The following is a 71,692-nucleotide window of genomic DNA, read 5'->3' as shown; positions in this document are numbered from 1 at the left end:
CTAGACCGAAGCGTAGCCTTTCGTTAGAAAAAGACCGCTTCACGCCAGGGAACGGCATTAATTCCGTATTCGGCCCGCTCCCCGCAGGCTCAGAGCTGTACCCGTCTCCTGCAGTCGCCGTGCAGCTCCGTGCTCGGGTCCTCTTGGGTCCGGAACCCCTCCTTTCCCACACACGAGGAGCCTGACGGCCGAATTCCCTCTAAGTAGTTCTAATATTGGTTTGGAACAGCACTTAAAACGCGATGATACTAGCTCATTAGAGTTTGTGTTTCCAGGATGTTTTGGGATTAGTGGTTAAAAAAAGCAGTCCCAGAAACAAGCTAGAGCAACTGCTGTGTATTAAAACAGGATGGAAAAAGTTATTCTATTGATGCCAGCTATGTTAGTCCTCTGGCTAAATGATTAATGTTGATAATTCCCCTCCAGCAGACTCATTAAACCTGGACTTATTTTTCTTACAGACCTTTGACATTTCCTACTTTCTTAATATCAGAGGTAATGACAGTGGCGTGATTATATACTTATTCCTTTCCACCTTCAAGCAGTTTTCTTTGGCAGGAGTTACTTTTTAAGCAGAAAACCTGCACACGAGTATTCATTCTTTCCCAAAAACTGTTACAGCTCCATTAGCAATACTAAATGGCAGCGCCCGAGAGGAATGCACAACAACTCCTCTAAAAGCTCAATAGTCGAGGTATTCAGAGCAATACCTTGAGAACGATATTTTCAACAAAACTGCAGTTTATAATGGTTAGGGGGTTACTGCCCCATTCCCCCACGTTTCTTTTAGATCCTGTTGTCAGAAAATGTCCAAGTTAAACAAAGAAGAAATTACAGAATGAATCTGGAGCTTAGCCTTGAAGAATTAGGTTTCACTCTAATTGAGATCATACGCCGCATGTGCAGTTTTGGCACATAAGCCATATTAATCAGAAACTCTTTAATCGTGGATAATTTCTCCTGTGTGTGCCAGATCGGGCATTCTGCTGCTGGCCCAGCTTCTAAGTCTGTTAAAGAGTCCACCTTTGACTTCATAAACACCCGCTTACAAAATTGGGGTCAACTTCCTCCTATAAAGGTATGCTGTGCTGGCGCTAAAAAAAATTCCCTTAATGATTAAATTGCATCTCACATGGAAATAAAAATGTGCAGATTCCAAAGGAATGACTATTTCTAGTGATTACAATTTGCGTTGGAAGTAGCCCTCACTCAAGCCTGTCTATGAAGTACATAGCAGATGAAAACCAGGGAAGATGATCCAACAGCCACAGTTTGAAATTTGATGACTGCACTGAGCATCATTTAATCTACTGTTATTATACTACTGCAAGTCCAGAAAGAGTAAACAGGGCACAAAATAGTTTTGTGCATTCCATTTAAGATGCAGTAGGCAGTGTGAGTAATCACACCTACTGAATTTTCTTACCTTTATTACAGGAATGAAGGAGGAACTTGCAAAGCAGACAGCGAGGTGCCCCATATGCATGGATGAAACCCTCTTCCCACCAAACTAAATTATGAAATTTTATTCGCTACAACCTCGATGGAATCCACAAACTTATTCCAAAAGTTCGGCTGTTTTGCAAGAGGTGAAATTAACTGCATTCCTCCTACTGAAAAATGCTGTTCCTTGCATCACTTATGTCTTTCACTGGATTGTCAGAATACTCAAACTTTAATATTCACAATGAATACGTAGAAGCATAAAACCTAGCTGAGATTTGTCATAAGGGACAAGCAACCTTGTACAATAAATGGATCTTTCCATACATTTCTACACCTGTAGGTTCAAAATGAGCTTTTGTCTCCAGAGCTACATTTCATATTTAAGTTACTCAACAGCATGACTCCCGTGATAAAGATAAAATTACTACTCCAGAGTTACCCTGATAGGAATTTTAAAGTAGTAAAGCAAAACAAATTGCAGCACAATGCATAAACAGAAAAAGAAAAAATTAAGGGAATCCTCTCTACCCAATCATACCACTTCCATAAACATCAGACACTCTGCACTAATGTCCATAACTTGTTTTAGTGGTGACTGCTATAGACTTTCCATTATAAAATTCCCGGCTTCTGATGCCCCTCCTTCTTCCTACAGCTCTATTAACCACCTGCAGCCTGCCTTATGCATTGCATCCCTCTTCTCTCACTTCTCTACACTAAAATATCATGTTCTCTGTCTCTCTTCAAACATTATGATGCACCTTCCTCTCTGCATTTCATGGAAGTCCGCTGTTCCAAATTTTGGTCTGTTCTTATTTCAACCTTTTAGCTCTACAACACTTTCAGCAAGAAGGAAGAGCCAATTGTAAGATTATGCTAGAAACCCAGAAGTTACCATTGGACACAGAAGCTGCCAAGAAGCCTGTATGGCAAGCACAGGCAAAGCGGGAATGAGAGAAAAATAAGGAATTGCTGTAGCACTACCCACTTACTTTGCTGGTTGCTTTCCTTATGTACCTGTAACTTGCAGGTGATTTCTGCAAGCAATCAGTACACTTAGTACATACGTAACTCTGCTCCTCATCAGTTTTACCACACATTTTAATGAGAGAAATGGACCAATGGTACATATTTATAACAAACAAGCAAACGTTAGGTATAATGACAGCCAACCCCTCCTGTTTCATTGCTGAGCACCATGCCATATGGCATGAGATACCTTTGTGTCCAGGTTGGGTTGGCTGTCCTGGTTCTGTCCCTCCTGCTGGCTGGCAGGGCAGCATGAGGAGCCATGAGCCCTCAACCAAGTGTAAGCACTGCTTTGCAACAACCAAAACATAGGTTTTTATCAACTTTATTCTCATCCTAAATCCAAAGAACAAGAGCACGCCATGAAGGAAACTAACTTTATCCAAGCCAAAACCAGGACAATGACTTATGAAAACTCCAAATAGTACACGTTATATCTTAGAGGGATTCCCAGTGATTACATTCTTCTCCCTATTTATATTGCATTTCTCTAAAAGAAACACAGCAAAAATAAACCCTCAGAAGCACCATGAGATGCACAAAATCCACCTCGTGTATTTCAGTGGCTGCCCTACATCTTCCTCTGAAAAAGCACAATACAATTTGAACAGAAAAATGCTTCTTGTTATGAACATGATATTGTAAACTCTTCAGAAAACAAACAAACACACACAGTATTACAGAAAAATGGGAATGAATGTTTCAATTTTACCAATTTACCAAGACTTCCAATTAAAACTAAGCCTCTGTCAGGCTTTTCTAGAGATCACTCTCTCAGAAAGCTGATTTTTTTCTAAAGTAACAAAGACAGATCCCAATTAAAAGTGTAGAGATTGCTACCAGGGAGCTTCAGGCAGTCCCCCGTGATGAAACAGTGGCAATTCTTGCACTTCATGAACAGAGGTAAGTTCTGGTAAATCCTCCTCCTTTTCTAATTGAACTGTGTTTCCATCTGAAGCAGGATTATGGCTATGTGGAGATTCAAGGAGAATTAAAAGAATTCCTGCACATTACAGAGATTACCAAAAAAACCCAACCAACACTTCTAAATATCTAAAAGCTTCAATATCTTTCAGCAGAAGACAGGCTGTGAAGTAACTACCAGAGGCTTTTGTGGTCCTTGCATGGAATGTGAGAAATTCTGAGGAAAGAGTGTGAGAGTTTCATGCTCTTTTAATGCTTTTCTAATGGCAGAAGGCTCCAACCGGAAACAAGCAAGTCTGCTGTCCCAGACAGTTCAATGTTTCCACAAGGAAATAGAAAAGGAATGAGCACGTTAAAAAAAAAAAAAAACAGAAGGATGGCAGAGGACAGAGAGAGAACTGCAACAGATTCTGCTCACTCAGGTAACCTGGAACGAGTGCCTTCCCCTTCTGAGTACCCAGGCCGCGATCCAGGTGCTAACAGCTAAGATCTCTCCCAGGTAACCACTTGTACAATCAACACACAGAGGTTGGGTTTAGTAAGATTATCACAGTGGAAAGATAATCAGAATAAATGGAAATGCTCACCAGCGTCATAGGCTCGCAGTAAACTCCACAAGGAGCAATCTCTAGAAGGAGACCCTTCCTCAGGAGCAGTCAGTCCTTAAATGGGATCCAGGAAAGGTGCAGCCAGCCTGCACCCCTTCCAGTACCACAGATGATTGCCTTCACCTGTGCTCCTGCAGCTGACTCATTGCTCACCTCAGGTGGTCAATCAGAGGTTCAGGCCGTGATCAACAGTTCCCATACCCCACTGAATGCTGATACCATGGCAGATAGGTCAGAAGCAGAAAACATATTCAGTTAGTCATAAAAATAAAGCCAGATCTCAAACTCAAAACCAAATCACCTCATCTCAGAGACTGCACATCAGCAGTCATGGTGGCTGCCTGCGTGTACTCTCTTGGCTTGCAAAACAGGTAATGCCACGAGGTGAGAAATCTGAGTTAGAATGATTTAAATAGCATCATGATTTGCTATGGGCCAGGAAAATTAAGATTGAGGGTTACCACTGATCATTTGATGCACTGATTTCAATCACAGTAATTTTATTACAGGTTGCGGCCATGAAAACTCTGTAATTGTGTGCAGTCTGGTAAAGCTGTGCTGTTGGTTGTTGTCTTCTTGTTTAGGAGTCAGGAAAAGAGATCTTTTAGATCTTTGTCAAATGCTGAATTTGATGCTTATGTCAGACCAAGGATCAGGTAGGACTTAACCAGTGCTTTTGGAGTGATTCTTTGTCGCCCCCTGATTCAGTACAGCTCAGTGCTGTAGTGAAGTCCAGGCTTCATTAAAAAACCTGGGAATGGGTTAAGGAGATATCAGACTAGAAATGGGTAACTTATAACTGCTGAGAGCTGCTGTACAGTACAAGCCTGTAGTCTGACTCTTGAAGCCTGTTTTGTTTAGTTACAAGCTCAGTTTCTGCATTTTTTCTTCACTTAAAAGCTTTAAACCTCCTGTATTTCAAAACGGTTTTAGAATGTTGTTGGCTTTTGTTAAGCATTATACTTTTTCTAAACTTTACCAAATTTGCTGTGTAAATAACAAAATTCCATTCATAAACTGTATTATCTAGAAGAAAAAGAAAAAAGAAAGAAAAAAATCCTCTTGCATTGGATCAGCTAATGACAAAGGGTAAAATAAACTGCCTCCTTGGTTTTGAACTGGGAAAATCAGAACCAGAGAGTAGGAAACAAAGGACCACCTCACCAGATGCAACCCATGGCAAATCAGTTCTTTCTGTCTGACTTTCAAACTATCGTGGTTTTTCCTTATTAGTATACCTAATTGTAATAGGAAAAATGTGCAATATCACCAACTTATGGTGAAACTGGCACTACTTATCTCACTATTTCTTTTAGTAATACTTAGCAAAAATGGTCGAGTAAACCTCCAAAGCATAACAGCATGCTATTAGCCAAACGTCAGAGCCATATTTCAAAGCTCATCGCTTGGAGTCAAAGAGAAACTTGTTGCAAACAGCTGTGTTCATCAGTAATTTCTTAGTATTTAATATAAGAAAAAATATAAAGACTGAAATCTTTGATGGAAATGAATGGAAGTTGTATCCGGATTTCAGCAGGGCTGAGGTATCACTGACGGAACTATGAAAGCCTTTGTCAATGGATGTAAACTAGTAAAATGTGCCCTCTGAAAGAATGTTAACTTCCAAGTCTCTTGTCAGATAATGGCACTATTCACCAGCAAGAATGACATGTTTAATCTGATGGATTGAACATCCTTTAATCCTTCCAGCTATCCATTAAACTGTTTATTCTCAGTGTAAATTGTTCCAGCCATAAATTTACACCAGCTAAAGTGCCTATCATGCTGGTTTACGCTTGGCCACGTCCACAGATTTTGTGTTATCTGACACACATCTACAGATTTTCAAAGCAAGCTTGTACTGTCTAAATTTTAAATCCTTAGGCAGGCCAAATTGAAGCTTCATTTTCCAATAGGAGTATTCCAACATTTAGGAAAGGCAATCTGTTTTTAAGGGTCATGCTTCTTATATTGCACCTCAAATGCTTGTGTCTCCAAATTGGAGGAATTTAGCCAAAAAACTCATTGAAAATGTTCGTATTTGTATTGCTCTGGGCTCAATTAGTATTCACTTAAGTTAGCACGATTCTTGACTACATTTTTTGGAGAAGATTTACAATGCAGTCTCATTAATAGCAAGTGTCCATTATACAGTGAAAACAAGGCAAACATTTCCTTAGCACAAACTACTGAAAAGTTTTCTAGACAAGTCCAAGATGTTCTTCTTGCTTTTCTGCCCCCAACCTTCCCTGGGTGACATTTAACCTTTTTCTTTCCAGTTTATGGGATTTTTGTCTGCCCTACAGGACATTAATTCTCCCTGCTTTATTCTGCTGTTATTTTGAGTGGTAAAAATTTTATACCAAAGTTTTTCACATCTCTTAATATATTTATCAGGAATTTTGTTGTGTGTTATTGACTAGAAGTAAAACAAACTTGAGTGCTAATAGGAATCGACATTACTCTCCTTTTCTCTAACTTGTAAGCAGCAAAGGAAACAGCAGTGATGAACACACCAAATTCATCTGACATTTTGAGGCCAGTCTCTGACATTTCATGTACTCTGTCACAGTTTGCTAAGGGGCATGATATTCCTAAATGTCAGACCCAAAAGCACGGCGTGTTTGCTGATCAGTACAAACATGCAATCTACCAATTTGCACGCTATACGCTTGCATGATAACTATATCACAGGCAGCATGAGCCAACTGCAGTTACCAACTAGGATAGCAACTCCATCCCAGCTACAGACTGGATTTTTATGGAGCAAATCCCACATTCAGCTCCTGGGAACTGACAATGGCAGAAGTTCTATGCAAAATCCAGGAAGCAAAAAGCCCAGGTGCCCATTGAGTTCTGCTCCTTACCTGCTCTTTTTTTTTTTCACATCTCATTCACCCAGCACCTTGTTTACCATGGTCACCAAACATCCTGTGTGATTCACAGTCTTCCAGGCAGAGGGCTACTGAGAGTAAAGGAATCATTTTTGTCTTAAAGTCAGTGATTCTTTGCTGTCATATCTGTCTGGAAGATTTCAGCAGCCTAAAGAGAAAATGTGGGTTTTTTTGTGGGTTCTCGATGATTATCACTGAAGTATTCAGAGAAGTAGTTGCAAAACGCTCACCCGAGTGCCAGCTTTTTGTATTAAAGCTTGCTTCTGTCTGTAAGTCTGTTTTGGAAGTGTGCTCACTGTGTTCATCTAATGCTACAGCAATGGAAAGTAGAGGTGTATTTTGTTAAATACAAAATCCAACTGTCATTTTGAATTATATGTGAAAACAAATCTCCATACGGAGATCTACTTCACCATTTTTTCATATAAAGCTCTGATTTTCAGTCTTTCTATTTCCAATATTGACACAAAGCGAGGATTAGAAATAAAGTTAGTGAAATAATTGTTTTGCATCACTTCAAAGCATTTCGGAGTTAGCTGCATTTCACGTTGTTTTCCCTTTTCTGAATTGGTTCATTGATTGGGGACATGTTTCTGCAGGGCATCAGGAATCACGTTCCTTATGTTTAACGTGCAGCCTGGCCATCCATTTCATCCACTTTTTTTTTTCTCCCCATTTCCTACCACACTTCCATTATTTGATAGAGAAGTGTTCTTTTTTGTTTGTTTGTTTGTTTAATAAGGACTTGATTATTTGCTAGTTTTGGGATGTGCCTTTTTAAAATATACTGGCATGTTATGCAAAGCTTTGGAAAGAAAACATTACTCCGAGACACAATTTTAGCAAAGCCTGTAATTTTCTATATCCCTTTCCCTCAATTCTCTTTAAAATTGCAGTGAAGATGTTGACATTTAAATTCGATCTTCCTTTAGAATTTTTCCAGCTCCACCTTTATTAACCCCTTCCCAAAATTAGCACACTTATGTCTGTGAGATATCAAACAGGCCATTTTGCAGGAGAACTGCAGTTAGGAAAGTTCAGTTTGACTTTTGAACACTTCCAGTTTCTTTCAAACACACCCCAGGAGGAATAAAACATGAAGTGGCACCTAAAAGTTGAAGCTAACATAAAACATCATCAGTGGTTTAAAATTCTGATTCTGGAAATGGACACTTACATGCTTCACCATAGAACCATCACTGTTTAAGAGAGAACCAAAACTCTCAAACTCCAACTGACTTAAAGAAGAAAAAATCCTATTCTGTATTATCTTAGTGGTTGAAGCTGATGACAAGAATTGCACATCAGGACTGCCTTATTTCAATGTCTGCATTTGAAACAGATGAAGACCTTACTCCCTACACATCAAAGTTCAGTACATGCCAGAGCATTTGATATAATTTGCAGCCAGCTACGAACACTTGTGTAGAATGAGAGCTCATTTTAAAAGACAATCTCCTTCTAGGCTCACTTCCCACTCTATTAAATAACTTCAGCTGCACACTATCTAAGCATTTAGAAGAAAAATCTTAATTGTTATTTTTTAAGTTATCTCATCGGTGGCTCTCTGGCACATCATCAAGCAACAGAGATATCCTGACCAATGCAATGTGTTTGTTTCTAACCACCTGTAGCTTTCATGTCAAAAAAGAAAAAGCTTCCAAAAAATCCAACCCAGTTAATTTAAATGAACTTGCAAAACTGACAGAAGTTATACTTTTCTGTAACATCTCTTTTAAGGAGTAAATGCAGTTCAGATTAGTGTGGGAATGAACATAAGCTCAACATGGCAGTCTTCCATGTTTGCATTTGATCACCATCTACACAAGAATGCATGAGGAATACACGCAGCCCATTTGACAAACACCACTACTCTTGTAGTGCCAGGCATGAGGATGAGCATTGCACAGCCAGCAACAAAAAGGGCAACAGCTGCTAAAATCCCCAGCAACTATTTGTCCCAACAAATTGGGATGCTGGAAGAGAAGCGTATTACTCAATCCATTCATTTTAAATCGTTCTTGTTTGTTTGTTGTTTTTGTTTTACTTTACTTGTATAACTGTATATTTACTCTTTGCTTCTGATCCCAGATTCTGTTATCAAAGTCTGCATGGAATTCTCTTTCTTACAATCAGTGGCTGAGATCCACCACTAACTGCCATCTGCCTTCTCATTTCCTCCAAGTCTACTAACTACAACACATACACAGCTAGGCTTGTTTGCTCTGCTAGCTCATTTAATTTTACCTAATCGTTGCCAAATCAAACACCATTTTTACTCACATAAAGTTAAAAGAGTGACATGAGAGAAAGAGGAAAAGAACGGTTTTACTCACTTTGGATTTGTATTTTAGGTAAGATATATTTTTGCAGTCTTGCACATTTAGCGGTGATTTTACCTTTAACCTATCTCAAAACAAGATTATTTCAATGCAGTTTGAAGTAGCACTGAAAAATCATTAATTGAGTCTTTGAATGAAGGGAAACATTACAGAAATTGTAATGCTAGCAAGAGATGATGCAGAGAACTTCGTTCCTGAGTATTTGGGAGAGAGGACTGGGGAATGCATTTCACACTTACCAGACACTTCAGTGACTACTGAGGCAGTATTTAAACAGCAGGAAAACAAAAACAGTAAGTCATCTCCACAATGACTGGCACTGCTGCAGCAGACTAGATCAGTTCTTGCAAATACAGCAGGGCTTACAAGCTCAGTTAAACATGCCAGCATACAGCCTTGAAGCTAAGAAAGATTAATGGAGAAAGCCTGCGTGCCACCTACTCCTAGTGATGTTGGTATCAGTGCTGAAGAACAGAAAATTGATTCCAAAACCACAGCATCGTGTTCACACACAGAATGCTGGAGGTGTCGTTTTCAGGAGACTAACTGCAAATTCCTTCATCATCATCACATAAACAATTTGAGGTTCAATTTGCAGTATGCATATACGTTCTTTTGCATGTCAGAAAAAACTCAGCTGCTGTGCTAACATGGACCCTCATTGCAGTCTTTCAGTACTTAAAGGGAGCCTACGGAGGGGAGGGGAATTAACTCTTTGAAAGGGTTGATAACTGCAGGACAAAGGGGAATGGTTTTAAGTTGAGGGAAGGGAGATTTAGGTTGGATGTCAGGGGGAAGTTCTTTACAGAGAGAGTGATGAGGTGCTGGAACAGCTGCCCAGAGAGGCTGTGGGTGACCCAACCCAGAGGTGTTCAAGGCCAGACTGGATGGGGCCCTGGGCAGCCTGGTCTTGTATTAAATGTGGAGGTTGGTGACCCTGCCTGGGGCAGGGAGGTTGGAGATTCATGATCCTTGAGGTCCCTTCCAACCCTGGCCATTCTGTGATTCTGTGACCCAAAACATGCTTGCCCCAAATGTATGAAATGTAATTCATGACTGCAAACAAAAGTTACCTTATTTCCTTTTCTCTGTGGAATGCATCTGAGCACCTGGAGAGCTGGTGCTCCTGCTTTCTGCCTAACTGTTACGGTGCAGCATGGGCTTTGCAGAATCACAGGCTGCCTGTACCACTTATGCTCCAGTAGTAACTCTGGCTTTCATGGATTTCTAAACTAGTTCAACAAATTTGTCCTAGAGGCAAAGTAATGACCAATCTGCCCTTGTCATTTTTGTCATTTCAGGAACTATATCATTGCAAAAGTCAGTTCTCACACAGGCTAAGCTTTTAAACAGTTCCCTGCTGGGGCATTAATATTTCTCCTGGGCTGTTAAATACTTGGAACACAACCCAACATATGGTCATAAGTAACAGGTGATGACCAGACATGCCTGGGGGCACTGAAGTTCCCATACTGTCCTCCAGAAAATACTATAATGCCTGTTAAGCAGTCAGTACTATTTGCAGTGCTTTCTCTGGGGCTTTCTTGTTCTTTTCTCTACTTTAACCTCCAACCAGTGACTACTGGGGATAAAATGATTTCAAATCCATGTATCCTTCAGAGAGCTTACTATGTTTGGTGACTTGAATTGTCCCTAGCATGAGAATAACAGTACTATTCTCAGTATTGCTGTACTACTCTTTAACAATTTTAGGAAGAAAAAGGACTCTTTTCAAAATACAACTTAAAAAAAGCAGGAATGACTTACCAAAGCAACATCATATTTTAATATTTGTACTTGATACAATAACTAAGAACACAGTAAATTTATGCAAGCCATTTAAAAAGAACAAAGAAAATAATTCTACTTGATGTTAAGGCAAGCACTCCATTGTAACAATTGTATTTTCCTGTTCCTAAGTGCAGCAAGACAGACTTTTGTCTTGCATTGGTAACAATAAAACACTATGCATTTCATCTCACATTCACACTTTATGTGACATCTCTGTAAAAACTGGGAAGTTACTTTCTTGGTACACCATCAGTGATGTCTAAAAAATTCACTTCTTATATAAAAACTGCTTGTTTCTGTACATTTGTAATAAACATTAGATGATTTAGAAACCTTCTTATATTCTGCTGGGAGAAACTTGGCAATTTTTGTGCTGAAAAGCACATTCATGTTAAGAAAGTGATAATTAGCTTTTGTAAGGATCCAGATATGGGTTCTACACTGAAAAGGTTTCTTCAAGTGAGATGAAATAGGAAGTAAACAAACAAACAAACAAAAAGTACTCGTAGGCATTATCAAACTAGTTCGCTTGGTAAGATCTTCCTTTCTAGCACTGTACAGTTATGTCTCAGCTTCTGCTGGGAAGGCATTCAGAAGCTGTGTCTGAAGTTAATATTTCCATAAGATAAATGTAATAAATATTGCAGTCTTAGTCATTTTCAGAGGCTGTTGATGAGACAGGTCCATTCAGCAGCCCATCCACCTTCCCTTGCTTGAGGCAGCTTAGGAACCCAAAGACAATCATCTTGCTGACCATAGAAGAAAGCAAGCCTGACTATCTCATCCACACTGATTGAGAAGAGGTTTGGGTCTGACTTTACAAGTGTTTTGCACTCAGAGCTTCAGCTGAAATCAATGGTAGCTGAGGTAACTCAGCACTTTTTATGCATAGGTTTCCTGTACAGGTTTACAGCAAGTATTTATTTCCATCTCTTTGCATTGTTCCCTATGTGTATGTATTTTAATTCCCAGGAAAAACAAAACAACAACAAAAAAAAGTCAAACACATGGAAATGTTCATGGCATCTCAAGGGACAAGAACACTGCAAAAAGCCAAATAATAGGTTCTATTCATTTGAAAATTAGTCAAATGCACCTACAGTTTTAAACGATGGATAAATTGGAAATGCATTATCTTGAAGATAAAAATAAGGGTATTGAGAATATCTCATCAGCTGTTAATCCTACTGGCTATGTGTGAATTACTATGCTGATACAAAAACTTCACTTTTTTTTTTGTCACTATTATTTCTGAGCGTTTTTTTTTAGGTTGATTAGTTGGGATTTTGTATGGGTTTTTTTTGTTTATTTGGGTTTTATTTTATATATATATATATATTTATTAGGTGGATTTTGTTAGTTTGTTGGTTGGTTTGCTTTTAATGTAAGTGCTGCCTACATGGTAACTCAGACATAGAGCCTAGGCCCATTCTTCTACTGTCTTTGACAATCCTTACTCTGAAATTTTAATTCTTATTCTTGCTGAGGTTTCTGTCATTTCCAGTGCAAGTTTTGGGCTCTGCACACAGTGAGCACTGACTTCAGAAACTGAAATAGTTCTGCAAGACGTGGTTTCTGTGGTCTTCTAAAGGAAGACAAAATTTGATGCTTATGTCATTAGAATAGTCCTATTCACTCTTACAGTAAGTCTGAATAACATCTATAACCACCTGTTAAATTACCCCCTTATCACAAGAAGCAAGTCCTCCCCAGGAACAAACACTGTTTATAAAACTCTTAAAATTGTCATTAATATTATTAAGACCAGACTATCGGATCACACATGAACTGAGATAACTTACAAAGCAGTAACTAAAAACTAATGTTAGATAACCTTCTGTAAGGAAACATACGTCTGTACATTAGGGACTCAGAAGACAGAAGCCCTGAGCTGACAACCCAAGCTCCCAGATGCTCTTCTGCCATGTCAAAAGGCTGCAATTTGCAGCCACTTGGCTGCAGTACAGATAGCACCGCCTTGATGCAGCAACTGAACTGGATGAAAGACTCTGTGTATGTGTGGGGAACATAAATGGGATATTAATTATTAATTTTGACAAGTCTGAATGCCTTAATAATGTATTATTTTAAGCTGCAGGGTTTTTAAAAAGCCATTGAGGCTAAAACAAGCTGACTTTGTGGCTTGGGCTCTCATTCCTCCACTTACACCAAGCGACAACAAAATAGGTTGTGACAGACTTTGGTGAGAGCGGTCTTGTTTTGTATATTTAATAAAGGGTTGATAAATACAATGTTTAAAGTATAAGGTTTGGAATAAATCAGCCAGAACACACTATGTGTTAACCAACCTGACACACAAGGCAATTTAAATTCATACTTGCACAAACCGACTCATTTGTTGATCCCCTCCTGCCTTATTACTTCCAGTAACTCAGTACCAATGCAGGTGACATTATTTTTTAAACACAAATGTAGAATTGGTGCAGCAAAATGTGTCATATACTAATCCTACTTGATTCTGCAAACAATGGGAACTATGTTAGACCTCTACCATGTAACAACCAGCTGTTAGGAGAAACTGCAGGTTTCATCTGAAACTGGGAGGGACTTGAAAGTCAACAACTAAATAGAGCACAGAAATAATAATGGATATATTTTAGAATTGAAGTCAAGTTGCTTCTTCCTTTCATCCTATGCAACTTTTGAAAGGTTTTCCAATTTGATTAATCATACTTTTTCATGTTACAATTTGTAATATCAGGGTGAAGTAGAAAGTTCTCATCTCCAAGAATGGTCACAATACTATCTGTTGTCTGTGCTACCTGCTAGTTATGTCTTACCTTGAGCATTGTGATGATTGGTTTGGGTCTTTTGATGTTTTGGGGGTTTTTTTGTTCATTTGTTTTTGTTTGTTTTAGGTTTTGTGTGTGTGTTTGTTTGGTTTTATAACCAATAGGAAATTCAATTGAGCAACATGTACCAAGTCACATAGTTCAAAAATTCAGTGCCAAATACACAGGAATATTTTAATGAATTTGATATTTTCTGAGTAGAAATGGAGAGAGAATTTTGGAGTTAGAGGAAACAGATGGGAAAACAAATTCTCTTCCTACTTAATTCTATCATCACACACAAAATGAAAGTAAAAAAAAAAGCTGACCCTCCAGTTGGTCAGTAACCTAATGAAGTCTGTTCTCCTGTGGTTTTCTGCTCTATACTCTTTTGCAATTCTACTTTGCCCCAGTTTCAATGCAAATAGAGCTTACCAGCAAATCCACTAAATCCTCACACAGCCACAGTGGTTAATGGCTTCCCAAAAGGTGCTGGAACTGGCATGAATTGGAAAGGTTGATAGACAATGTGCTCGTGTAGGTCTTGTTTCCATAGAACAGAGATAGAAAAATCAGAAAACAGCAATGTTTCATTGCAGCAAACAGGAATTTTGGAAGGAAATCAATCTTCTGTCAAAGTTGCTTGTTGCCATGGCCAAAGAACAGGTCTGCCTATGAACTACTTCCAAAGACAAGTGCCCCATAGTTTCCTCTTACTTCCTAGTTAAGGTAGTATGGTTCAGTCATGGTTGGACTCAATGATCTCTAAGGTCATTTCCAACCTGAGTGATTCTATGATTTTATGATTCTAAATTCCCTTTTTTCTCAGCGGTCACTCTTAAAATCTTAACAGCAACATCAACCTTTACAAAGACAAACAGACCATTTTCTTCTGCACAAACAATGTGCTTGCAACCAAGGATACATGCAAATGCTACATCTTTTTTTGTTCCAGTTAGTAAACACTAAAGATCTCCCTATAAATAACTGTGACACATCAGTTTGCACATCTCCTTATCTTTTATCTTCAGCTCTGCTATTCCCTTGCTTCATTTCAGAAAATGTGATCTTGAAAATGAAAACAGTTCAGAACTAGGCCACCATTTTGGTGAGTCTTTAAAAGACCCGAAAATACCATTTGTGCAGACATCTCTAACAAGCTTAACTAATCAGTATGTAAGGCAGCAAGTTGGCTGCTGCTGGCATCCTACCCACAGAAGCAGAGTTCTGCACCACTTATTGGTGTTGTGGTTGACCAGTCAATACTGCAGAGTACAACTACAGCAAAAAATAAAAAAAAGGTGAAAAAAAATCTAGGCACTCTACTCTGCAAAAAGCAACAGGGATATCTATATAATATTTATTATTATTTATAGGAAGATGCAGTTAACAGGTATCAACCTATGCATAATAAAAGAAAGGAAAAGGGAAAAAAAGAAAAAAAAAAAAGCCTGGCAATATCAGAAGATCAGCACATAGTGCTCCCTGCACTAAGGCAGCAGACAGATCTGTGATTTTTAATTGGTGCAAATTATTCACCATTCTCTGCAGCTTAGTAAATAATCTGTTTCAAGGGAAAAATAGGTGGAGTTCTGTCAACCTAATTCTCAGAAGTGGCAGTCAGAAGTCTGCATAACAATATAGCAGCTAACCTGTGTGCACACGTACATCTCATTGTCTATTTCTAGTCCTGCTGGATAATGATAGCATGAAATGAAATGAACAGTTGAAACTCAAGCTGCTAAGACAGGAAAAAACATTTCTTTAAAAAAAAAAAACTCACAATAATGAACTCACAATAAGCATTAACCCCTAAATTATCTGAAACAATAAGAAGAGCATTCAGTTAGGTATGATTAGTAGAATTCCCTATACAGTAATTTTCATTAAATCTAATATTAATTGGATAATACCTAGCATTACCAATTAAGCCTAATATTACCCAACCCTTTATTATTAAAGCAGAGCTAGCTTTAAACCACATCCTAAGACCTGTAAAGGCAAGAATCTTGGTCATCTTCTACCAAGCACTGCTAGCCTCAAGTCTGTGAAACACATTCTTAAAATGGATTCAGCCAAGCCCTGAAGCATGTGCATAATTCTGAGCCCTGCTGGAGATCCAGAACTTCAGAGCATGCTTTTAAAACAGGATTTTTTGCCAAAGTAAAGGCTGAGATTTAACAGGAACAAAGCAATCTAAAATTTAAGCAAAGCCCTAAAAATAGCTGTTTCTTTTGTGAGGAAAGTATTGTCAGCTTCTTCTTGTGTGTTCAATTAATCAAAAAAAAAAAAAAAAAAAATCCTTTTAAGCAAGGATTAAATTGCAGTTAATACCAAAAAACCTTAGCAACATAGGCTATTTAAATGGCTTTTGGACTGAATAAACTTCTGCCTGTTTTTATACCCAATTCTGAACACAAGAATTATTTCCCAGTCACATCTGAAAGATGCATTATAAGTGAAATAAACGTACCTTCATCTTTCTCTGTATGATACAACATTCTTCTGATGTTGTTAACCACGCTTCAAACACTGGAGGAAACTGCTTACTCCTTAAAGCATCCTGCTACAAAACTGGAAGACTTTTACCTTCTAAATACACTGCTAAAAAATCTGAATCACAAGAGTCTGTGGTAGACATTTGTATTAGGCCAAGTTGTGTCCTGCTTAATACACAAAGTTAACTCACAGCTTTGAAAGCTAAGCAGACAAATGTGTCACCCACAGAGATAAAATAGAGTCAGTAGGCACAAACACCTGAAATGTTGCCCAGCTGATTCCTGCCCCAGGCATTCAGAGGTGCAGTGTGACCCAGCCCCCAGCAAGCTGCTTCTAGCTATCTCCAGCCAATTCACTTTGATTTCACACTGTGCAATGAGAACAGGAAAGAAGTTTCTCTGTTTACAGACACGTATTTACAGTGTTCATTCTTCTTTTTGGATAAGAGTTCAGCTATAATCCGTATCTTTTGTTCAATTACAGATATGAAGTCAGAAGATTTCACATTTCCCAGACTCGACTCCAATGAAGCAGTTAGCAGGTGTGCTGCAGATGGCTCAGCATTGGCACGCGGCTCCACACAGGTGTTTTATTTTACATTTTGTGCTAGCCAGCACAAAATCCAGTCTTCTGGGAGCTGAGATCCATGTTTGGTCCTGAAGAGCAGGAATCTTCCTCGCTTCCTCTCTCACTACCAGAAGAGGCTACAGCTTTATTTATAAAAAGATTAAGCTATGAGCCCTGAAATGTTTGGGTTAGATATTAGGAGGAAGTTTTTCACACACAGGGTGGTGAGGCACTGGAACAGGTTGCCCAAGGAGGCTGTGGATGCCCCATCCCTGGAGGCATTCAAGGCCAGGCTGGATGTGGCTCTGGGCAGCCTGGTTTGGTGGTTGGCGACCTGCACATAGCACAAGACGATCATTGTGGTCATTTTCAACCTGGGCCATTCTATGAAATGTAATACAGAACACGTAGATTACCTAGGGAAAGTCCATGTCAATGAATGGAGGAGTAATCTGTGCGCTAAATGCCACCCAAGTACCTCAGAACATGGCAGACCGTAGAGGAGATGTACTGACTTAATCATATTATCAACACATTATCCTGAATGGAACCTATATAAAGCACAGTTCTGAGTAAACGTTCCTTCACACCTGTTGCCTTTACCTTCTGTATATCTATAAACTATGTAGATATGTAATGAATCATTTCCTCCACGTGACTTCCCTGATGAGGTGGTGCAGTTATGACGACTGCAGTCCTCTCCTCACTAAATGCAAGCAGCAGCAGCACGTTACTTAATGCCTCTCAGCCGAAGTGCTTTAAGTAAATCTCTACTTCCCAGCCGCAGCTGATGGCACAGTTTCCACCCTTTTATTGCTGAAGAAGTTGCTAACAAGTATCCAGCTAAGCCAAACTGTGCTTCATTAGATGTGCGAACTCGGATACTTATGCAGAAATGCTCATTTTGCATTAAGTAAGCAGACTGCATTCTGCAACAATTTTCAGCCAGTCACTAACAGCCCAAGCAAGAACTACCCTGGCTCTCTGCAATTACCACGTTTATGCCAGCTCCTCTAATTTTCAACCACATTTTAAAGACCAGTGCCTTGTTATTGACATGGAACAAAGGCTAAACTCTGCTGTGAAAATTGTCTTTGAAAATCCTGTTCTCTTATATTTCCTGCTTTGTGTACAAAAAGATCTCTTTAGAAGTAGGAGATGAATATGCAAAAAATATTTAAGATAATCAAACTCTTGAAGAACTGGCAGAAAACAAATCACAGTAATAAATGTCTTGCATCCAGAGAAGCTGAGGGTATCTCAAACTACCTACTAAGCATTTATTTATTCACGTTTTCCTCAAATGTTCAATGAAATTTAAAAAAAAAAAAAAAAAAAAGAAAGTTAATTTTTGAATGATCTTCTGGAGCTGCCACAGATAAGACAAAAATCATTTGCAGACATATAAGACTAAGGAGTCAAATTAATAAGGAAACCAGCTTCAGCCAAAATCTTCTTCCTAAGCTCAGAAGGATATCCAGCTATTACCGATGGAGAAGTTTCTTGTTTAACAGCAATGTCTGACAAAACAGGTCGAACACCACATAAAAACAAGCAAGAAACCACTGCAGCACCAAAACCAATGACTGTCAACAGAGATCCTTTCATAAATACAGAAGATGGACACTTTCATAGACCTTCAAATATTTGATATGCTTTTTAATAAATATTCAATAGGAGCATAATGCTATGGTATATTAGACACAAATAACACAAAGTGAGCACCTATACTGACAAATAGGCAATTATTACCTAGCTTAGTCAGGTATATCACTTAAAAAAAAAAAGGCAAATAGCAATACAACAAATCACAGCTCTGTCTCAGACCTGATGTGAGGAAATGTGACTGGCAGTCTTTGGGAGTAAAGACTGCAGTGACACTCATGGTGATGAAAAAGTAATTCTTCAGCTGCCTCCAGTGAAACAAGTTTCTGCTTCCAGTGGACAGATGAAACTTGCTGAAATCATCCTTAAAAGTGCCATTTCAGTGGGACAGTCTGAGAAGAGACTACAGATAAAACAGACATTCAAAAACTCTGTTACAGGTCAGAGGTGAAGCGCGTTGGCAGGGGCCCATGAGGAAGTTCAAGCAAGCATGGCCATGATGTTCTTGTTCTGCAGCCAAGCAGACAGTCTCCGAGGCTGCAGATCCAGTATTTTTCATAAGCACAGGATTCAATTAAAAAAAAGTGATTTAACTGTGAAAAGACGAGTTTCTGTTAAATGCTAAACAGTTGCATCCCTAATACTGAAAGCTTGCTGTGCCTTCCATTGCCAGAGCCTTCAAATAAACTAAGCAAACTTGCTTATATAGCTGGAAAAAAAAAAATAAAAAAATAAAAAAATCAGATATTTGAAATGCTGAGACCGTGCCAAATGCATCCCAGAGCCCTGTGTTACCACGAACTGTCCAACAGTCATTGCAGCTGAGACCAGAGCTGGTTTCCACATTGCTTTGTTTATATTGACTGCATTTATGATGCCTCAGAAGTTGCCAGTAAAATATTTATTTAGCAGTTAAAACGTTCTGCAAATGATTTTGCTGTCCCAAAAGATAAATATTTCTCAGCATGCTGAAATGATACATTGGTGTTTTTGTTAAGGAAATTGCATGTTGATAAAATTTTCTCAGATTACACTCTGTCGTTCCTTTGTATTTGAAGTGGCCACATTAATTTTTTGTGATATTTATTGTAATTGTAAATTGCACTGAGATTAGAAACATTAAACTTACCATAAAATGAAACACATTTCAGCTATTTCCGAATCATCTATTTAAGGGCTTGAGGACACTTTTGATCCTTCAGGTGGATCCGAGCACTCCAAGCTTTCAGGACAAGGATCCAACACAAACCAGAATCCCACTCTTAACCATTTGGGAGTTCTTTTATTCTCCTTTCATTTCTTCGTTTTTATTAAGTTATTATCCAGCACTATTTCAGTGCTTCCCTGTGCTGCAAAATTTCAGTCTGTGGTTTGCAGCAGATTAGAAATTTAAGCAGACTGTAAAAAAAATAAAAAGACACCACACTGCTATCTTCTCTCCTTCCTTTCACTTCTTTTATCTGCCAAATAACATCACATCCGTGGTTTTGGTTAAGCTTAACAGATTTAGGCAATAGTAGTATATCTCCAGACAGGGCCTGAAACTGCAAACAAATGAGAGTTGTCAGTAATTGATGTTATCAAAGTTTCCATTACACAGTCAGGTCTTTGTGCCTGCTCCCAGACAGGCAGGGCATTGGAATTACGTATCAGGTCCACATTAACCTACACCACATTATCCTACATTGTTGTACGTGTCTGAAAAGTAGCTTCACTTCCACCCACAGGTGACCCCAAATTGAAATCTTCGGATGCAAAACAGGAGCTATTTTTGGTTTAACATCTGCATTAATGTATTAAACTTCAATTTTTGGCTATTTGTGTATTAGACATTAATAAAAGCAAAGAGCCATCTGAAAAGTAATAGAAGAACCAGATGTCTTTCCTCACTCTAACACGAAGGAAGCCAGCCTTTGACTTCTCTGCATATCTGCAGAGGTATTGTGGCTTAGCAAGGCCAGGAGGGATGCTTGCTTCAACAGACTCAGTGCCTCATCTAGTACAGAAAGGACCTCCAAGGAGCATCACACCTGGCAAGTCAAGTTTTACCAAGAGCATAAAGACACCTCAGGTGATGTATAAATACATCAATACGTGAAATACTCACACTGCATGCAATCACACAGAAAGCTGCTCTTTCCAAGTGCAAATAAATACATGCGCATTGCTCAATAAAACATCTTTAGTTTGCTCCTTAGATTGCTGTACCGTGGGTCTTTATGGGTTGTTTCATAAATCCTGGTGTCAAGAGACTACATCGTCTTCATTCTGGAAGCATTAAAAAAAAAAAAATGAAGATTTTGCAGGATTTTCTTATTTATTTTCTTTTATGTAAGTGGATTTATTATCATTATTACTATTACTTAGTAATATTTAGCTGCATTACCTACAACCATCAGGTAGTATCTCTAACCAATCATATTATTTCATATAATATTATCAATATCTGATCATGTTATATCAATATCTGTGTCAACTGAAACAGGTTTCTTAGTTTTATGCTTAGAGTCTAACCCACAGTGGATCACAGGCAAAGTAGAAGACACATTTTCAGCTGGTGCCATCTGAAACTCATTCCTATCAATAACAATAGTTTGCACTTACATGCTTGATTTCTCAGCCACAGATCTCAATCATTTTATAACAGAAAAGAAATAAGCATTACTCACATCCATGGCCTATTTAGGCACAAAGACTTTGATGAACATGCCTGCAAGTCACTGCAGCATGCTGACCAGCATTCCAGTTCACCCCTCTAAAGAAGAAAGCTATTCCTAGCTCTGTCATGGTCTTCCTCCTCAACCTTTGGTCTTCAGTTATATCTTATGACATCCTGAACACATTGCCTAGATGCAGTCAGAATATATTTGATAAGATGGCAGGATCCCAGAAATCCATTTGAATTCAGAGCAGTTCCAGATTCATCAGTCAACAAGAAAATTATTCTACTTCCCCCAAAATTCTCATCTTCCTTCCTCACCAACCTTTGAATTCATCAGATTATCTGGGTTTATAATAAAACCATTTTCCAGCATTTAGAGGGAGACCTTTTTCATATCTCCCTATGCAATAAACATTCTTTTTGCCTTCTTTTCTTCCTGTAGGCTTTTTTGTGCCATCTGACTTTACCAAGCATCCCTGTGAATCCATTGGGAAGCTGCATGGACATAAATTAAACATTGAACACAAAGGAAAAGAAGTTCTGATTCTAGCTGCTTTCAGACCAATTCTTCTAAACAGGAGATACAAACTTTTCAGTAACTGATCTTGAACATCAATGAATTCCAGCTCTTAAAATGTGCGTTCATTAAGAGAAATCAAACCCACCTTTATAAATGAACATGGTTGCAACCACAACCTACAAAGAGGCTTCCACCCTTTTCTCTGAAAGCACGGATGCACCCCTCAGCCAGCACACGAACCAGAGTAAAACACTGAGGCCTCTTCCACAGGAATTTAAATAAGTCCTCTGGTAATTAGCAGGCCTGGGAACATCCTGAATCAAAGCTAACCAACAGAGGGCAACAGGATTGCGTGAGGAGGGATTATTCTGAGGCAAGGACTGGGTTTCACTCCAAGGATGCTGATACATGGGGATTTAGGATATCACAGACTGATATGAATTTACAGCCAGAACTCTCCATCATATATGGAGACACACAAACCAGAACGTTCCATGCTAGTGATTTTTTGTTACTTTAAGAAACACTGTACAAGATCATTGGTAGATACTCTTCAGCTATAAACTAGGACTATCACATCACAGACCAAATATAGTGTCAAAAATCAGTACAAACTTCCTGGTATGGCTGAGATGTGGGGAGAGCAGAGAGATGCTGGAGGAAAAGTTGGCACAGTCCCACAGAACAAAAAGTTGCACGGAGAAAAGGAGGATATTGTCTTTGTCAGAACATGATCCAAAATACATCAAATGAAATTAGTGAGTGGCAAATTAATAAAGCAAACAAGAAATCATTCTTTACATGTTGCACAGATTAAAAAAAAAACATGTTTCCAGACAATGTGGCATGTACCAAAGCCTACTTGGTTGGAAACAACAAATAAATGCAACAAATGACTACAGGCTAATTGGCACTTTCACTTCAGAAAACCCCTGAGCAACAAATGCCTGCAAAGAGACAATTTACTTACCTCTTTTTTACCTGTCACTGAGCACATGACTGACTACTATCAAATGCAGCACACAAAACAGATTCAGATCTGTCCTCAGATTCTTAGGAAATCCTGCTTTCTTACTGTCACCATTCTCAGCAGATAAATACTACCTTGACAGAAAAGTAGTGAGGGTAGGGATGCTGAAACCTTCAGCACGCGCTGATATAAATATTGAAGTGAGCAAGAGAAAGTATAGAAAAATAAATGTGATAACTGAATTATCTCATTATTAATCTTCTAATATTTGAATTAGAAGTGGCTCATCAGCTTATGTCAGCTCTTGCAGGTACAGCTGCACAGGAACTGAAAGGATCTGAGTAGAACAAATCAGACTCTACTCATGTGGACAGAGATTGGCAAGTGCAGGGAAAGCACTTCTGATTTGGAATAAACAGGACAGGACCTACGCCCACATCATTCTGGAACAACCATTATTTCCTATCCTCTACCCACTACTTAAGCTTCTTTATCAAAACAGCGCATATATGGATTCAGGATTAAACTTACAAGTTTCCTGTGGGATGAGCAAGTGCTTCCCCCATATGCACCTCCCAGCTGTGGCAGATCTAGTTGTAATATCTTTAGCATTGAAAATTACCCTTCCTTTGAAGCTTTTGTCTGCACTGAATGCAGAAACAGAATGTGTAACTGACAGACTTTGTGAGACATTCAAGGACACATTTAGCATAAATACACAAATAAAAATATAATCAGGGAAATGCACCTGGAAAACATGAGATGTGCAAACCTAAGGTCAAAGAAGAGAATTTGTACAGCGTATATATAACCAAGCCTGAGAAAGCAGAGAATTTTATTCAGAGGGCAGAAAACACAGATTCATGCCAAAGTCTTTGGCCCACTTTTGGGTATCACCAATTATGGGCTTTCTGATAGAGAGGTATTCTTTTCTTATCCAATCCAAACATAACTATTCCAAATTCGTAAAGGGGTAAGATCTTCACTGGAGGTCATCTCATCTAATAGAAGATACTTCGATGGACTGTATACAGTCCAAAACATTTGTTTAAAAGACCTCATTTTTCTAATTTCTTTTTTTCCATACCCAGTGAACAATACGGTTACTTTCTATTAACTACAGCATTTTAGAACTTCCTAGTTCTGTCAGGATGTCAGTTGCTTTTATAAATCTCTTAGTTAAAATTAAAGATTGCAGCACACACAAAAGAGAACACAGCAGGATGACAGTGCCCACCTGACACTGCAACAACCAAAAGACTGATGTTGGTCAATGAGTGGAACTCCTAAGAATCAACATAGTATAAATAAACCCTCAAACACACTGTGACTGTTTTAATAATGGGAGGTCATACAATACTTTTGCTTACAGAGGCTTTTTTCTCCCTGATAGATGTTTCTGAGCAGCATTTGCACGTGTGGTGCTTTGCTTCTCTGTTAAACAAGATCCAATAGGTTTACACTAGAGGCTACAAGGCTCACAGCAAACCACAAGGATCTCATCATTGCCTTCATGGCAATCTGCTTTTCATTCTGAGAAGAGCCATCTTCTGAAATAAGAATTAAGTACAGTTTCCAAACCTAAAAAATACACCATACAACAGAATGAAAAGGGATCTACTGAGACAGTAAAGATCAAAGGGTAGAAGGAAAGTGCAGCAAGTTAAAAAATGGTTATATATATAAAAATCCTGCTTGCAGAATGGTGAAAAGCAAGGAAACAAGAAAATGCCTTCTACGTGTTTAAAAGCCTGGAAAACAGAAAACACGACCCTTTCTGAGAAGAGGAATTTGTGAGTCCAGGGAGGAGACAATTGGTATGACTTTCTGACCACATGAATGCCACAAACACCCTCTCCAATGCTACAGCTCTTGGCAGCAGACCATCACTCTTCCACTTCATCTACAGCTTTTCTGGCCATTTGTGAGAATTTCTGGCTGTCCGTGGGCTCAGTGGGAGCATGCACTACGCACTGAGTCCATCACCTTCCAGATTCCTCGGGCTACTTTTGCGCTGTAAAAACAGTGAAAGCAGAGGGGAGTATCAGAAACCCAGAGCAGAAATATAAGCACGAGTCTTATTTTAAGTATCAGGAAAATAGATGTAAGACCTTCATAGAAACCTGTTGTCATTCAATATTTCCTGGTCCACTGGGTTTAGAAGAACAGCAAAACTAAACAGAAATTCCCTGCATCGAGGATGTTGAGAGGTGGCTGACCCAATGCTGCATGCTGTCTCCAGAGCACATCGTCCAGCAGTACCAATACAGCTTGCCCTGACCAAGCTTGCCAGCTCCTAACAACCTGTGTTCCTTTGAAATCCAACACTCTTTCTTGACTTCTGCTCCTCATATTTCTCCAGAACACTATCAGATTTCTTTCACTGCTTCCACACACAACTCTCTGTCTATCCTGATTTCTTCCTCTTCCTTTGAGGGACGGAGAAAAGAATTAGGATGAATAAATGGCAACTTTCCCTCTCGAAATTCGTCACTTACCATGACCTAATAGTGTACCCACCCCAGACTAGCAACACTACAATTAAGCAATCTATATAGACCCAGCGTCACCCAATCCATTCTGCAAGGAGAGCTGTGTGTTAAGTCTGATACGTTCCTCCTTCCCCACTCCAAGTCATGCTTCTCCCACACAGCCTGTTTTCACACTGCAAATACAAAATTTGGCTAAGGCAAAGTCTCCTGAAGACCGTCACAAATTCCTTAACTTCCATTCAAAGAATCAGTTCTCTGGAACCAAAGGGAGAAATCTTGACTTACAGAACTCATCCTGAACTGTGGATCCTGGGGTTCAGTGTTCACGTTGCTCCTGCTGGGGATGAAAGAGTCAACCAGACACTATTTTGTTTGTACCCGCTAGCCAGTGAAGGTTACAGAACACTAATTGATGTGGTTATGTAAAGTTTGTGATGTTCTATGTATTTTTTAAAGGTTTTGTTTTTGTTTTTTTTCAAACTTGCCTGTATTTTTCCATTTAATAAAAGTTAAATCCAGCGGGCTTAGCTGCAGTTTACACACTGGGAAGTGTAAAGCACTGGAATTTACAAGCTTTCTGTACCATACACACACACACACATTACAGCTAAACCAAAATTCTGCAAATATTCATTAAAATTCAGAAGCAAATTCAGCCATATTTACAGCTGCTTCACTTTTGCTTTCTGCAAATATTTGAGCACTTGTACTTTACTAGTGCAAATACCAGTGAATAATGAACTTTAATTTCAAATAACCTATGACCTTAGCAGAGGACATTCAGATATGAAACGTGTGGTCTGTATGCTATTCCAATGAGAAATGCGTGCTGATCAAGAAACAAGCAGTACTTCTAACTTCTGGAATTGGAAGTATCAAGTCTGAATACATTTTCACATAGGGAACTTTCATCGCAGAATTAAAAACAAAACAAGGACAACGAAAATCCTCACAGTGGCATCTCCATCTCAGCTGTGGCAGTAACACACCTCGAACAGCCAGAGCCAGAGGAGGCTGAACAACAGCAGGAGCTTCTGAACCTCTTTGGGGACTGGTGCACAGCCCAGAGCTCCACTAGGGCCCAGCATCCTAAGGAGAACCCCTGCCCAGCAAATGGGAGCATCCAACAGCCCGGCTCTCGCGTTGACAAAAAGGAGAAGAGGATGATCATTGTTCAAGCATTTACTGAAAACTATTTTAATGTACTTAAGATACTGTTCAGTTCGGAAAGCAATGTAAATGGGAGGTTAGCATTCAAAAGTACTTGTGGTTCACATTCAGCTCTTACTAAGTAGCTCAGAAAATGCCAATTGGGGGATCAGCTGGGAGCTGGCAGTCAGCTGGGTGGTAGAGAAGGAAAAAGCCCCTTAGCCCAAATGGAACAGCCAGCTTCTCGCTTGCAGACCTTGCTGTGTTTTGAGAGTCACTTCCTAGACCGCCAAATCAGACGTAACCTGCTGCTGTAGGATGACTTACACTTACCTGACACAACAGCCACACTACACACGGTGCGAGTTTGGAGGTTGCTGTAAGCCATAGAAGAATAGCCACGGCAGGGGTTGGGTTGCCAGTTCTAACGATTGCAGAATTGCCTCCAGAAAAGAATCGGAGCTGCTGTGACACAAAGCTTTCAGTGTGTGAACAACCACTGCACATCCGCCTCTTCTCCTCATGGCTCTGTTTTCTTCATCCTCGTTTCTCTGACGGAGAGAGACTTTGCACGGGCAAGTTCCCAGGCTATCAGCTATGAAACATTAGATTGGGATCAGTTGTCACAAAGAAACATTATTTTAACACAATTTTCCACTGCAAGTCATGTTTGAGTAACTTCTGAGTATAACAAGTATTTTTCGAGTATGAGTAATGCTGTAAGAACATTTGCACCTGAACCCAGCAGGCACTCTGTGGCACTCAGAGCTTCCTCCTTGAATAGCACCCTTACATAGAGCACACGGGCTTCAGTATCTGTTTAGAGAGCGAGCTACACTGCCAGCAGCCCTGGAAATAACCAGCTGGGGGGAAAAAAAAGCGTCGGAAAAATAAATCTTTTCATTGCGGCTAATGCCCAACCTTCAGACACAGATAATCTCCTCGTGTTCATTCAGCTTCCGTGTCATTTCGTTCAGGCAAGTTTCCACGTTCCCAGCCTAAAACCTCTCTTAAAAACGCTACGGGCTTATTTTGTGGTTTGTTAATATAGGTGCAATGTAAACAACGGATTTGAGGATCTCGCATAGAAAGAACCCGTTTGGTACATAATCGTGTTTTAATGGACGGCGTTTGTAAACCGGTGAAACCGTACCGGGCTGTGAGCGCGTGTTTCCACCAGCGCGGAGCTGAGCGCTTACTCACACACGTCTCGGGACACGAAATCCGCCCCCTGACAAACGCCATCGATGTCACTGGAGGCGGTCATCGCACGGCAGAGCTCCGGTTCTGGCGATTCCCTGCGGATCGCACGGAAAGGTGCAGCCCAGCGGCGGGCACAGCCCCAACCGGCCCAGGGCTGCCCTGCACCCCGACCCTCCCCGCAGCCGTTCCCCTTACCCGGTGCCAAAGGCCGTCCGTCTGTCTGCCCGCGAGGCTGTTTGCGGCCGGGAGCTGACGGAGGGCAGAGCCTGGCGTGGGTTTCCTCGAGAAGCTTCATAAAAAGCCAATGTAGGGCTTCGGAGCTGGAAACTCACCTGAAGGGCGTTTTGTTCAGAGAGCCGTCGTGACGTTCGCCGATTAACTGTGACCGGATCGGTGCTTAGACGTACGAAGGAACCGCTTTGATGGTGCTTTTCCAGCCCTCGGTCCACGCCCTTTGCTTTGCTTACAGAGAAAACATCGCCCGCGGCACCTCTGCTGCTGTGCTGACAGCGGGAGAGCCCGCAGCAGTGGGTGCGGGCCCGGCAGGGCTCACACATAGAGCACAGCACCGTGCACAGCGCTGCGAACGACCCCGGGCGCGGACAGCCTCTGCACCGCGGGCCCCGCAGCCCCGAGCCGCTGTGATCGACAGCCAGCTGCGCTCCGTGCGTCCGCGTCACGCTTCGTTCAGCTGTGAGAGGTAATTAAGAAACGGAGCCATCAGGCTGCATTGGGAGTGTGTGCGTTGGCACCAACCTGCTCGCTGCCGTTCCCTCCGGGCGGGCGGCGGTGCGGGGCGATACGGCTCAGAGCGCCGGGAGCGCAACGCGGAATGAGCGCTGCGGGACGGCTGCAACAGAACAACGTAGAAACTCATTAACAGTGGCTTACAGCGAACCGAGTATTTTATACAAAAAAATAAATTAAATATATATCGATATTTTTTTCTTTAAGTCGGATATAATTTCGTTTTCTTTCGGCTGATTTCTCACGTAGTAAGAGGAATTTGGTTTTAATTCTCATCCGTGTGGCCGCTCTGTTCCGTTCGCACGTCGCCGTGGTGCGGGCAGCTCTTTCCGAAAGGAAAGTTTGTCGTCAAAGTCAGCGCTGTTAAAACAAACGTTTTTAGGAGAATAACTCCACCGATGCGGAGGTCGCAGCAGCGCGGTGCCCCGCACACGGCTCTCCATTCATACCCCGCTCGCACACCATCGGACTGCCTGCTGGCAGCCAACACGAATACCGCTCGGGGCCGCCCGTCCCGCAGCCGCCAGCAAGTTCCCGGCCCTGCCCGTAGTGCTGGAAGCTCCCGGGGAGATCTTTCCTTCTGCCGGGAGAAGCCTGAAGCCTTACTGCTCCACCTCTGCGGCTCCCGGGCCGGTGGAATGCTGCCATCGCCCCGCGGTGCCACACATAGGGAAGCGGCTCCGGGCGGCTGCTCGCGGCTCCAGAAGGGCTCCGTCGCACCCCGCCTGCCCCAGTCCCCAAACCGAGGGCAGCAACCCGGGAGGACGCGCCCTGGAGCCGCTGCGTTCCCCTAGCGCTGTCTGGAGAAAAAAAAGAAAAAAAAAGAAAAAAAGAAAAAAAAAAGAAAAAAAAAAAAGAAAAAAGAAGTAAAATGAGTTTTCTTATTTAACGCTTTTACGGACTGTGAAAAATAATCACTTGTTCACCACTTACTCAAATGTGAAAAGAAAATATTAACACGATATCACAAGTGCAACAGGAATAACGTTTCCAAAGCGCTACTTAACGTTAGGCACAGCCTGTCTGTCCGTTAAGTCAGGTAAAGGCAGCCGGGAATCCGCCTTCTAATTACACGCGGTTCCTCCTTTCGGCTGCGCTGAAGCTGCTGTGCTGCAGCAGAACCACGGGCTGAGAGGAGACGGGGAAAAGGCGGACAGACCGCGGGGTTCCGCTCCTCGAAAGCGCCGTCCTCGTCCTTCCCGACGCTGATCCCCGTCCCCAGGTCACGCCGAACCTTTCCAGCCGATTGTTTGTTTAAATCCAGGAGTCGTTTCAATGTAAGAATAAAAGCTGGCTTCCTGTTTACTCAGCACGGCTGTATCCTATGCTTACCGACGCCCCATCGCTCGGCCCGGCGGTTTGCTTAACGTGCTCCGGCAGCGGGAACCGGGGAGCACCTGGGGCAAGCTGGGCCGGGGGAACGGGCTAATGACCGCCTGTAATTACTCAGCAGGAGAGCAATTAGCGCCCTGCAATTAGCGTTCCGCAGCCAAGGCTCGGCCTGGCCCTGTAAGGAAAGCCCGCAGCCCTCGGGGCCGGGCCCTGGGGCGGCTCTCCATCGCTCCCTGCCGCTCGCCACTTCCCGCAGCGCTTCTGGATTTTGTTGTTGCTCTTTTTTTTCCAGGACGATGATAATTACATGTCGCTGTAGATGTTCTATCGTTCGAAACTTCGACGGAAAAAAAAAGTACAGCAAGGAATCAGAAAATTAAAAATGAAACAGTGCCACGGCTCCTTGCTACGTCGCCTCAACGAGCGCAGAGCCCGGGGGTAGGTGGAAGTTTTCTGCTCCCTGTGCCCGAGCTCTGCCCAGAGCGGCACCAACAGCGCTTCCCCAAAGCGGCATTTAGGTGTGCCGCCGCATCTCAGCCGCCTGTTAGACAGCAATGACGCATTTCTTAGAGAAATGACGACCATCGTCTCCCCCTCTGAGCGCGGCCGAGGCCCGGGTGGCCTCCGGGTGTGACGCGTGGCCGAGAACGAAGAAAAAAATAAAACAACAAACAAAACCAAAAATACAAAGAAACGATTAAAAAGAAAATAAAAAGCATTACTCAGAGCAATAGTCCATAAAATACTTTATTGAAATAAAGTAAATATCTTCGCATTAATAAAACCGATCATAAAATGCAGTTTTCGAGTAACTGGGGGCACCACAGGGTTTCACGCAGCGAGCAACGCCGAGGGCGGACCCGGTGCCCCCCGGCCGCCCCGCACCGTGGATCTCAGGGCCGGGACCCGAGCCGTGCGCTCTGTGCTCCGACCGCGGCCCCACCGCCCTCTGCCCCCGTCCTCTGCCGCCCGGGCCGCTGCACACGGAGTTCCTCCCGCCCGGGGCTGCGCGCTCCGGGGCCCGGCGCGGCGCTGGGAGTCCCCGCGCACCCGGGCGGCGGCGGTGGGGCCGGGCCGTACCCTCACTCCTCCTGGCTGACCTCAGCTGGCGAGCCCAGGCTCTCGGGGGGTTTCTCGGCGTCCCGGGCGCGCTCCTGCTCCGAGAGCTGCTCGCTGCTGGGGATGGAGTTCTTCTTGGGGCGGCCCTTGGGCTTGGTGGGGGACTCCAGGCCTCCCCCCTGCAGCACCTGCGGGGCGGGGAGTTCACAGCGATAGCCGCGTAAAGCAGTGCTCCGGTCCGCGGTACCGGTGGGGAAAGGTCCCCGCTGCCCGAGCCGGGAGCGTGCTGTGGCCGCACGGAGCGGGGACATACACATATATCAAAACATAGATATATATAATTTTTTCCCCCTGGAGGGCCCGGCGCCGGCACTTACTATTTTCTTCCATTTCATGCGCCTGTTCTGGTACCAGGTTTTCACCTGGAGCTGGCTGAGCCCCAGCGATTCGGCCAGGTCTATTCTGCGGGCGGGAGAGAGGCGGTAAGACCCGGCCCGGCCCGCGGCTTTCCTTCTGCTCTCCGGACGATGCCCCCGCGCCGCCCCGCCGGTACCTGTCGGGCGTCGAGAGGTACTTCTGCTTCTCGAAGCGCTTCTCCAGCCCCATGAGCTGCAGCTCTGTGAAGACGGTGCGGCTGCGGCGGCCCTTCTTGGCCTTGCTGCCCGGCTCGGGGCCGCCCGGCTCCAGCTTGCCGCGGAGGTGCAGCTCCAGCGGGAGGTGGGGCGAGGCGGAGCCGCCCTGCAGCCCCGAGCCGGCGGCCAGCAGCGCCGAGCCCAACCCCGAGCAGCCCAGGGGAGCCAGCGGGAACTTGAAGACTGCCGCCGGCTCCGCCTTCAGAACGGCTGCGGGAGAGAGCGGCCGTGAGAGCCGGGCGGCCCCGGAGGCTTCTCGCGTTGGGCTCCGCGCACGGCCCCGAGCCCTTCTCCCACATCAGCCGCGGGGTCACGCCGTACCCTGCAGCCGGCGGCAGGCAGTCACCCACCCAGCGATCCTCGCGTTACCCGCGGAAGCCTTTAGGAACCATTTAGGATCTGGTGCCGACTGACAGATTCAAGCGCTGCCGGGCCCACAGCCGCACCGTCAGACTCGTGCTCGGCCCCGACGTGCGGCCGTACGAGGCCCTCCCGAGCGCCCAGGGATCTCGCACGAGTGGGCAGATCACGCTGCCTTATGTAGCACCGCGACCGCTATCCTAACACCGAGCACGGCCCGGGGGCTTCAAAAGCACAGGCGGGCCCGGCCCGAGGAACACACACGGGCACACACTGGTGCGGGCCGGCATTTCAGACCGGTGTCTAAAACAATCCTGAATCCCCAGAGCTCCAATACAGGTACTTCCCCACTACGGGGCTCGATGCTTTCCCGATTTCTTTTTTAAGAGGAAAGCAAAAATTTGGAATCCTCCCGTTCCATTTGCTTCGAGGGATAAATGAACTGCGTCTCTGCAGATAAAGACAGCTTTAGAAGCAAAAGCGTTTGCGATCGCAGATTAAATATTCGCGTTAACATAAAATAAATGTAAAATAAAATAACAAAAATCAACCGAAAAAAAAAAAAGCCAACAAACAACCCCCCCCAAAACCAAAACACAACAAGAAATCTGTCCTTAATACCCTATCCTGCACCACGTCCCGACACCACACCGCGCGGCTCGCACTTTCCATCCCCCATCTCTCCACGCACAGCATCGCTCCCCACGGCCCCACCGCAGCCCGCGCTCCGCACATGCGGCCCCGTCCCCGCCCGGAGCGCTGCGGCGAAGTTCCCGAGCTCTCCTCCCATAGGAGCGGCCTCACGCGCCGGGAACCGCGGCCCCGCTCCCGTCCAACCCCGGCGGGACATACCGAGGTGGTTGTGGTAGGGCCGCGCCGATAGCAGCGCCTGCACCCCGAACTTGAGCAGCTCCCCGGGCGGCGCCGCGCCTTTGGCGTCGGGGGGGTCGGTGAGGATCTCCTCAATCATGAAACTGCGATAGCGGTGCGAGCGGTGGTCGGGAAAGGCTTCGGCCGGGAAGTAGTGCGCAGCCCCCAGCTCCAGCGGGTGCTGCATCCTCGCCGCCGCCCGGGCCGTGCCGAGCCGAGCCCGGCCGCCGGGCCCTAACGCAGCCCCCCGGCCGCTGGGAGCCGGGCAGCGGGGGCTCTGCCCATCGCCCCTACCCCGCCCTACCCCTGGGCAGGGCCCGGCACGGCCCCCCCCCCCCGCTCCGGCTCCGCGAGTGCCTCGGGACCGCCCCGAGCGCCGCCGGCCCGCGGCCGTTCCGCCGCACGCACGCACGGGGCGCGGCACCGGGCAGCACCTCCCCAACCCAACCCGGCCTGACGGGCAGCGGCTCTATTATACGGCCCCGGGGGCTGCGGAGGGCGGGGGAGGGCGCGGGAGGGGCCGCGGAGGAAGGAAGGGGCCGGGGCGGGCGAGTACCTGGAAGCGGGAGGTTACGGCGCAGCATTTGATCAGCTGCCATATAAAGCAAACGGGCCCCAAGGCGGGCAGCGGGCAGGCACACACCCAACCGAATGCGGTGCCGGAGCTGCCGTGTCCCCCCCCTCCTTACGGCAGGGTGCTCCTGGCACCGCCCGCCACCTGCCCGCCCCCTCCCCGCTTCCTCCCCTCTTCCTCGGACACGGCCCCGCTCGGCCCCGGGCAGCGCAGCGCAGCGCCGGGCCCCGCGGAAGGACCCGAGCTCGGCCACATCCCTATGGAGATGAGAAGTTGGTCGGGAAAAGAAACAAAGCGCAGCGTGGAGTGGAACGCTTCCCCCGGCGTTTAGAGCCGTTTGACGAACGTTGCGCTCGGCACAGCGGGGTTCGTTCCTTTCTCTCCAAGCCGTGCCGCGCACCACCGCACGGTTCGTGCTCGCTGCCGGAGTGCCCAGAGCGGGGCTCTGCGGAGGGGGTACAGAGCCGTCCTCCGGTAGCCGCCGTCGGGGCCGATCCCGCAGCCCTGCATCCCGTCGCTGCCCCGGGCCCGGTGCCGCGGGAACCCCACACGGAGCGGAGGGCACTGGGCCGGGCCGGTCACTGTGTCGGGGTCACTCTCGTTCTGCAGTGCTGTGCCTCCTACAACAGCCAGGTGCTCTCTCAGCTGCTCAATGCTCCGTCCCGCACTGACTCCCCCATAACCCGCACAATGTGCTGGCACGAAGCGGTTCTGCTCGGATTATCTGTTTTCTCCGCGTCCCGTCAATTTAAAACGACGCTCTACAACCCGTGAGAGGGCTTTGGGGAGCACCCTCCCCATCCCCCTTTTCCACTGCGGGGTCTCGAGCGTTCCCGGCAAAAATGTATTCCCCTCCCCTCGCCTCCACCTCTGGGCACAGCACCGGCCGAGCACTTCCGACAATTCGTGGCCCCGCAGACGCCGACAAGGTCGAGGGTGGGAGCCGCAGCGGTGCGGATCGGTGCGGTGCTCCGCTGCGGGGCGGCGATGCTGCTCTGCGGGAAGGACGGGGGCTTTCACCCTCCGGCTGCACCCTAGGATAATGGTTTAAAATCGTTGCAATGCGAATCCCACCGCTCAAAGAAAATACGTTGGTGTATATACATGTAAATATATAGAACTATTTTTAATCGTTACTCTTAAAACGACGGAAATCGTTTAATTCACAGAATCCCCAAATTCGAGCACCGATGTCGCACCTCCCGCCCGGCTCTGCGCCGGGGGATGCGATCCTCTGCTGCTTCCCAGCCAGCCCCATGCCGTGGGGACGTGCTGGGCACTGTCTGCCATTCGGCAGCTATGGGGCGAACGAACGCAGCCCCGAATTACGCGCACATCGTTTTCCATCTACTGCTAGGGAAACGCCGTGGTCTTCTCAAAAAGAAAACGCTCCGCATTTGACGGGTGTTTGTGTTGTTTGCACCAGGCGAAGCGTTTATCGTACCGTTAGAAATGCAGGATATTCCTAAAGCCACCTCACTGTTCGCAATTTGTTTCTATTTTTTAACCAAAACGTTCACATTCGTTTCGGGACTCATAGGTCCCTCCCAGGGCACACTTCACAGCCCTCTGCCGCTCACTGTCACACCGCGGCTGTTCCGAGGACTGAGGGAGAAATGAGGGGAATGGAATCCCCGCGGTTCCGCATCTCTCCCGGTGCTGCGGGCGGTTCATTCCCGTTTTGAAGGGAAGGAGAGTTTTGTCTTTTTTCCCATCTTTCTTTCGTTAAGATCCCATTGCGTTTCCCTGCTCAGAGAGACAATAACACGAAAATTAGCCAGAGAAAAGCTCTCCCATCGTGGTTCTCTAGGAAACGCCCTGAGTGTAACGGGGAAAGCGATTCTGTGCAGAAAGGGCGACGAGTGGGTACGGATTAGATAGAAGTATATAGATGTAGATAGATACAGAGATTATATATATATATATATATATATGGATATATGGATATGGATAGATACGTAGATATATAGATATAGCTATGGAAATAGAGATATAGAGATATGGAGATAGAGATGGAGATGGATTGACCCCACCGTCCCGCTCCCCCCCCCCCCCTCCCCCTCCCCTCTCACATCCCCGCACCACCGGCCCCGTCCCCACGGCCCCGGGGCGGCCTCGGAGCGCTGCGGGCCCCGGCGCTGCCTCTGCTGGCACTCGGCGTCCAGGAAATCCGCAAAGCGGTTGGAAAAGAGTGGAAGCCGTGACATCACGCGGGGCAGGAGGGTGAGGGAGCGGCTCCGTCCGAGCAGCGCGCTGCGCTCGGGACCGCGGGGAGCTCCGTGCTGACACGCGGAACTCAGAAGCGATGCTCGCGGCCGCGCGGCCCGGCCATTCCTTCCTTACGGCTTCGGGCAGAAGTTGCGGAGCTCTGTGTCCCCGCACCGAGGCAAATCCCCGCCCCGCCGCCTCCGGACCTCTTTCCTCCAAACCCTGCAAACGGACGGAATCCATCTCCGTAGCTGCCGCTCTCTGGAGAGACCTGTGCCCGTACCGGGAGCTGCCCTCCGTGCGACCGCCGTGCTGCAGAACAGCACGCACAGTGAATAGTGTCCTACTGGGATAAAACGGTGAGTCCCTCACTTTTCTTACTTTTCTTTTTCTTTCTTTCCTTTTTTTTTTTTTTTTTTTTTTTTTTTTTTTTCCTTTTAAAATAGCGGAGTTCTGTTTGTTTGTTTGTTTGTTTGTTTGTTTGTTTGTTTTACTGTTGTTTTCCTTTGTTTTGTGGTTGTTTTGGTCGTTTTGTTTTCCTTTTCCCTCCTTCACAGAGGAGGGGAGCAATTCTCGGAAGCACAAACCAGCCGCGAGCGCCGGTAGAGGCAGCGTTGGGGCTGAGACACCTCTTCCAGGCACTGCCCCATCCGCACACCGACCTCGGGGGTGACAGGGGGCTCCGCTGGCTCAGCTCGCTCAGCTGCCCCGATCAATGTCATGGCTGTCAGAGGGCCGCGGTTACACTTTCCCCTGCTGACAGCTCATACAGAGCTATCTTTCTCCCTTCTCCACCCGGACTTGCTATCAAACCCAAGAAAACTAGACAACCGAAAGAAATAGCAGAGTCGTCTGCATTGCTCGGGGCAGCTCCTGCACTGTCCTGCCCAGGAGTGTCGCAGAGGAGCAGTTCTGGGGCGCTGTTATGCCCATGATGACACGGTGCTGACACGGTGCTGGTACAGCCTTTAGCACCCAGCTCTCCACCTGTCACACACAAAACCAACATATGGCTTTGATGCACAGCTCCAACACGGGGAAATGGCGCTGAGACCCTCGGTGACGTGATGGGGAGCAGCAGCAGAAATCTTTCATTGTGGGACTTCGGGATGGCTGTGCCACACTTCCAGCCACAACCAAACCCTGCACAGCACTGCCACAGCCACGTATGGGCACGGAGCCACGTGCAGAGCTGCAGGCAGCGAGTGTGCTCTGCAATGGCCGGGCACAAACACACCGTGAGCCAAAGGTGGGTGCACCAGGTCAGTAATTACAGCCTGTCTGAAACCACAGCTACGGCTGTACCACTTATTTCTAGATGCTAAACAGGCCCTAAACAGAAAGCAAGGAACTGTCCTTATCACCCCGGTGTTCAATTCAAGCAAGCCCCACATCTGCTGCTGAACAAGAGCTGCCCTCCATGATATCACATCACCCCTATGCTGAGAACAGGTGATGAGTGCTGAGGCAGCTCACTGTTCACTGACTGGAATAGGGTAGTTTATAAAATTAAATTAATGATTGCGTCTGTGTGGAGCGGGGCCTCCAGTTTTTAACAGAGAGACGAAGAAACAGAGCAAACCCCACATTCTGTGGGTTTGCAGCAGTGTTGGTCTGCTGGTTCCACCTGGTTGTGCCTTTATGGAGCAGCGGGGAGGTGCTGCAGGCATTTAACACAATAATGGCTAATTGAAACTTTTTATTTCTAAAATAGCACCATGTTTTATACATATTAAAATCATATTAAAGCTGACTTGCCAGACTCTCCTGAGCACCACTACAGCCAGTTAAAAAGCCTGTTAAGAGCCAATTAAATTCTATAACAAGCACATGATACAAAACAATTAAGTGGTGGCGGCTCTTTTCTGTTAGCTTATTTCTCTGCCTTTGCATTTCTAAGCAAATCTTATTTTAAAGTGTTGTACAGACCCACCAAAGTGCCCTCCCAGCAGAGCAGGAGCAAAATCTCTCCCCACTCCCATGGAACCAAGTAGGCTGGAGCTGGATGTGCTGCAGAGTGCGCCCACTGAACGCTGAAGAAAATCACACTGATGAGAAATGCTTAAAGTAAAGTTCCCAAACTGAACACCCAGGTGTCTGAAGTCCCACAGATGGTCCCTGCAGGGTGGGCTTGGTGGTGCCAAGCTGGGCACCAAGCAGTGCCTGATGTCCATGGCCCCAGGCAGCCTCTGTGGCCACCACCAGACCAGGGCATGGCCAGCAGCTATGGGGAGCTTCACCTGCAGAAGGCAATGGGAACTGGGGATCCTAGGCACAGCACACACAGAAGGTGAAACTGATTTACTACCTTGGGATGGAATAATGTTTTTAGAATAAAATTATGCTACATGGATTAGGATTTCCTGTATGCTGTTTACATTCCTGAGAGCCTTTATCTGTTTTAATCTCTATAGTTTGGCTGAGATTCAGTGGATGTTTAAAAATGAAACTTTTGCTGCAGGAGTCTTGGTCATAAGGGTGCAGGGCTTGGGCACAAGGAAACTGAGGGATGGCAGGGAGCAGATGGCACTGGTTTGCCATAGATGTGTGCATGGGGGGAGGATTGCCTTTCCTGTGACAGGGAACTCCACAGTTGCAGCAGTACAGGTGTGCTGCCCAGAGCCATCCCAGTGCTGTACGGCCAAGCTGAACAAAGGTGCTGTGCCTCCTTTGTGCCTCACACCTTGGCAGGAGAGATCCCACTAAAACCTTCTTTCAGGACTTTGCCCAACACTGGTCATGGAGTGGTGTGATGACATGAAGGCTGGTTTCACCTTGCTTGCTTCAGTGGGTACTCCAACAGCTGTGCCCTCAGTGGAGGCACACACCTGGTGACCTCCCAGCTTGCACCAAGGACATCAACAAACCCCCATCCTGGGACCCCACTCAGGGCAATGCTTAAACCACCAAACACCTGTTTTGGTTCCTACTGATGTTGCTGTGGTGCTAAAGGAAGGCAGGCAGCTCCTGGTCTGCACTCTGTGAGGGCAAACGCTGCCTGCATCAGTGCAGAGCCACCACCTCAGGCCAAATGAGAGCTGTTTTCTGCCCTGTCTGCCCTGCAGCCTGCCGTTCGATACGACACATTTCTACTTACCACATCCAGCACAGAACCATAAACCCATATATGGACACAGCCGCTTAAGAAGTTTAAACAATTTTGCTTTTCTGTACGCATATTATGACACTTCCAAATTTTTTGGACGAAATTCCACCACCCGATAGCGATCTGAGCCGCAGACGGGTTCGCTTAGCTCAGTTCTAGGCCTTATCCGCCAGCTTCTTCCCTTCGCCTCCCGCTCACTGCGCAGGGCCGGGGGCTCCCGCAGCATCCCGGGGCTGGGGATCGAGGGCCGGGTCCGCGGCTCAGGGCCCGGCGGATCTCGGGCCGCGGGTGCCCTCTGCCGGGCCCCGCCGCAGCGCCAGCGTCCCCGGTACATCGCGAGGGATAAGAGCAGCATCGCAGCGTGTGACCGCCTCAGTTGGATCTCTCCGGCAGCTTTTTCATCATTTCGGTTCCAAAAAAGAGGACGCAAAAGCTGAGACTGTAAAAAGCCTAATTAATGAGGATCATTGTCTCAAAGAAAGCCTAATTAATGAGGATCATTGTTTCAAAGAGGTTTGACGTCGGTGGCAATAGAAATGCCTCTGCGCATTGGACGGTTGGGATACTGGCACCAGCAGACCAACTGCAATGTTCTGAGATCCTCCAGCACCAACGAAATTCCTGTTTAATCTCAGAGATGCCATGGAAGAACCAGGGTGCACGGCAAGTCACAGGAGAACCTCCTCAAACCCATGCTGCTGGTCCCTCTTCCTGCACACCAGCTCACCAGCTGCCTCCTCCTAAAGCTCCAAGCTGTACTAAAGCAGCATGCTCTTTCCAACTTCTCTCCCTCCCCTCCCCTCCACCATTTTGGTCCTAATTCCTACTCTTGCCTCCCAAGGCTCTTTGAGATCTCAGTCCATCCCAGATGCACTCCCGGAGAGCTCACATACCAAACCAAGACAGCAGTTTCCCAAGCCCATTGCTCTTACAAAGCTCCCGCACGCTCCCTTTTCCCAAATCCATACCATACGCTCCAGCCATGCTCTCTGCTGATACTTTCTTTGATTCCAAGGCAGGAAGCTGATCAGCACTGTTAGGATTGGGCCCAAGGACTCCAAAAGCTCTGCCAGCCTGCCCTTGGCCAAACATGGCTTCCAGCACAGCCTTGTGCTTGCAAGCAAACGGCACAGACCCGTGATGATCCCGTGTCTTCTCCTGACCCCTCATTTGTCACCCTGCCAGCCCTCCCGTAAGACAGCACCACTCAGCTGCAAGGAAGGGTTCCCTTTCCAACACCCTGCAGCAGACAGCCAACCGTACTCAGAGCTTCTTTTCCTTCCAGTTCATGCTGAGCTGCTAAGCAAAAACTAAACGGTGGTGATCAAAACCCACACCCCTGGGAACCAAATAATTCTGCAGCTGTTTCCTGATCTTTTTAACCAAGCCCAAGTTCCCTCAGCCTCCTCTCAGCCTGCTTGCTGCTGAGAGTCCCAGTGAGTGGGAACTGGGCATCAGCTTCCAGCTTTCCTCTCCGAATGACAAGCCTTTGAGTTTTAAAGGATAGCCTGTCCTCCAGCAAGCTATGGAAGAGCCTTTCAGTTTGACATTTTTATAAACACCAACCTTTTTATCCTCACTGTTTGTTGTTGGAGGAAATCCCTTCTATTTCTTACGCATGTATAACATACAAAACAATTGAATTAATACCATATGGGGGTAGAGGGGTGAAAAGTCACGTCTACAGCCAAAATAGTTCAGGAAAACTGTACAGCTGAGGTTTAAGATTGCCTACAGTGACTTTGAATTTTGTTTAGACATCAGTGTTAATACTTCGTATGGATTATGTGGAGATTACAACAGCATGTGCTGCACGCTGTGTAATTTATGAACTATTAAACTTAATTCTTATGCTTTGGGGTTGTGAGTTATAACCAAGCAGAATCTAAACTACCACCAAATGGAAGACTTTCTCTTTTTCTTGATTAACATAAAACTTCAGTGAGTTGGCAGGGTGTGCAAAACCCAAGGCCGAATACTTGCATTCTCATCCTCAGCAAGCTGATAGCTCAGGTTTTAGAAATTTCAGTATCTTCTACGCCCTTCACAAGTATAACAGCAGCGATAGAGCTCCCAGCAGTGCCATCTGACTGGCTGAGTGCTGTATGCGAGACTGAGGGTGGCAGCGAGGAAATGCTTTTGTGCCTCTGAACTACAGAGGAAGGGCTGATGGTTACACTGAGTAATGTGGGTGTGTTCATTCAGAAAATCTGCAGGCATCCCGGCAGCATTGACGACAAGTCTGCACAGTCCTCAAAAACAAAGCTGCAATTTCTTGATTGTGGTGGCATGGGGTGTTTTTTTCACCTGGCTTGACTAGACACCAACCCAGCGGTGACAGCAGGGAGCTCAGGGCAGGCCAAGCCTCAACACTGGCTTACTTGGGCTCTCATGAATGACATTTCTCGCTCCCAATCCATGAGTTCACACAGCAGATCTTCAACAAACAGCTCTGCAGAGGAGAAAAAGAAGGAACCACTATAAAAAATATACCTGGAAATCCTGAGCAGCAAAGAGGAGGTGCTGCTACTGCCCCGACACAAAGCTGCAGGCAGAGGTGGCCCCCACAGCCCTCCTCAGCCCTATCTCACCCATCTATTGGCACTGCTCAGAGAACAACCAAGGTTTGGCCGGATGGAGCTTTTGTTCCTTATGGATATTCAGCATCTGGGGCTCTATCCAGCAGCTGAAACACCATAAGGACTTCTACAAATTACACCCTTCAATAAATTATATTTTACTTTGACACATTTTAGTGTTTACAAGGTTTACTCGGGAGATGAAACAAAAGTTAATTACATCAACTGATACGTCAAGAAAATGGATGGATTTGATATCCCCTCCAGATGGGCTTCCTTTGCCTGGCAGCACGCACTGCACATCTTACAGCAGGGAGGCAGAACGCGTTAGGAAGGCACATCTCAGCCATCAGACTGACACTTCTTTATTACAGCGTATTTATTTTTTGTCACGTGCTTTGACAGAAGTCTCATAAAGTGTTACGCTCCTTCTGTAGGGTCAAAGTCTGGTGACCCTCCATGATTTTACAGAGAAGGAACATAATTTTAGAGGGCATGTTTATTATTTCTGAAAACAGTCCGTTTTCTATGCCAAGAGAACAGTTTTTCTGGACATACTTAGATGACAGCTCCACTCCACTGGCTCGCCCTCCTGACGAAGTCTCTCCTGCCAAGTGGTTTTGATCACAGTCTGGCAAACAACACCACATTAATAGCAGAGCTGAGCAAATAACCTCCAAAAAACTGCTGATTTTTTTAAAAACTTCTTTTCACTGCCTGCATGATATCCCCGAATCAAATGCGGTTTCCTTGAGAGCTGAAGGACTCTTAATTTTTATAAAGAAAAAGTGAAATCCATGGTATCAGAAGGGCTGTTTGCAGAATGGTTGGCAGTGATGAAGCAGCCCGTCTGCTGAGACCTTCCTGCACAACTGCACGTGGCTGTCAGTTCAAGCTCTGGAAACACAGCTTGCAGCTCTGTACTGACACAACCTTCACAGAAGGGGGCAATGAGATCACAGCCAAAGCAAACCTGCTTTAAAATATAGCTCCCCAGCAGCACTCCCATCTCTACATGAGAGCTACCCCTGCCCTCTGCATACCCAGCTCGAGGAGCATCAATGGATTCATAGAATCAGGGAATCATTTGAGTTGGAAGGGACTCCTAAAGGCCATCTGGTCCAACTCCCCTGCACAGAGCAGGGACACCTAAAGCTCCATCAGGTGCTCTGAGCACAAGCAGCCTGACCTCGGATGTCTGCAGGCACCTATCACCTCTCAGGGCAATCTGTGCCACTGCCTCACCACCTTTATCCTAAAAAACTTTTCCTTATATCAAATCAGAACCTCCCCAGTGAGAATTCTTCCTTTGAATATGTGTAATTCCCTCTGTCAAAGCCTAATGCTGAAGTCTCTCTGGGTTCTGTTCAGTGCCTTGAAAACCATTAACACAAGGCTTCACATCTGCAGCTCAGCCTTCCTGATCTCGCCTTCTTACACAAACCTTGGGACAGATTGCTCTGCTTTGGCAACTAAAACCAGCATAGAGCCATCGCCCCACTCTGCTTCTCAGCCATCCCATGCAGTTTGTCATGAAGCAATTCCTCCTTGTCCTTGTTCTATCTTTCCAGGGGAAAAAAATAAAATAAAAAATCACTTCTTTAATCCCTCCTCTTTCAACATTTCCCTTCATTTCCCTTCGGAAGCAGCCATTCCACAGTGTAAACTTGTTTTCCTTAGAGGGAAAGAAAACTATTATTTAGTTAGTAACTGTTTCTAATCCAACATACCCACTCTGCTATCAGATAGCTGCTTTCATGCACTCAGAGGCTCTTAGCAGGCACTGATTTTTAAGAAACTGATCACATGTGTACAGAGGTGACTGGGAGCAGTCACTTAGCATCACAAAGATTATGGCATATATCTTTTGTAGGTCCACCAACCCAAGCTAATGTGGAAGCCATGGAAAACTCCCTTCAATTGAAGGCTTATAAAATCAAAGAGAAAAAAATTTAAAAACACCAAAAAGCTGGAGCCTGTAGACTAATAAGCTTTAATCATCCCCAAATCACCACTGGATTGAACTACACCTCACTTAACATATTTTCTTTCTAATGCTGAAGGCAGAGTGGTAAGAGAATATGGTTTAAATTAGCTCCCTGCAAACTTACAGCTGCTATGGTATCCTATTAAAATTTATTTCCTTCCATTGTGGCTCATATTAAGTTGCAGCTATTGGGTTGCATGCAACTTCAACCATTACAGACTTTACAAAATGAAAAGTACTTAAGGATTTTTTTTAGAAGATCCAAAGGTTACCCACGGATGAACGATGAAAGCAGATTACTAAAATAAAGACCAGGTCACACCTTCACTACTGCAGCAGCATTTCTTGAATGCCTCTTTGGAAGGCATTGCCACCTTCCACTGAGCGCTCCTCCAACCTCAGAAGCAGCCCCTGCAGCTACTTTTTCTTGCTACAGCTTTGTTTCTCTGCATCTGCTGATTACCCCTTTCAGCCTTTTGTTCCCTTCCCATAACACTGACGTTCACTGTGAACAAGAGAGACATTATCCCGTGCAGTGATGCGCCTGCATAAGCACTGCAAATGAAAGGCTTGCAGTGAAAGTCTAAATCATCTTTGTAAACGCTGTGTTTACGCTGGAAAAGGACACTGTGACAGTAAGCAAGTGGGACTTGAAAAAACAAAAGCAGTAATAACACATTTAAATTCAGTGCTTGCACAAGAGGGGGAAGGAGCAGGAGCTACCCGGATGCAGAAATCATGGTACAAGTTTGAAGGCAAACATCCTGTGCTCCTCACAGCGTCTTACTCACCAGATTAACCAGGTACAGTTTTCACCAGCTAACTGCAGGCTTTGAACTGGAAAGTGCTCAGCATGTCTCGCCAACAAACACACTTTATATTGGCAGAACATGAGATCAAAGTGCAAAGCATCACAGGTGGATCTCCAAAATGTGTATGAATTACTGCAGTGAAGCACAGGAACTTTGAGATGAAGCAATTTGAGCCCCAAAATACAAGGAATATAGAAGGAAGTATCTTAATAAGGAATAAAGTGTGAAGAGTTGAGAATGAATAGCACAGACATACGCTGCTAATTTGCCACAAGGTGGCATGTGCTGATCTACAATAAATTTCAGCCAGGTAAGGTTTCTAAGATCCAGACAGCAGGACATAGATCTGGGAAAGGTGGGTTTAGCCTCATGGAGTTACTCCACGGGTGTCTGCTTTGAACTCAGCCCTACAGAATCTCACTAATGTACCCAGAAACATCACCAAACTTGAACGCATGCTTCTTCCTGCAGGAAGTTTGTGTATCATGTAATTACACAAGCACCAATGTGGGAGCAGATGTCTGAAGTCACACACAGCTCAGCATTCCAGGCCAGGCCCAGCAGAGGCTCCACCACCTGCCAGGGCTGCCCATGGCAGTGCTCCTGCTGAGGAGTGGATCGAAGAAATCGATGCCTAGAAACTTCACAGCACAGGTTTGTTACCGTTCAGTCAGGCATTCTTTATCAGCAGTGCCAGGAAGCGCTGGGGATATTTCCACCATAAGTGCTTCAAAGATTACATGATTCAGAGTCCATCAATTTGCACAGATAGTACATATTCATCATTACCCATGAGATAATTAACATACACACACCTATCTCAGGCAGTGATTTATCAGGTTTCCAGTCTTCTATTCCCTGGTCTCTTCTACCGTCTGGTGTCCGTTTAGCATCATGACAGCCCATTCAGCAGCCTTTTCCTTCATCCTGTGGTCTTCTTCACTCACCCTCCAGATGAACTCTCTTCATTGACACATGCTCAGTATGAGAATGCCTATCAGAAGTAATTTACAGGTACCAAAATTGTAGTGTTTGCTCACTCAGCTCTCATTTCCAAGCACCTGCTTATCCTTGGATAGAGGTAAGTTTGGCAACCTGCCTTCTAATGCTATACACCGGGGTGCTGGGAGACAAGGAGGCTTCTTTTGATGCCTGGCAAGCCTACTCACATGGTTTCATTATTGTTTCTTTTGCTGTAAAGCTGAATAGCCTTACAACATGCTTTCTAGTCTGTAATGCTACATCCTTAACTATTCACAACATCTAAAAGCCATTACAGTTTTGCAAGCAAGAACTAACCACGCAATACAATTCAACAGCTGTATTTCTAAAATTTTGCTACAAATCATTGCGCCTTTACTTCTTCAAGCCAGCAGGAATCCTTCCTCTCACCCAACCCCGCTACTGACGCAGCCTGGGAATCTGCCCCAGGACGCCAGGCAGCGCCTACGGGAAGGAAGCAAGCGGTGCCTCGGGAAGCGGTAAGAGATGTTACACCGCGTCCCAGCTTCCCACCGCCGCCTCCTCGCCGGCCTCCCAAGGCCCGGCACCGCCATACTCCGCTCTCCCCCCAGCGGCGCATGCGCGCGGCCCGGCCCCGCCTTCCCCACGCCGAGCGGCGGCGGAGCGGCGGCAGAGCGTCGGTGCAGGTGGGTGCGGCGCCCCCAGCCCTGCGCGCGGCCGTCCCGGCGCCGTGCCCAGCGCGGCCGATCTGTGGCGGCGGGTGACGCCACGCCCCGGCCGGAGGCGGCCGCGCCCGGGGCGTCCCGGGCCGCTGGGGCAGCGCGGGGCGGGGTATCCGTTGGGTAATGGAGCCCGAAAGGACGCGCGCAGCGCTGATGCTGGCGTTTGCAATGACGTGTTGCTTGAAACATCCGTCCCTCTGTGCTTGTCGTGGGCGGTTGGTGTAATAAAACATACACAGAGCCACATGTGCGAGGAAACAAAGGCAAAGCGAGCGGCGGAGGCGGTCCTCGAGGCCGTGCTGTAAGAACAGCGCTCCAGAGCTATAATTAGCGGTGTAATCCTCTTACTAGGTTTGAGAGAGCGGCAGCGCGGGCCGACCCTAACGGCGTGCCTTCCGGTCTCCGTCAGAAACACGGGAACGGCTCCGAGCGCGGTTTGCGAGGGAGCCGCGAGCGGACGGGACAGCCGCCGAATGGCGCGGGGAGACGCGGCGCGGGATTGCGGTGCTGCTGCCCCGCCTCGCACAGCGCGGGGTGCTGCGCAACGCCGCGTTCGCACCGCAGAGAACGGGAACGGCGGTGCCCGAATGCTGGCTGTACTTGTTTGTCAGAAGAACTTGTAAACGACTTTGCTCCTGGTTTTGGATAGCTCACTGTTTGTTGTAAATGACATAAAATCGTACCTGCTCCTTCAGTTTCTCTCCAGTGGAGCACTTCCTGGCCTGAATTTCATCCCGAGAGCCAGCAAAGCCCTCGTGAGCGGCTGTGTCCCTCCTGCTCCCTGACACTCCCTGATGCTCCCTGGCCAGTTTGCTGACTTGCTCTGCTTCTTCACTCAAGCAGTCCCCACATGGCAAAGCTCGAGCATTTTGTTCCTTGCGTGTGTTTTTAAAAGGACTGCCTACCTCCCATCTCCTTCATTTCCTCACCAGTTCCTCTTTCCCACCTTATGTGCTGTTCTTGAACAGCTGAGCTTTGTTATGTGTTTCCTCCATACCTGTTCTGCTGCAGGGCCTATGTTTGCTAGATGTCATGCATACATTAAGCAGTGCTTTTGGAAAGGTCAGCACAAATTAGCAAAGCCTGTGGTGGCTCTTCAGAAGTTGTATGAGGGAAGGAATTAATTTCCTAACTGCTGTTTTCCAACAACCCAACATTTGGTGTTTCAGAAACAGAGCTGCTAACCCAAAGCAGGCAATGACTGGATGAGGGCCTTGCCCCTGTGCTCCATGCTCAGAAAATGAGCTGTCTCACAAAGCAGAGCTGAAGTGGGTTGCTGTAGCCCAGTGGCAGCTCTCCTCTCCCTTTTCAACCTGTATTTCCTTGAAGTTGCACTTCTAATTTCAAAGCCTGTGGCTGAACAAGTGCCTGTAGCTTGTTTCCATAGCTGGTGGTCACCTGTTGCATTGTGAGCGCACTGAATGATCTATAAGTAACACATGATGCAATTTGTCAGTTTTAGAATGCTCTTGAACTGAAATCTTCAGTTCTGCCTTTTCCTAACATTTCACTGCATTTCTGTTGTATTCCATCTTGTCAGTTTTATCCAACAGTGGAACAAAAGAGGAAAGGAATGAATGTAGGAAGTACAGATGACAAATGAGGCCGGGGCTCCTCAGTGGGCTGTTGCTCTGTGATCTCATGAAGCATCTACACGTGTACGTGTCTCACAAGAGTAACAGTGCTGGTGTAGTTGAGGTGCTTTTATGATCAATTTACAGTGTGATGGCAAAGCCTGTAAGAAGTCTTTAATAAAATTTCATACTGTTTCTGAAAAACACAAGAATGAAAGCATTCCCTGCAGTGTTTTATGCAAGCTGAAAATGAAGCTACATTGATTTTCATTACCCAAACTATAAGAAGAGCAAAAAGCAAAAGATGAAGCTGGAGATGTTTCAAGCCAGCTAGAAATCTAAATATGCTGCTTGTGCTAAATTCAAATCCACCTTAAAGAAAGATAAGCTTTAGTAAACTAGAAGGTTTTAGAACAGTTTGGTGCGCTTGTGTAACAACGAGAACACCGCAGTCTAAATGATGGTCAGACATTTCAGTTGCATTCGATTCACTGTGAGACAGTAACTTCACTGCCTGCCTAATCTGATGCAGTTCTACCTAAGGACATGGGACAGGTGCCTCTGCTTATCACACTGCAGAGCTGCTGCTGGGAGGCAGCCCATGTGATGCTGGGGGAATGAGCTGCCGCAGCCTGGTGACCCTGCTCTACTTACCTGAAAAGCCTGTTAACATCTTTCAGTGGTTTTCACAGTTCAAAAGAATTTTCCAGAGGACATGGGATTCTTATTTTGTTTAAATAGGAAAATGCCAAACGTGAAGAGAAAGATTGTTAGTTTAGTCACCACCTTCCCACCTACTCGGAGCACTCTTCCTTTGAAAATGGCAGATTATTTCAGCCTAATGGCTGACTCCCCCAAAAAGTCATCCCTAGCACAAAGCCTCATCTTGACAACAATGCAATGACAGGGCCTGTTGGAACAAACATGTTTGGCACCCATTTCTGGAACTAGCTCAGCTTTTCAGACCTCTGGGAAAAAATCAGTTGTTCAGCTGAATGAGCTGCCATTCCTTCTGAAGAGTGCAAGTGCAGGAATGAGAGGCAGCAACTCACTAATACCTACGGATGCAGCAGAGCAGCAGGCTGCTGCACCAAGCGTTGAAACCATCCAAAACCAAACCTTCCTCCAGAGTCAAATAATTGAATTGCTGTTGTATAATCAGTGTAAACTTCCCAAAAAAAGGCTATGCTTCTATTAAGAATTCCATTTAGTTAATGTTTCTTAATTGTCTGAAGCGTATTTCTGTTCTTTCGTCTGCTAACAAATCTGCTCACTTCCTCCTACCAAATGCTTTACCAGATTTTAGTGCAGGTTCCCACCAAAGGCATTTAATTTGTAGGAGCTCAGCGCTGCGTTCTGCCTCTGAGGCAGTGATGTGCTTTGGTTACTGCCCAGGGTCCACCTCAGACTCTTTAAGTCCCATTTTCAATTAAGACTTTTTTGCACAGATGGCCTGATACGTGTGTATATGTATGATGTCAGCTATTTACTAAAATGATCAGCTGCAGTTGAGTTCATGCCCATGATTTCTTTTTTGTCCCTGCAATATCAGTACAAAAAAAGTGTGATGTTAAGGACTACGTGGTCCTTTTTTCAAGTAGTTGCATTGTTCTTCTTTCCTTTATTACCATACAACAGTAACGGTGACAATTTGCTACATCATTACTTCTGAAAATTACTGTAACCATTTGATGCTCTTCTGTGTGCTCCATCTCCCTCTTGACAGCAAGGCAGGTGTTTATCTGAGACAACACGTTTGGAATTAACACATATGTTGGCATCAGCCTCCAGTTGTCTCCTGTAACTTGTTTAAATAAAAAACACATCCCCGTCTACAGAAGCTTGCACACATACTTTTTTTTTTTCCTCTAAGTAACTGGGAGGTATTAATGATGAGCAGTGAGTAAGCATTTAATTAATGCTAGCTTGTTTGTGTGGTTTTTTTTTTTTTTTTTAATTTGTTTTAATAAGACACGTGGGGAAGCTGTGAAAATAGATGAAATCTGTTTTCTTGTCAGATAATACTGTAGTTGATTTGGTGAAATAGAACATCAAATCTCATTTTATTTAGCTTGTTTTATTACTTTAGTCTGGCTTGTATTAATTAAATCAAGTCTGTTTTTTTAGCAGATCACATCCTTTGCATTCAGAATAACTTCTTTTTGTTATGCTTGTGGGATGTTAATGCAGAGAGTTTGCCATCAGTATATATGCTTTAATGACAGTCTTTGCTATACTGGATGAAAAATGAAAAAAATTGTTGAGGGTATAACCACAGATAGGAACAGTAGGAGATGAGTCTGATTTTCTTTTCGTGGTGCTTTGAGGTTATGTATCAGTTGAACTGCAGTGATGCGGGTGCGTTCCCACAGTGACCTTTGTAGCTGTGCTCACTTGGCTGGCGCATGCAGACCCACGCTTCTGGGGGCATATAGCATGTGGAGGTGAACGGAATGGACAGAGCAGGGTGGTGTGAAGGGCTCTGTTCTTTGAAGAGCTTGGCGTGGCCTCTTTGCCTCAATCCCTCTGAAATCTAGGCAGACGCAGAAAGCAGTTCATGAGATGATTATCTGCATAGCCCGCAAGGCATTCCTCATACAGTCTTAAGTTAAGAAAAGATAGTTATTGGCTCCTCCCAGATTACCACCGTGAATCCAATTAACTACAGGAAACACTGCAGCAACATAATTCAGCATCTCTTCTGTAAACGGGGTGTCCCTACAGCGCATTTCTGGGGATGGTACTGCAGCCATGAAGGGGTCAGCATTCACTCACTCTTTTTGCAGGGTCACAGGTAAGATGTTAGACTGAAATTCCTGCACTTCTGTTTGAAGACTCACTTAAATTTACTACGTTTTTGACTATTCGAGGTGTAACCCCTTTACCTTGTAGAGTTCCGTTTAGATCTTTTCCACTTTCAAATTCCCTCAGTAGCACTCAGCAGCACTGAAGGAATTCCATTCTTTTGTATGTAGTCTTACATACAAAAATCTGTCACAGTACAGGATCAGGAATATCAGACTCACTCGTGTTGTTTGTAGAGCAGTTCCTTTATTCATTTTCACCCCTCTTTTGTACTTCTCAATAGTAATTACTGGTTCCCAGCCTGTGCAAGGCAGGTTAAGACAACTTCTGTTAACTGTTGCGTTAGCACTGAAAGCTGACGTGACTCAATGAGACGAATCCAGTCAGTTGATAGATCTGTCCATTTTTGGTTGCTATTCATGTAAAAAAAGCTATTAATAGCAAATAGTGAATCACCAGACCAGCACCTACATAACTTTCTAATGAAATTAGAATTAAATTCTTTTGTCTCTTTTGTATGTGAAAGCAGTTACAGTCCTCTAAATACAATGCGTAATGATTAAATGACATTCACCATAAACTAAAACAAATGCTGAGATTTTTTTCCTAAGGGTTAAAATACCACTTACTTATGGAAGTAACAAACCAGTTCTGGCTGTGTGAAATCAGAGCAGTCCTACAACAGCTGCAGTACTGTTCTGCTGTGCAAATTATAAACCTCTGAACTGTATGAAGATGTGTTCAAATTAATACCTCGTCTTCCCTTTGTCCTGTAGTGTGTTTATTTGCCTTTTCCAATTGCTGATGTAGCTCCTAGCTAGTGCTTTTAATTTTGTTTCACCATTCATAACAATCAAAGTTCTTAACCTTGTCATTAATTATAAACAGTCCTCACGTGGTCATATTTTTGCTTCGTCTTGTTAACTGAGTGGTCTTTAATTTCTAAACATCTTAATTAGTGCAGTTTTCAGAACTTTGCGTTCAGGCAATGAAACTTCATCCCATATAATCTGATATTTAGACAGATATCCTCTTGACTTCTGTGGGACTGCTCCCAGGAGCAAAGCCATTCAAGAAGATAAGTACTTACAGAACCAGGCCATGGAGTAAATGTTACCTGAGGGCTTAGGTGCTAACCTAGTGTGGCCCCTACCTGCAGTTGCATTGACTGTGTTCCTTTAGCAGCTTGCCCATTTGCTTGTTCCTTGTCTGTAAATGCTACAGGGGGGAGAACAAATCACTTTAAAAGCAAGAAAATACTACAAGTGATCTCCACATTTTATGTGACAGGCATAAGCATCAGCCTTTGCCTCTCTTGTATGTAAGAATGTATTTACAATGGAAAGATTACCCAAGATTTTTCATGATAATACATGAAACCAATCTTTTCAACGTGTGGTCTGCTGTCATATTCTAGGTTACCAGATCCATACAAATCTGGGGAAATGGGTCCTCACTGTTAGTAAACAGCTCCACAGAAATGGGGGGAGGATTACTGTGTGCTGGCAGCTGCACTGCCACCACTGGAATCATTCCGGTTTGGAACGCAAACTCTCCTGTTTGAAAGCATGTTCTGAAGACAGTAACTGCATCTGTTAAACAACCATATTAATTGCTAAGGTATAGTGGGAATCTTAGCACTTTGGGGCTTGTTTTCTGGCTGCTAAAACATTAGACATTATTTCCTTCTCTCAGTGTATTCTGAAGCAAAAATTCAGCCCAGCAACTGGAAAACACTGATTTCCAGATCCTGCAATCATAGGAAATGCTCATCCTGTATGCAAGGCAGAATGACACCTCAGCCAGTTTTGGGCTGTGGTGTAAGTGCTGTGAACTTTCCTCCTTTCTGGGCAGCTGCCTGCCAGCCAGTTGCAGGCCCCCATCTCTCAGTTGTCCGACTTGCTGCATGGCTTTTTGCTGCTTAACCTTCACTAAGGGTTCTTTTATTCTAGAGGCTGCATCACCCCTTAGAAACTTAGTGGGAATACAGACTGATCTCACCTAAGGAAGCACAGTGTGCCTGTGCAATTTCCTCTGACAGAAATCCACCTCTGATTATATGACACAGCAAGTTGGATGTGACAGCTGTCATCTGTTACCAAATGCAATAAGTGAATCGGCAACAAAATCTGAGACATCCTTTCTGCTAGGATCTGGTTTGCACAGAAGTGGGGAAAAGCCCTCCAAGGTACGCAGAGAAACACCAAAGCAAGTACAGAATGCATGCCTCGAAGGGGACTGCTGGAATATCCCCTTAGTGCTTGGTGTCTGGCTCCAACAGACCCGTTTCCCTGGGCACTGTGGTTCTGACATTTGTTTCAGTCAGCCAGCACTGCAGATGTTATTTTTACTTCCATTTCTTTACCTGCCTTGTTTGTGCAAGCTTAACGACATTGCTTCCCATGGTAAAGAGATGGAACATCAATCACCTAAGACACTGTTCCATTTCTTAAGTTGTGATACCAGGATTAAAAGAGCAGCCTCTTTGCTGTCATGGCAATAGAAAAGCATGGCACAGAGCAGATCTGATTAAGGTGGTATCATGACTGCCATGATGCACGTGACTCAGCTCCCTCGGAGAGCTCATAAAGAACATGACCTGGAATAACATCTGAGGCTTGATTTTCTCTAGCGTCCATCAGGTGCTAACAGATGAACAAAATGCTGAAGAGGACCTTTTAAAACTAAGAATATGCAGTACATTGGAAAAGCAGTTGTTGTTCCTTTGACCCAAATGCTATTCCAGCTCTCAACACTCTTTTTATCAGTGCAGGAATGTAATGCACCTCTGCAGTAACAGCAGCACCAAATTAGGCCTTACTATCTCAAAACACAGCCTTTACACCTTGGTCTCGAGTGGTGTGACTGCTGGTGCTCCCACTGCCTGTGTGATGAGACCTGACATATTGAAATGCTGCCTGGAGAAGCTATCAAGATTTTTTGAGAGAAGTTTCTGAGAAATAGAAACTCTTTTTTTTTTCTTTTTTTTTTCTTTTTTTTTGGCAGTTCAATTGTATTAACCCTAAATGGAACTTCTGGGGATAAACTAGTGATTTCTTGAGCTGCAGTTTCCTCTGACTGAAATCATCCCTAACTGATTTCAAAAGCCACTGGAAAAAAAACACAGGGATACTAGAGCTTCTCAGAATGCAAGTACAAGCATGTATTCCTGCCTGTTTATTATGGGATGGACTTGTAAAGTGCAGTCAGATGGTCAAGCAGCTGAGTAGAAAATGTGCGTCTCTATTCTACATTAAGACTCATCTTAATGAACATTCTTCAGAATATACATATTTACATAAGGAATGTCTTGCTTAGCATCAATGAACTTTCAAAAGACCCCTTGGCTTTCACAGAAAAATGCAATTCTCATCTCTTTGAGGCCACTGATGCAGCAGATATTAATGGGTTACTTGTGTGTGTATGCTGTTCCCACCATAAGCTGGGACCATAAGTAAGGGACAGAGCTGTACTCAGTGACACTGATGTGGAATACAGTCCATAAACACATATAGAAGAATAGTTTCAATATAAGTATGTGTTAGATAATATAATATCTATACATTAAATTTCATGTGAATTGATTCAATTATTTACCTAAAGCAATTACTCAGAATTATAGTTAATATATTATATAGTTAATATTCATGCAGAATGAATGACAAACAGTTAATATCTCAACACAGCACTGGACTGTTTACCACGTAATAATCCTCATTATTATGATTGCAGTAAACCTTAGAACACTGTGGCACTGAATCTTAGTATTGTTTTCACAGAATTTGGGACTGAAGGTTTATTTAGAAGAGTTTCAATAGTTATAGCATGGACATGCTTTTTTTAGTACTATATTTGCAACTATTTTACTATTGAGATATGAGAAGTAAGGATGTGCACTCAGGAGCCATGAAGTTGTTTTACTTAAACATCACAGTGACTGATTAATAAGTTCACACTGACAGCTTTCCTTGTATTATCTGTTTTTCAGATACAATCTCTTCAGCTTGCTTTGTATTATAGGAAAACATGCTTTCTGCTTAGACAGTCTTGTGTTCTGTTTTCTAATTAAAGGAGAATCTTCATATATGTGATTTCAAACTTGCCAGCTTTCTAAAACAGAATGGAGGAAAGAGAGCAGAGAAGGCACGTACCTTACACAGTCTGCTTGGACTAAAATTATGAATGGTATGATCTGGAAATAGTGCTATCATCATTGGTTTTGCTGGAACGGCCCCTTGGAAGCTTCCAGTGCAGGATTTATAGTTGTGTGTTTACTTTTAAGAATTTGAGAAAATTGATTTGGCTGTAAAGGTTTCTAGGTGAGTGGCTCCTGTGCATATAGAACACAACTGTAAGGTACACCATCAGCCAGACTGGAGCTGGAAATACACAGGTGACTTCTTATTGCTAGGACAGATAGCAGAACTGGTGAATTTTAAGATTGCACACCAAAAAGAAAGTAATGGTCTGTGCCTGAATGCCCAGATCTTAACCCTTGGATGACTTTGTAACCAGGTGCCAGGTACTGAGCTTTAATTCAGCTTTATTTTGCATTTTCGAGCTTGCAGAGTGACAGCAAACATATTACTGTTTCCACAGGTACTGCAATGGCTGCAGGAGTTTTGCTGCAAAATGAACTACCATACTCTTCGTTGCTAGAGAGCAGTGTGTATCTTGCAAATATGAGTTCAGGTAATGATTTTATCATCCACTGATTTTATCAATCACTTATGCTATTGATATAAACAGCTTAAAAAGTTCTGAAAAGAAGCAATTTTCCATAGGGGAAAAATGGACATTATTCCCAAATTTTAAGCATAAAATGTCTATAGCAAAAGCAAACTGTGTGACTTCTTATTGCCACGATGTGTTAAGATGTTGAACTTTTCAGTAACTTTCAGTTTGCCAAGTCTCTTGCTTAGAGAAATGGTTCCATGTTCAGAAGCTGCCCAGCTCTCTGAAGGCACAAAAAACCTTCAACAAAAAAACCCTCTCCAATATTGAAAGTTTCTGGGTGAGTACTTGCAAATCATGCTAGACTCAGTGGAAAAATAATGGTATGCAGCATTTTCACTTGCTCATCTCTGGCTCCATTATCACTTGATATATACAGGAGAAAAAATTCTGGGAAGAGTTAAGAATGAAATGTGAGAAAGAATGTAATTAACTCAGAAGCATTTTTTGTTTGTTTGTTGGCTGGACATAGGCAGCACTTGAAGAACCTTCTTCATCTCCTTCCCTTCTCTTCAACCTGACACCCAGAATAAAAGCATACTTAAGTATTTCCCAATCTTCTTATATTGGCTTCATTAGGACAGTCAGATCTTTGAGCCTTAACATTTTCCTTTTCACATACCACATCACCACAGATGTGTCCAGATGCCTGGTTTCCACAGAAATCCTTACTGTGTCTTAAGAGTGGGGCTGCAGTATTCAGTATTCAGTCACTCAGTCCCTGTTCAGTACCTGGAAGAAACAGCAGATTTTTGCCTCGTGATTTTGTATAAAAAAAGAGCTTTCTCATACACAATTCCTCTTTAAGGGTTATTGTTTCCATAACACAAAAGGAAAAATCAGACTGAATGAAGTATACAACCTAGGGAAAACACAGTGGGATTCTGTTAATTGACCAAAGCTATGGTGAGTTTTCCTCATCTCTCTGCTCTCTCCCCTTTAACACTCAGACAATTGGATGACTTTAAAAAAGAAAACACATCCACATTTCTGTAATCCGTTCTCCACGTAAGTTGCTTAAGAATGTTGTGCTTTTGAGAGCGCAGTAATCTTTCTGGCCAGCTCATTCTCTTTCTTAGCACGCTGGCAGCAAAGTGGGAGGCAATTTGCCACCTAATATCTACCTTCAAAAGCCTAAAGCACTCAACTGATGCATCTTCTCCTCCCCATAATCTGCTTTATCTCACTCTGTAGGGCTAACAGCTCTGGTTAATAAAAGAGCTGTGCCCTGAAAAAAAATAAGCCTTTTGTTTTGAGTAACAAATTGTGTTTGTTAGAAGATATGAATGGTCCAGAGTGAACAGTCTACAATTCATCGTGTAATGAGCCATTTCAGTAGCAGCACACTAATCCCAATTATTACAGAGCTAATGATGCATTTTGCAGCAGCTCAGCGGAGGGAGAGAGGTGGTTGTGGAATGTAAAACCAGGAGTTGGGGGCGTATAATGTACTTACAGATTCCTCAGGAAGCAGAGCCTCCAAATACATTTTGATTGTTCTCTTGAATATATTATTTTGTGCCTAACTGAGTTCTGAATGTATGTTATTTACAACTAACTAAAATACTCACATTGTTTATGGAAAAATGTTTTGGTTGTTCCCAGTCCATTTTCAAAATTATCTACTTGAAATGCAACTATTTTCATCAGCAGCGGAACACTTTGTCCCAAACAGAATCAATTCATATAGAATGTCACTGCCACGGGGCTGGCTGGCAGCAGAGCCCTCATTGTTTGTCACTATGGAGACAGCTCAGCCCATGCTGACTAGCTGCTCCAGCAGACGGAGGGATGCGCATCTCGCTGCAACTTCAGTGCTGAGCAACTTGGCTTTCAGACCCGTGCCTGCTCGGCAGCCGCGCTGTGCTGTCAGTGGTGCTGGTCATCATGCAGGGCTCACCCCGGCGGCGCTCAGCAGTGAGTATTTTTAGCAACTTTTTCCAGGGTCGGAGGCATTCTTCCTCCGATCCGCTTCTTCGCATCATCCAGAGGCGCCGGAGCTCAGTTGTTGAGGTTCTCTCATCATCGACGCACCGGGTGATGGTGGCAATATCGTCGCTGAGCCCCGAGGAGATGGATGCAACTTTTCCTGAGAAAAAAAGTAAAGTAGTTCTCCTTAAGACTGTTGGCAGTTCTGTTGTTGTTGTTGACTCTGTTAATAAATACATACACTTCTGTTCTGTTGACCGTATTTTATATTTACATGCATAAAATAGTGTTTTTTTTCCTGTGTTTTATGTTTTGTTCATTGATTCCTTATCTGAGGATTAATGCATGCTTTTCACTGTAACATAAAATAGAAGCACACCTTCCTGCACCTGCCACACCACACGGATGTGGCTCTTTCTGATTTCAGGTGTCTGTCAGTTGTTGCCCTGCACGGGGTGTTGCACGCCGATAGCTTCATCAGGAAAAGAACACATCTGCTGTGACAAACACCAGCTTTAGTAATGCAAGCGTTTTGTTTTTTTCTCAGAATCCTTAGAGTCTGCCTTGAAAAATGAGTTGTAAACATATACTGTACATTTATGCTCTTTGTAACTTTATCATTTAAGGTTGAACAAATACTTGTATGGTGGAGATGAATTCACGAGGCTCTTATTGAAGGGGTTTTTGCCTCTGTTATAGGAAGTTCAAGGCGGCCGACGGCGAAATACACAAAAGTGGGGGAGCGCCTTCGCCACGTCATCCCTGGGCACATGCAGTGCTCGATGGCATGCGGTGGCCGTGCGTGCAAGTATGAGAATCCGGCTCGATGGAGTGACCAGGAGCAAGCTATTAAAGGGCTCTACTCATCTTGGTAGTATGCAGCATTTACTGTCACTAAATGTAACTGCAGCCTTTATACATATTAAAAGTCAAAGTAAACTGACATGAATTCTAATAAAAATATCCTGCACTACAGACAGTTTTCACTGAGATTTAAAATGCAAAGGAGTCAGAATGTGTTCATAATGGAATTTCAAGTGTGGTAAAAACATTTATTGGAGATGAAATATGTTTGAAGAAAGCATATTCATATTCGGCATTACTGATGTGAAGCATACCTTCACATTCTTACTGATCTAACAGTGAATGCTGCACGGAAACATAACAGCTTTAAAGGGCCAAACAGGGAGCAGCTCACATTTCTATTCAAAGGAACGTTTTACTATGTTAATTGGACTGGCATTCGAACAATTCCAGTAAAGGTTTTTTGATGTGTGATATCTGTCTCCACTTAACAGGATTCATCACTAACACTGTGTGATGAGAGTTTTTTGAAAAAGAATTTCTAGTACATCAGCAGCATGTCTGTCATAATGAAAATAACATAGCAGCCTTATCTTGGCAAATTAATTCCCAGGAATTAACATAATTATTCTCCTTATTAATGTAAAAATAGTAAATATTATTTTTTAATTCCTCAGGATAACAGATAACATACTGGCTATGGCTCGACCCTCAACAGAATTAATTGAAAAGTACAACATCATTGAACAGTTTGAAAGGTAAGAAAATTTACCCATTATTTATTGTACATATTACTAATAGAATTCCCAGTCTGTTTTCTCTTTCAGCCTGTATTTGGATTTTGGTAAAGGTCCATATTCTCCACTAGGAATAAACACGTATTTCATCTCTTCTTTCCTTAGATGTGGCATAAAAACCATAATTAACCTGCAGCGTCCTGGGGAGCACGCGAGCTGTGGGAATCCGCTGGAGCAAGAAAGTGGCTTCACCTACCTTCCTGAGGCGTTCATGGAGGCTGGCAGTACGTGCACTCCTGCTGCTGGGCCTCATTCATTATTCATTTCAGCTCCAGATATTTTTACTTGAATTTGCATGTCTTAAATAGCTATGTAAGAAATGTTGCACAAGATAGGGTGTAAGAATCAAAGCCAGGCTGGATGTGGCTCTGGGCAGCCTGGTCTGGTGGTTGGCAAACCTGCCCATGGCAGAGGGGTTGACACTAGATGATCATTGAGGTCCTTTTCAACCCAGGCCATTCTAGGATAAAGCTGGGCAAATATAATCCATGGTGAATAACACATTATCCACTTAGAAGAAAGAAGGGACAACAGCTGGTTAACTTTCTTCTCAGTTCCCAAATATCTAGCCATTTGTAATGACAGTATTTTTTGTGTTTTCATGTGATGACATGCATAAATGCGCCTCTGTATAAGAAAAAGCTTTTGACTGAAGCAGTGCTTTAATTTCTAAAAGGGAAAAATGATGCTTTACTTCTAGATAGCTCAGTAATTTTTGTATGAATCATTCAGTTTTGTTAAATTTTTTGCATTGCAGCTGAACTCGAGTTTGACAGTCCAGTGCTAGCTTCATGCATTTATCAAATTGCAATAGCAAGAGAACTCTGAAATAGGAAAATAATCTCTTGTAAGCAGTATGTAGTCAGATTCCCCCAAGAATCTTTATACAATTTTCTTACTATAATTTACTATTAGTCATCTCTCCTCTGCATATAGTACGGAAAACTTAACTTTCAGTAAAGCAAATAACTCATTCTCTTTTTGTTTTAGTTTACTTTTATAATTTTGGATGGAAGGATTATGGAGTGGCATCTCTTACTACTATACTTGATATGGTAAAAGTCATGGCTTTTGCGCTGCAGGAAGGCAGAGTGGCTGTTCACTGTCATGCGGGACTTGGACGGACAGGTATGTTGTTCTGCTGCACGATACCAGAACTGCCTTTCTGAAGATGCAAAGCACCCTCTGTTCATAAGTTATTAATAATTTAAATTCACTGCAAGATCTCTAAAGTCTTTACAGCTCTTTATAGTTCTTTATAAGATCTATAAAGTAATTAAAATATTAAACAAATCTGTGAAAACGATCTGTCAGTAGCTGGAAGAGATCAGTTTTAGCATGTAAAAACAGCAACCTGCAAGGTTAGATTTTTTTTTTTAATTTCAGTGCAGTAATTCCCTGCTGCATTCAATGGGACAGTTTCCTTTTGGTGGGAAAAAAAGTCACCCAAAATTTCATTTACTCCTCGCTTTTTCAAGACCTATTTGCATAAGTTCTTCCCATAGAAGCCTCTGCTGCTCTCACTGAAAGCGTAGTGAGAATGGATTTACTGTCTTGTGGTCCAACAAAAGCAACTAACCCCACAGCATCATATAATAGTGGGCACAAAGCTTGTGTCTTCACCTATATTCATTTTCATCCCATAGTTCTTCTGAATAATTGTTTTTGTTTGAAAATTCTTGAACCAATGCTTGTGTTTCTGTGTTCCAGGTGTTCTAGTAGCTTGCTACTTAGTTTTTGCAACAAGAATGACTGCTGATCAAGCCATTCTTTTTGTCAGAGCAAAAAGGCCTAATTCTATTCAGACTAGAGGGCAGTTACTGTGCATCAGAGAATTCACTCAGTTTTTGATTCCTCTCAGAAACGTATTTGCTTGCTGTGAGCCCAAGGCACACAGGGTGACGCTGTCCCAGTACCTGACCCGCCAGAGACACCTGCTCCATGGTTATGAGAGCAGGCACCTCAAACACGTGCCAAAACTCATTCACCTAGTGTGCAAGCTGCTCCTAGACTTGGCTGAAAACAGACAAGTGGTAGAGGCAGAACTCTTAAACATAGCAGATCTCTCAGCTGAAATTGAAAAGACTGTCTCCCAGCTGGTGTCGACACAGCTGGATGGAGACCTTGCCAGGCAGGACAGTGACACGTCGGACTCCTCGCACACCCACTCGGCCACTTGTGACACGCAGGATTCTCTTTTCTCCCTTGCACATGAATGTGATCCTCTTTGGAAAAGGAGGAACATCGAATGCCTTCAGCCTCTGTCTCATGTGAGGAGGCGTCTAAGCTACAGTGACTCAGACCTAAGGAGAACTGAGTTCCTCTTAGAGCAAGGAGAAACGGCATGGACGGTACCTGCTCAGATACTACTGTGCAACAAACTTAAGCAGAACAGTGGTGAGGAGAGTTCTGCCACAGACGAACAAAAGCCACAGCTGGATTTGAACAAAGAAGCGTTAGTGCGTAACACGTGTACAATTTGGAGTCAGACTAAGTTTAATTTGGATGGGCAAAAAGATGGATCTTCACTTTATCAGAGAAGGAACTCTACCAAAGAAGTACAACGCAGCAGAACTTTTTCTTCAGGTCTAGCATCTCTCCACTATACCAGGGAGCCTGGAACACCAAGGCATAATTTCACCAATGAGGTTGGCCATAGAAAAGAATGTGAGACTCGTATGTACGGCAGAAGAGTCTACGTCTCAGAGGACTCTGATTCTTCTTCTTCTTCTAAAGTGAACTTTTCCATTGGATGTGAAAGCCAAGGTAGCAAAGATCCGTCAGAGGCAATTCCACACATTGTTCTGCAGTCAGAATTAAGTTTGGAAGCTCGAAGAATTTTGGCAGCAAAAGCACTTGCAAATATAAATGAATTTCTGGAAGAGGATGAAGTGAAGCAGAAGGTAGAAATGTGGCAGGTAATTTTTAATTTCATTCAGTGTTATGTATTCTGAATATTCCACTGCATTTAATTCTTAAATGGCAAAAATGCCACCATGTGCTTTGAAATGGCACACTGGGACACAGATTTATGCTCTGGTTAAGAAAATAATTGTATTTGTCAGTTAGGAGTCAAATCTTTCAATAATATGTGAAATGAACCTACAAATTTCAGTACCCAACAGGAAGTTAGAACATTTTTTCAGGTTGTGTTCATCCATTTCACTAACTAATGAAAATTGGTGCTGTTACCTCTGGTTTAACTTAGCTCCTGATAGCATAAAAGTGCTACTGATTTTAAGTTAGAGTTATGTTGTTTTTAATCTGTGCTTCCTCTGAACTAATCAGAGGATTCTGCCTATAATTCAGTAGAAACTTAACTGCTTATTCTGAAAACCAAATCCTTCCAGCAGGAAGTAGGAATCCAATGCTGTGTTATATATTCTGAGAGATAACAGGGAGATTCTGAGCTGCACTATTTACATCATCTTTCTGTTTTAAAGAATCATTTGCATTACTGCTGATTAACGTTGACATCATGGAAAAAAAAAGTTCCTTTTTTGTAACCATTAAATCTTCTTTTCATATTGGAATGTAAGCAGCCTAATACTGTTGCAGTTGAAAGGAATATTAGCAAAAGTAAACAGATGATGTATTTGTAGTTTCTTTTTTCTTTCCTCTCCTTTTTTTTTTTTAAAGAAAGAACTGAATTCTCGAGATGGAGCTTGGGATAAAATCTCTACTGAGAGAGATCCTTTCATCCTCTGTAGCTTGATGTGGTCCTGGATAGAGCAACTGAAAGAGCCTATTATATCCAAAGATGATATTGACATGTTGGCAAAAAATTCCATAGAATCACAAGATGCACTTAACTTACTGAAAAAGGTAGATGTTTTATATGTCAATGCATTGTTTGAGCATGTTTTGTTACTCTATTCATTTGTGACCTTTAAACATGGAAATTAAACATTCAAAAGGCACCTTCAATCTCTTAAAATTCAAAATGGGGATATGCCTGATCACCCAGAAATTTCCAGAGCAGTTTGAGACACACTAGAGAAGATTTTCTTCCATTGTGAGTGTAACAATTATATAGAAAAGCTCTTTAGGCTTGTGAAAATTCCCTCACCTCCTACACCTGAAGGTTTCAATACAGGAGGGCACAGTCTGGTATTTAAACAGCAATAAACAAAAATGGAAAGTTAATTGTTTTTCATGAAAAGATTTCTTCTAATGAGCTGCTGTTCCTTTTATCCACCAGGAGCAGTGTCAGACTATCCTTTGTATTTTACACTGTGTGGTGAACTTGCAAACGCTGCCAGCTGATGTGGAGGAGGCCTTACTTGTTCGTGCTGTTAAAGCTTTCACTAAGGCAAGTAACTGTCCAAGGCATGGTATTTGTTTGTTTAAATCATGAACCAGCAGGGCAGTAAAAGTGACAGCAGTCCCTTCACACTTGGTGTACTCACACTGTCTCCATTCAGAATTTGTGGTTACCATCCTACATAAAAGATAGGGAATATTCTCAACAAACCCCATTCTGTCACTGGAGCCATAGTCCTTTCGTCTCCTTTTTCTGTCTCTGGATCACTTCCAATTCATGGACTTCTTCATATTAGGGAAAAGATGATTTTTAAGTGATGGGAATAAAAAGGCTCTGAGAGTAGCTTACCAAAGGCTTTGGTGGACTGTATTACTTGGACTCTTCCCATCAGATTAAATTGCTTTCTAAATTACATCGTAGCTCAGCAGGTGGAAGTATTTAAAAAGAAAGTTCATCATTTTGCTTCCTAATCTCTTGTAAATCTACAGACATGCCAGCTGTTCATCATAGCATTTCTTCATTGCTTTAATGTTTAGGCAAAACTATTTACCATGAAGTACTCCATAATGAAAGCACTCCGTGTTTGTATTTGTTTTTTCTTTTTTTTAAATAAACCTGAAAACTGCTTTATTTTTTTAAATGTTGCTCATCTCTGCATTTTGCCATGTGACGCCTATTTAACAACTGCATTTCAATTTCTGCCTTTTATTAGACAAGCTTTGATTCTGAAGATGGACCATACATTTACAATACCCTGAAAAAAGTATTTAAGCAAACACTGGAAGAAAAAAGAAAAAAGCTGAAGGAAGGAACAGAGAATCCCTCTTGATTTCTGCACGGTGATGCTGAAGGATTAGATGACTCTACCAAATTATTTTGCATTTTCCAGCTACTATAATTTGTGCTATTTTGCATGATTTACCTAATGTTAGGTGGCAGCCATTCTTAACAAAACATTTTATTTTTTTAGAGGGAGTTTCATTGTGAACTGTTCTATCTTCATGGTTCTAAGGAACAGCTCCTGTTTGACTGTACTGCAGCTTTTTGATTTCCAGTACTATTTTATTTCACGAAATGTTCACTTGTTTTGAGCTGTATTTATTATTTAGAAACCTCTGTAATGGGCAAGCTATGCTTTGTACAAGTTACACAGTTGCCATAAGTCCAGTGCCATGGTACAAAAGGTTTGAATGGACTGAGTTAAAGTTTGTGTATTCAGTATGTTTACATTAATGTTACTTGATTTTTCTTTGAGGACAATAAATACTGACTGAAATAACTCTCCTTTTTGGAAAATTTAAAGAAAGAGAAATAATTAACAGATCTTGAGGTCTGCTGTTAACAGCAGATGAAATAATTGCCACCAGTGCATTCCTCAAAGGTGCTCCACTAGAGAAATACATTAAATTCTTTAAGTTACAAAGGTCTTAATTTAGAAACTTTTGTCCAAAAAAAAAAAGGCTTCTAATTTTTTCCTTAGTGGAAAATGAGTTTTTTCTTCTTAAATGTTTTGAATAAATTATTTTTTATTAAACTTTCATAGATTTTAAGTGAAAAAAAAATATTTAATCATCAGACTTCTGGCCATATTTATGTTCAGCAAAAACTTACATAAATAAGTGTCGTAAAATAACACTCAAAAATAATCAGTGAAGATCTTATGATCTCCAATGCACTTTATAGAGCTATTTTCATCTAATAAGACAGAAAACAACTGGGATATCATCATATATGCAGTTTTTTGATTACAGCCTTAGGATTCAGGCTGGATTATCAGGATGCCAGATTAACAGTTCACCCATTTTGATATATATGTAGCTAGACAAGAATTTGTCATTTCAAAAATATTTTTATTTGGCACTGCAAATGACTATTTGGAGTTAAAAGCAGACCAGTTTCATATGTGTATAAATTACAAATACTTTAACTTTCAGATGATTATATATCAAATTCAGAGAAAGCTCTTTGGTAGAACTTCCTGAAGTTAGCACGCTTGAAGGTAAAACACCAGATATGAAATCACATGCATGAAAGCAACTTTGTAGGAGTGCGACATGGTATGCAGCCTGGCTTTAGCCAGCATGCTTAGCAGTGCCATTTTGGAATACTAAGATACATTTGCAGGTGTCGTAATTTCCCAGGGAATTACTTCTGCGTATGAAAGCTGAGCAGTTCCAAATAGGCAACACCAATTCCTGGTATGATACACAGTGTAGAGACCAGTATGGAATTGTTCAAATTGGGGTAATTAACAAGGACTACATGTCATTAAACCTAGCTAGAATAATCTGTTGCGAGTTAATGGCAGGTGTTTGCACTTGAGAAATTACTTACAGGCTGTCCATGCAGATGGATACTGTAGAACTGGGTGCTTTTTTATGTACTGTTTTTTTTTTGTTTGTTTGTTTCAATGACAAATCTGGTTGCAATTACCAGCAAATGAACCACACCTGACTGAATCCATCATGGGGAAAAGAAACCAAGAATAGCCCATCTAAATGAATAATCAAGCCCACAGACTTCAGCAGCATCCTATTAAGTCATTTCTTACCTGAGTGATGTATTTATTTTCCACATCATCTTCTCGTGTTCTTAACCTGACTCAAATTTGTGTGACAGCCTTGCAGCTGTGGGCTACGTGTGGGCAGATTTCTCTTCATGCTTACCAGGAGCACTGCAGGGGCATGCTGACAATCTGTTACCTAAACACACTGCAGCAAAACAGTCATGAGCTAGTGGCAGGATGGGATAGGAGGACCCCATTTCCTGACCAGGAGGTTACCTCAGTATCAGCAGCAGCAGTGATACTCTCTGCAATAGCTGCTGCAAGAGACTGCATAAAACAGTTGGGGTTCTGCACTTCTGACAAGACTCAGTAAGGCTTGTCAGCCAACAAATGCCAGGAGAAATCCCTCCACTGGTGCAGCACTGCCTATCTCCATAACATCAGGACTCTTCCTCTTGATCTTCTCCCGCTTCAAGTCCACCAGCCAGCTCTCTCCTAACTTGTAGCAAGTTACAGTGACTAACAAAATGTCGCCAGAGGAGTCCTGAATAGAAAAACATGCAAATAATGCCCCCTGTGCTCTTCTCACTCCCCATCCATCAGCAAACACAGTCAGTTGTTTTTACCTATGGGTTTCCATACAGAGATGTAACTTTTTTTTTTTTTTTTTTAATAAGATGGAAATATTTAAAAGAAAAAAAATATTTGTGAAATTTATACTACATCTTGGTCAAAACAACCGATAGTCTGAAAAATAGTAGGATCTTCCCTTCATTTTGACGCACGGATGAAAAAGAACCTTTAACTAGTAAACAAATACCTCTTGCCGCTTCTTTTCCTTGGCTCCAGTTGTCTGCTGAGAACAGCATGCTCTGAGTCAAACACTTCAGTACTTCTTTCTCCACCTGCAAAGAAACAATGAGTTGAGATTTTCCTGTGGCTCTTGGATAAAAATCTACTTATTCTAGGTCTGGATCTGTCAGCATATCAATTGTGCACAGCTGCTAATAAAGACTTCTCCTACAGGATTCTATGTATTTTGAAGTGTAAATAATTCACACACACATCTAGCTACTTTATAAAGCATTTTGAGAAGGGAAAGTGATCTTAATTCTCTGATCACCAGTGTCTTCAGGGTGCAATATTCGCTTCATTCTTTGGCTTTAGGGTCGCTGGAAGATCAATAAAAGCCCATCAAGAAAGAATAAATTTAGATTTATTGCTGTTCCAGCTTCTCACTCTCCTGCAGCAGAATGCAGAGCAGAAGAAAAGCAATGGGCAATGACAGACAGCAGCTCCTTCAGGAACATAGTGCATAGCACAGTCTCACTATAGAAACAAGTAGTAGAGGTTAAAATGAAGAATTCCCTTCATTTCAGTGACACAGTGTCAGAGGTACAGTGGAATTCCCAGCCCACTTCGCACATCTGTTTTCCACAGAGGACTGTGCAGCCGATTTGTTTTGGAGTTACAACATATGACAGAGTAGCAGATTAACAAATATTTGATAGGGCATGATTTGATCAGCGTCACCTAGCTTTTTGTCATGTTACCACATTTACTCTCAAGAATAAGCTGAGGCCAGTTAGCATGAAATGCCTGCATAACCACCACAGCCACAGTGAGGATGGAGCCTGGATCCTGTCCCCATGGCCTAAGCAGACAGAATTCTTCCTTGAATCCTGGTTGCATTGCAGCCCCACTTGACACCAAACAAAGGGCTCTACCAACAGAAAACAAACTTTATGTCAAGATACTTATTTAGAGCACAGAAAAATTTAAAGAAAATATCCTTCCCAATAACTTAAAGCAAAAAAAAAAAAAAAAAAAAGCAAAAAAGAAGGCAAAAAAAGAAAGCATTCAGTATTGGCACTGTGACTGAGCACTGTAAGTGCTGAAAATAACACTGTGCTTCCCACACAAGGTTTCCACGCACCTCCATTGATACTTCCCCTCATATGCCTATTCTTACACCTGCACATCCTGTCTGTTCCAGAGCACACCTCAGAGCACCTGCTGCCAGGCTGCACCACCTGATGTGAGCTGTGGGATACAGATTATGAAAAAAGGAGGACTCAAGATGAGAGCAGCAGCAGGCTGCCGTTGGGAAATGGAGATTACAAATTGTCTTCTACATTTTCCAGTGACTAGACAATCCTGATTAGCCTGCAATCAGACTGAACACTCAAGCAGGCATTTTGTCTTCAGTGGCTGGAGTAGTGCCTCACCACATATTCCTTTCACTTTCTTTGGGAAAGGTCTTGAATCAGAAAGACTGGGGAAAAGTAGCTCTCCTGAACTAAGGGGATGAGGCCTGCTGGCTGCACTGAACACAGAAACCTTTCATATATTTCAGTATCTGGCAGTAGGTCCCCAGAAACTTGTTATGGAATGTTCTTCAGACAGATGCCATTTTTACCTTCAATGTCATGAGTGATCCTGTTCCCTAAAAAAATGTTTTAAAGCAGTTAGTGAGAATGTAAGAAACACTGCTAGCAAGGTGGGGGCTGACTTTCTGGAGAAGCTTTCAGCACAAGGCAATGATAATGTAAATTCAAATGACTGAACAAAAGCAAAAGATGATTCTAAAAGGAAAAAAAAAAAAAAAAGCAGGTAATAAAATAATAAAATAATTTACCACCTCAAGGAACTTGTCTTGCATTGAGATGTAAAACTCTTCTAATCAGAGCTACAGATGCTGAGCGACTTCAACATCTGAGTGTTAAACACCCAAGGAAGTACCTAAGTGAAGCCCAAGGTGTTCCAACAAAAGGGAACATTCTGGTGAAATACAGCGATTTGCACAGGGCCTGCTGAGATGAGAGATGCAGAAGACCCAATTAAGCCATCAGAGGGAGCAGCTGCTGCCATGGAGCTGTTACTACAGAGATACGAACTGGTTCAAGAATGCCAGGCTGCCAGCAGAGAGGGGCTGCCTGATGCAGTCAGACACCAGCATGGAGGCCTTTAGAGAGATGCTGTTGGGCCCCATATGCCTGGTGCTGTTCACCCCTCCTGTCCTGGTCATGCCCAACCTCGGCAAGCAATGCATGGAGAAGACACACTGACAACAGAAAATAACTGGAACGCACACAATTATTTTAATATTCATGTCTTAGAGACTTCTGTAAGTGCAAGGTCCCCCACGAAAGGCTTCCTTATGGATAATTCTGCTGCCATCAACACAAGTCAGTTTAAAACCCCCTCACGCTCCTTATGGAGACAGAAGTTAAGTTCTAATAATGTCTATATTCCCTGAATATGAATGAACTGAAAGTGTCTATGTTCCCTGTCTAGTATGCAAGCAAACTGTGACTTCAGAGAGTAAGATGTTCGGAACTGGACTCTCACAGTGCTCTTAGGACTTGCCTCTGAATATGGAAGTTAAAAAATGATACCATTTTTACCTGTTAACAGAAATTACAATTGTCTCTGCTTGATTTGCTGAATTCTGTATTCCCAAATAAACAATGCAAGTCTTGTTGATTTAGGATAAACTCTTTATACCCAAACACAAAGTATGGGCAGCTGATGGTCATGAGCCTCAAAGTCACAAATACATAGTTGAATGAAATGGCTGCCTAGATATTTCTGCACTATTTCACTATGGTTCAAAACTCTTTAGTGTAAATAAGCACAGATTATGCATTTTTCCACATAAGACTGAATTATCACAAAAATGAATTGTTCCTGTAACCTTCAAATTATATTAGTTTTTTTCCCCTCAATTAAAGGTCGCTTATTTGAGGAGCAAAGGAATCACTGGCTTGATAAAAAAAAACTTCATCCATAGGTACCTTGAGTTTGAATAGTTCCTAGGGTCGAACATAGGTAGCCTACTGCTTGAGAGAAAAACAAAGAACCACAGAACACCCCAAGTTAGCAGGGACCATCATGCCCAGCTCCTGGCTCCAAACAGAATGACCGAAAACCAAACCCTATGTCTGAAGGCATTCTCCAAACACTCCTTGAGCTCCAGCAGCTTGGGGCAGTGTTGGCGGGCACAATTATTTATATTTCATTTGGCATGGAACTATTCCGAACACTACTGAAAGATATATTGATGATATAAAGTTACGTGTTCAGTCAATTTATTTCACACAGGAAAGGGAAAAGCTGTTTAAAAAAGTAGCAGCTGGTGTTGCAGACATTCTGGTAATAATTGACGTGGTTGGAGTTAGTTTGCTGATGGGCATTCTGCACTGAACAGCTGAAATGCTCTCAAAGCTACACAATGACTTTTCTAACAAACTGGAAAAAGTGCAAGAAGTGTCAGACAAAGCTGAAGCGTGTGAGCAGACTTCCCATCAAATGGAAACCCTCCAAGAACAGCATGTACATCCTGTGTAACTACTACAGGAGGACAAAAAAGTCAAGGAAAAAGAATTAAAAACGCTCTAAGAAAAGGCTTCACATCGAGACCCATGAAAGTACATTTAATTTAAACATTACTTTGAAAGCATTAATATGAGAGTCTCTGTGCACTGCTTGCCAGGAGGCGCTGCCAAAGCCCACAGACATACAACAATTCCGAAAACAGCCTCATCCACACTGCAGCACTAAAGCAAGTGTTAACAATGAAAATGTAGCTTTTAGGGTGCCTGAGCTGGCTCCACAGGCTGCTGGCACAGCATGCAGTTAGGGACGGCAGGGATAGGTGTGCACTGTGACTCCATCTCCCTTCCTCTGACACTGAGCTGCAAGCATGTCAGGTTTACTCTCTATTAGAAGCGTAATTCACATCCCAAGCTTTACATTTGAGCTTTAAACCACCAACAAACACAATTCCTTATAAGCCTACCTACTAAGGTGAGCTAATAACTTCCGTAAGAGAATTACAAGGTAATGTAAATATGTTTTAAAATTAGGGTACAACACCATGGTTTTTGTAATCTGCCTAATAATCTTTGTCCAGTGGCAAAGAACAGCTGGCAACACACTCATATGAATGCATCTTTTAAACTTACAGGTACAGGTACTAAATAAAAGTTAACGGACTGGCTTTCCCTTGGCTCTCCTGGTAGCATCAGAACTATTTTTTTTGGAAACCTAATAAACACAGGACACAACAATATTACTGGTGCTATCTGAGAAGAAGCCCATAGAACCCCAGGTATTACGTTCTACACATAAAAGGATTTCCTTCCCAGCTCAACTCTGGGCTAGTTTGTGCCTACTCAGTGCCAAACCTCCCCATGTGAATACAGGTGTTGCTGATAACTGAGGAGACTGGGTCCAACTAAGAATAAGTTCAGTTGCTGCTTCTGCATTAGAAGAAATCCAGAAAGAAACAGAAAACAGGTTCCACTAGTTCCATTGCTGCGTGTCTGTGCCACATACACCAGGCTGAGCGTCTCCATGCTCCAACACTACCATGTCTTCTGACACTTTCTTCACCTTTACTGCTCTAGCTGTCTTCTAATTTTATATAATTTGCAAAGTTGTATGAACTGGTATTTTGTCTTACATGTCATTGTTGCGCATTGTTACATTGTTCTCTTTCCTAAGCCAAAAACAACGTGCCTTTCCAATTATGGGTGTAACGAACAATGGCCACCCATGAATCAGCAAGCCTCAGGCCATGCAGCAGGCCTGGGAGAATATCCCCACTCATTATTTCCTGCTCTGGAAATAAATGTGTCATCTGTAGAATGCTCCGTTTTTGAAAAATGCTTCTGAGTCTCTTCTTGTTTATCCAACAGCTGGAATGGACCTTCTTAGCTCGCTCCAGCAATTCTCACTATAGACACCAGAAATTAATAGAAATGTGTATTTGAATTTACATACAAAATCCCATCACGGCTACTTCTAGTGATTGTTGTCTGTGAGTCAAGAAGAACTATCTCAGAGCCCAGACAAACCTAGTGCTGAGACTGCTAGTCACTGCCGCGTGCTTGAGAGCAACAAGCGTCGTTCCTGGGTGTTCTGACCCCATCTTGTGACCGGCAGTGGAAATGCAGGAGCTATGAAAGATGCCTGGCCGAGACCAGAGAGAAGTTTCTCACCCAGCCAAGTGCAGCTACTTCTGTATTCATCAGAGAATGAATCAAATTACACCTGAATGTGAAAATTAAAAAGTTAACAGCTGGCAAAATTTATGCAACAAAGTTTTACCCGAACAAGGATGAAAACCGCATTTGGGTTTAACTTTTGGCTTTGGAGGCATCACTCCTTTGTTTGTTCTGCAGACCAACCAGCTGGCTCCCAGTCAACCATTCGCCACTCTAGTCACTGAAAACAAGGCCCCATGTCCCGTTCTCCCATTCGTGATAAAAGTAATTATTGGTGAGGCAGGATGGGATACCACATGCATAAGGACCTCACCATATATATTCTAAACTCTCACAGTTGTCAAGAAATCACAAAAGCTTCATGATTTGTATCATTTCTCAAAAGAATAGAAAGGCCTGTTAGCAAAGATTGAAGGCTTCTTTATGCATGCACTTTTTAAGGTATGCTATCATAGAGTCGTTGAGATTGGAAAAGACCACTAAGATCATCTAGTGCAACTGTCAGCCCATCCCACCATGCCTACTAACAGCATCCTTCAGTGCTGCATCTACATCTTCTTGAGCACCTCCAAGGACAGTGACTCCACCACCTCCCCAGGCAGCTCATCCCAAAGCTCCACCACACTTTCTGAGAAATTCTTCCTAACACCCAGCACAGCTTGAGGCCGCTCCCTCTCATCCTGTTGCTGTTACCTGGGAGAAGAGGCCAACCCCCACCTCGCCACAACCACATCAGAGTTGCAGAGAGGTCTCCCTAAGCCTACTCTTTTCCAGCCTGAACAATCACTCAGATAAAACGTACTCTATTGGTCAATATCAAGAGA

At 43.6% G+C, this 71,692-nt stretch overlaps 2 protein-coding genes across 7 annotated transcripts; one reads left to right on the top strand and one right to left on the bottom strand.

Moving 5' to 3' along the window:
• Window positions 1–29,839: 29,839 nt before the first annotated feature.
• On the bottom strand, window positions 29,840–32,770 carry BARX1 (BARX homeobox 1). The gene is made up of 4 exons (XM_048957418.1): window positions 32,476–32,770; window positions 31,185–31,473; window positions 31,009–31,093; window positions 29,840–30,819 (listed from the first exon to the last, which is right to left on the bottom strand). Exons 1-4 carry the CDS (start codon window positions 32,678–32,680, stop codon window positions 30,655–30,657), a joined length of 744 nt encoding a protein of 247 aa, XP_048813375.1. The 5' UTR covers window positions 32,681–32,770; the 3' UTR covers window positions 29,840–30,654.
• Window positions 32,771–44,436: 11,666 nt separating this feature from the next.
• Window positions 44,437–65,885, top strand: PTPDC1 (protein tyrosine phosphatase domain containing 1). 6 transcript variants are annotated; one of them, XM_048957305.1, is made up of 10 exons: window positions 44,437–45,408; window positions 54,423–54,515; window positions 57,186–57,357; window positions 57,968–58,048; window positions 58,193–58,311; window positions 59,078–59,215; window positions 59,798–61,005; window positions 61,727–61,912; window positions 62,289–62,399; window positions 63,064–65,885. In XM_048957305.1, exons 2-10 carry the CDS (start codon window positions 54,431–54,433, stop codon window positions 63,178–63,180), a joined length of 2,217 nt encoding a protein of 738 aa, XP_048813262.1. In that variant the 5' UTR covers window positions 44,437–45,408; window positions 54,423–54,430; the 3' UTR covers window positions 63,181–65,885. The 6 variants fall into 6 exon arrangements, with proteins under 6 accessions (XP_048813262.1, XP_048813263.1, XP_048813264.1 ...); XM_048957306.1 differs by lacking the exon at window positions 44,437–45,408 and adding an exon at window positions 56,547–56,658; XM_048957307.1 differs by lacking the exon at window positions 44,437–45,408 and having other exon boundaries at window positions 56,547–57,360.
• Window positions 65,886–71,692: the final 5,807 nt, after the last annotated feature.

This window comes from Lagopus muta, chromosome 11 (genome assembly GCF_023343835.1).
Source record: "Lagopus muta isolate bLagMut1 chromosome 11, bLagMut1 primary, whole genome shotgun sequence".
Lineage (NCBI taxonomy): Eukaryota > Metazoa > Chordata > Aves > Galliformes > Phasianidae > Lagopus > Lagopus muta.
This window is presented reverse-complemented; position numbering and strand designations above follow the sequence as displayed.

Coding starts and splice junctions, on each gene's coding strand:
- BARX1 (XM_048957418.1), bottom strand. CDS start 32,680: ATGCAGCACCCGCTGGAGCTGGGGGCTGCGCACTACTTCCCGGCCGAA. Junction 31,094..31,184: donor TACCTCTCGACGCCCGACAG/GTACCGGCGGGG, acceptor TCCCGCCCGCAG/AATAGACCTGGCCGAATCGC. Junction 30,820..31,008: donor GCATGAAATGGAAGAAAATA/GTAAGTGCCGGC, acceptor CCCGCCCCGCAG/GTGCTGCAGGGGGGAGGCCT.
- PTPDC1 (XM_048957310.1), top strand. CDS start 56,144: ATGTTTTGGTTGTTCCCAGTCCATTTTCAAAATTATCTACTTGAAATG. Junction 58,049..58,192: donor ATCATTGAACAGTTTGAAAG/GTAAGAAAATTT, acceptor TTCTTTCCTTAG/ATGTGGCATAAAAACCATAA. Junction 61,913..62,288: donor CACTTAACTTACTGAAAAAG/GTAGATGTTTTA, acceptor TTTATCCACCAG/GAGCAGTGTCAGACTATCCT.